Source organism: Copadichromis virginalis, linkage group LG23 (assembly GCF_057382275.1).
Source record: "Copadichromis virginalis isolate Kocher_CV1m ecotype Utaka linkage group LG23, C_Virginalis_male_GT1.1, whole genome shotgun sequence".
Classification (NCBI taxonomy): domain Eukaryota; kingdom Metazoa; phylum Chordata; class Actinopteri; order Cichliformes; family Cichlidae; genus Copadichromis; species Copadichromis virginalis.
This window is the reverse complement of record NC_140639.1, coordinates 38,396,417-38,468,505: the sequence shown is the minus strand read 5'-3', so window position 1 is coordinate 38,468,505 and position 72,089 is coordinate 38,396,417. Positions and strand designations below refer to the sequence as shown.

The following is a 72,089-nucleotide window of genomic DNA, read 5'->3' as shown; positions in this document are numbered from 1 at the left end:
TTCTGAGATGAACTGAAGCCTGTTGGCTAAGAAGTATTGGTGAAAATTAGGCAGATCTAATCCTCCTCTATCCTTGGTTCTTTGTAGCGTTTTTAAGCTGAGACGCGGGGGTTTATCTTTCCAATGGAATTTAGAAATATATGAATCCAGAGATCTGAACCAATCTTGTGATGGTTTGTTAGGGATCATCAAAAATAAGTAATTTATTTTTGGCAAGATCATCATTTTTATAGTGGCGACCCTTCCCATGAGTGATATGGGTAGACATTTCCATCTAGCCAGATCACCTTCTACTTTCTTTAAAAGTGGGATATGGTTTAATTTAGTTAGATCTGCAAGCTTGGGAGAAACATTAATACCTAAATATTTTATATTTCCCGATTGCAGTGGCGTAGAAGAGGAAATATGGAAGGAGCAATTAATCGGAAGGACTGTAGATTTTGACCAGTTAATTGAGTAATCTGATAATCTTGCAAAAGAGTTGATCAATTCAATCACCCCAGAGATATTGATTTGTGAATTTTGGAGAAAGAGTAACACATTATCCGCATAAAGGCTGATTTTATGTTCCACGTTCTTGCATTTTATGCCCTTAATTGCTGAATTCTGTCTAATTGCTGCTGCTAGTGGTTCGATAAAAATTGCAAACAGTGAAGGGGAGAGTGGGCATCCCTGCCTGGTGCCCCTCAGGAGACAGAAGCTGGAGGATGTCTGGTCATTTGTTCTGACACAAGCTGTTGGGGAATTATATAATATTTTTAACCAGTTGATGAAAGAAGATCCAAAACCAAATTTGTGTAAAGTTGCAAATAGAAATTTCCAGCTAACTCTGTCAAACGCTTTTTCTGCATCTAAAGAAAATATTGTAGTTTCTAGGTTTTTACTGTATGAGTAGTCTATCAAATTAAGTAATCTACGTGTATTTGTTGATGAGTGCCTACCTTTTATGAAACCAGTTTGGTCAGGATGAATTAAGAGGGGGGTTATTTTCTCTAGTCTCTTCGAGAGAGCTTTGCAGATTATTTTGAGGTCTACATTTAAGGGATATTGGACGATAGCTTGAGGGATATACAGGGTCTTTGCTTGGTTTTAGCAGGAGATTAATGTTTGCAGAATTCATATTTGATGGAAGTCTGCCCTTTTCTTTGATTTCTAACAACGTTCTGTAAAAAACTGGTGCTAGAATCGTCCAGAATTCTTTGTAAAATTCTGCAGGAAAGCCATCTGGAGCCTTGTTATTGGGCATACTTATCAGGGCTTCCTGGAGTTCGCCTGATGTCAGTGGTGAATCCAGTGCCATTGCTTGAGAGTCTAATAATTTTGGGAGAGTTTTGTCTAAAAACTGATCAATTTCCTTTTTAGATGGGTTTATTTGTGGTGAATACAACGTTTTATAGAAATCCCTGAAAATGTTATTTGTTTCGGTTAATATATTGTGTTCCCAGATGAATCTTGAACAGCACATGTAGTTGTTTTTTCTTTATTTATTTTTAGCTGGTTTGCTAGAAATTGACCGGATTTATTACCATGTTCATAATTTTGTAGGCGTAGTCTTTGTACTAAGAATTGTTGTTTTTTTTTAATCAATTATCTCATTTAATTCTAGTTTTGTTTCACATATTTTGTTCAATGTTTCCTGATGTTGGTGGGACACGTAGGCTTCTTCTAGTGATTTGATGGTTTTTTCTAATTCCTGAATATTTCTCATCACATAAAAAGAAAAAAGACAAAAATAAATTTTACCTCTCATCACAGCTTTCCCTGCTTCCCATAAAACAGAAGCTGATGTTCCGCGAGTGTCATTAAAGTCTAAATATGAAGTCCATTCCTTTTTAAAATATTTAATAAAGTCTTCATCTTTAAGCAGTGATGTATTAAATCTCCAGTTTTTACTTGGTGTAGTATTATTCTTGTGCATTAGTGTTAAAGATACAGGAGCATGATTGCTGACAGCTATAGGATGAATCTCAGTGTCTGAAGTGTCACTCAGCAGTGAGCTTGTTACGTCCCCACTTAAAAGCTAGGCAATGAGGGTGGGGGACAGTAACAGTTAGATCCAGGTGGAATGAAAAGAACGCCAGGCAGAGGTATTTAATATAAAATAGATCTTTATTGTAGGCAAACACCTCAATAATCATATAAATGGCAACAACAAAAGGAGACAGCACCGCTGCTTTAATGAGAAATCAGGGAGGTCAACCCAAAGTGGTAATGACCACTTCAACAAAGAAAGCAACAATAAGGCTTCAACAGAAAGAGACAGCAACGCTGCTAGCAAACAATATCCAGGCAGGCCACACAAACTAATGAAGGCCGCCATCACTCATGGGCAATCACTGCTCAGTTAAGCACTACTCACGAAGAGCCACACACCAGAAGGCTGTTCCACACACCAGAAGGCTGTTCCACACACCAGAAGGCTGTTCCACACACCAGAAGGCTGTTCCACACACCAGAAGGCTGTTCCACACACCAGAAGGCTGTTCCACACACCAGAAGGCTGTTCCACACACCAGAAGGCTGTTCCACACACCAGAAGGCTGTTCCACACACCAGAAGGCTGTTCCACACACCAAAAGGCTGTTCCACACACCAGAAGGCTGTTCCACACACCAGAAGGCTGTTCCACACACCAGAAGGCTGTTCCACACACCAGAAGGCTGTTCCACACACCTGAGCCAGTAGCACACTCTGACCAGCACAGAGGAACTCCACCAGAAACCTCTCCCTCCTCCTCCACACTGCTCTTCTCCAGCTTATATCACCCCTGAGGGTAATTGGTTGTAACGAGAGCAGATGAGCAGCAGGTGTGACCTAAAGGAAAGGGCAGGGGCAGAGAGAGACAAGGGGAGGGGCCAGAACGAAGGAGGAGGAGAGGGAGAAGAAAACACCATGCCCACACAAGGGCAGTATCAGGAGGCCCAGCTAGGGCCGTAACAGAGCTGCTGACCAAAAAATAATCCAGACGAGAGTAGGAGTGATAAACATGTGAAAAAAAAGTATATTCCTTACTGGTGGGGTGAAGGGAGCGCCATGCATCGCAAAGACCAAAGTCGCTCATATACTGTTTGATTATATTTGTGGACTGCCAATTACGCTGAGTTCCTGCTGTATTGAGCCTATCCATTTCTTCATTTAGTCCAAGGTTGAGGTCGCCTCCAAGAACAAGTGTGCCGTGAAAAAAACGTGAAAGAATGAGGGATCATCAACATTTGGACCATATACACTTACAATACATAGCTTTTTATCAAGTATAGATAGTTTAATGATTAAGAATCTGCCCTCTGGATCTATAACTGTATCGAGTACTGTGAAATTAATTTTTTTTATGGATTAAAATTGCTACTCCCCTTTGTCTAGAATTAAAACAAGCTGAGAACACATTAGGAAACTCAGGTGTTTTAAGTTCATTCGAACCTCTAAGAGGTCTGTGGGTCTCTTGTAAAAGGACAACATCTGCCTGTAGTTTTTTGAGTTGGTTAAATATTTTTAACCTCTTTTCTCTGGAGCCAGCTCCATTTACATTCCATGTAACGAATCTTAGTGCACCCATAGATGTCTGTGCATAACTAGGGGTGTACTCTGTGTGTGTCAGAATACATCACTTGTTCATAAATAAAGAGAGGGAGAGAGAGAAAAAAATGTGTGGTGAGATGCTCCCTGAGTCTGACTATGTGTTTGCATATTTACTAATATGAGTAAGCTTGGCTTAATTGTGTGTATCCTGTAGGTCTGTGTGCGCTGTCTGACTGATGTAAATGTGCTGCCGTTGAGCGCATGACTGTGCGTGATCGTGCTGTGCCTATGTGTCGAAATAAAGGATGTTGTTTGTGGATGAGTGTGGAAGCAGGTGATCGAAGTAGTGAAAGAAATAAAGAAAGAAACCAAGGACAAAGGTGAGCAGCATAAAAACAAGACGGGGAAAAAGAGAGAAAAACGAGAGAGAAAAACGAGAAGAAAACCCCCCCCAAAAAAACCCCACGGAAACATTCCAATCAAACCACTGACGGAGAGTGACGGTGATAATTCTGCTATGACATCACACTTAAGATGCGATTTGATACTAGTAAGTTAAACAGATGTTAATGCAAGTTAGTGTGAGTGGATGGGGAAAGGGTGTAGCGGATTCTTATCTGGTGTGTAGTTAACAGCGGCCTCCTATTGACAAACATGATAGAGCCTGCCTGAAACTAGGAGAAAATTTGAAACGGGAGTGGCATTCAGGGAGGGAAACGTGGGTGTACGGGGTGCAGGAGCCAACCCTGATGCGCGGCCTGTGAAATGCGACCCAGGGGTACTCTGGGACCCCCGGGGTCCGGAGCTGCCCCAAAGGGGAGCACAAGGGTTATTAAGTGATCCAGGTAGCTCTGTTTTGGAAGTTCAGTTAACTCTAGGAATGTGCTTTGGAATTTGTGCGTGCTTTGTCTCTAGGGGCCACCACATATATTTATATATAAACATATATAAATAAAACCACTTTTTTTTTACATTAGTAATTCCTTTTGTGCATAATTTTATATTATTGTTAATAATAAATTAATTAAAGCAACAAAACAACCTGAAGAGCCAGCTTGGAGCCGAAAGCCGGTTCTTTTTAGTGAGCCGAGTCGAAAGAGCCGGTTCTGTAAAAAGAGCCGGAAATCCCATCACTAGTGTCTATGTTCTGTGTCAGAACTGGCAAGTTCATGTACAACACTGGCTGTAGTCAGTCAGTATTAATAATATAATATCTCTGCCAGTTTTTGCTTCAAATGGTTATGAGCTCTCTTCAGAGCTAAAACACTGTTTATAGCAAAGTCTGTATTTCGGGCAGCTCTGAGATCTTCTGAGATTGACTAGCTATAGGTGTGAAACACTGCCCCCTTATGTCAGTGCATCTGAATTACAAGTGACAGCAGAGTTCCAGTTAAGCTGTCCTGTTATATCTCTCCATAGCTTCTCTGATGCATACAGTGCCTTCCCATGCTAGTCCCTATTTTGCATTCTTGGAGCTCGTTGACAGTAAATCTGGATTTGGTGCTCCAGGCCTGTATTCAACAACTTAAATGTACTTCAGTTTAATTAAACTACAACTGCATCCTCCAGCCGCTTCCAACTCCTTGTTGACCTGCTTTGTCTGCCTGATATTCTGTTGATGGAAAATAGAGCATAGACTAACCTGGGTTGGCACAGAACTTCCTTCAGATGCGGGATATAGAGTGTGGGGTGTTTCAAGGGATCCCATGCAGATGAAAACACGATTAACTGAGCGGTCTCTAAGCCAGAAGGCAATTTAAGAAAGCAACAAAATGCACTCACTTTAAAAAACAGTCAACTATGTTAAGCATGACAGTGTTACCCACAGATGGTGGAAGTCTGGTCAAGAAATCCAGTACAGTGTGCATACAAGGGCATCCAGGTGTTGGAAATGGATGCAGTAGACCAGGTGAAGGAGTTTTAGACCATTTCTTCTTGCACAGATGGTGGAAGCAGACAGATATTCTCTAACAAAATGCAAGCAAAAAGTTAATGTTCAATTTTTACCAGTATGACAGGTGAATTTGGAGTTTCCCATGTCAGTGATGATAAAATGAAACCGAGCAAAGAACAGAGCCCGTCTGGCCTGTTGGATGTTGAGCCTCTTCACTGCTTTCAGGTAGGTGAGGACCTTGTGAACAGTTTGCTCAGTGCCCTCTAGCCAATGCCACCATTCCTCCAGAACTTACGTGGCTACCAACAGTTCACTGTTTGGATGAGTCTGGTTAAGTGAGGATCAGAGCAGAAGCAAACAGTTCCTTAAGTCTCTTGAATGCCTTCTGAGCAGATTCGTCTACCCTGATTGGACCAGTTGTTGATGTAGCCAATAAAAGAGACAGTACTTTTGTACTTTTGCCACCTCTTCTTAGTCAGAATTATGTAAGTACAAGTTTTTTCTTGACTGCTGTCATCAGCCTCCGTCACATTCTTTCTCAGTTTTATACTTTATGCACATGCTTTCCAGACGTAACACGGAAAAAATATTAAACATGATGTGAAATATGTGTGCAAAACATTATGGAATAGAATGCACTTCGCCCTCTTACAGAAGCAATAATGAGATGCAGAGAGTCTTCCTGGACCTCCAGAAAAGGACACAGAGTGGCCAATTAACTAGATTGTCCTTTACTCACAAATGAAGAAAGATCAAGTCAGGTCAGTCTGTCTCCCTGAGCTTCTAAATCATAATGTCAACGTTCCCCTCTAGAAGAGAGCTCTTTGAAATGCATTATTCAGTTCAGAAGTTAAAGAGTTAATTAGATCTTTATCTACACGGGTAAACATTAGGGGTGCAACAATACTCATATCGATATTGAACCGTTCGATACAGTGCTTTCGGTTCGGTACGCATATGTATCGAACAATACAAAATTTTTAATTTATCTTATCAACTTTTCTTCTGATGATGCTGTCTGTGTTGAGCACTCAGTGGATCTGCGCTCGACAGTGCAGCCTAGGCGGAGTAGTCGAACGCAGATTCACTGAGCGCAGGGCAAGCTAGCCAGACAGAAGTTAAGCTCTCGTTGCAACATGGCAAATTGAACCTCCCCCACCCTCATTCAGATCTGGCATTTGGAACTATTTTGGTTTTCATGTGACGTATGACCCTGAAGGCAAGCTGTCTACACTTAGCTAGATTAATGTGATGGTGTTGTGTTTAGTATATTGCTTTGGTTTTTTTTGCTTGTTTTCTATTCTTTTTCTCTCAACAGGTGATCCAGGAGATTTCCCCCCCCCCTCCCCCTTCTCACTGTCCCTCTCCCCTTCTGTTTTTCTTTTCCTTCCTCTTTCTTTCTCCCTTTCCTATCTCTCACTCATGTCTGTCCCATCTGTAACAACTGAAAATAAAATAAAATAAATAATAAAAACAAAGGTCGATCAAATGGACCAATACGGCAATGCCATGATGATCCATTTGGCAAAATAAATCCATTGGTTATCCTTGTTGGTCTTCAGACAACAATTCTGACGGCTAAAGAACCACATGGGACAGGCAAAAAAAAAAAACCCAAAAAAAGAAGAAAAAAAACAAAACAATGGAAGTTGAATGAAAAGAACAGAATTTGAATCAACACCATGGAATTTCAATGAAAAGAACGGAATTAGAATGAAAAGAATAGAATTTGAATGAAAACAACGGAATTAGAATGAACAGAACAGAATTTGAATCAACAGAACAGAATTTGAAACAACAGAACAGAATTTAAATCAAAACAATGGAATTTGAAAGAAAACAAAAGCATTTGAATGAAAACAATGGAATTTCAATGAAAAAACAGAATTTGAATGAACAGAACAGAATTTGAATCGAAACAATGGAAGTTTAAAACAAACAACAGAGTTAGAATGAAAACAACGGAATTTGAATGAAAACAACGGAATTTGAATGAAAAAGGAAGCATTTGAATGAAAACAACGAATTTCAATGAAAAGAACAGAATTAGAATGAAATGAATAGAATTTGAATGAAAACAACAGAAATCAAATGAACAGAACAGAATTAGAATGAACAGAACAGAATTAGAATGAACAGAACAGAATTTGAATCAACAGAACAGAATTTGAATCAAAACAATGGAATATGAATGAAAAAGGAAGCATTTGAATGAAAACAACGAATTTCAATGAAAAGAACGGAATTAGAATGAACAGAACAGAATTTAAATCAACAGAACAGAATTTGAATCAACAGAACAGAATTTGAATCAAAACAATGGAATTTGAATGAAAACAACGAATTTCAATGAAAACAACGGAATTAGAATGAACAGAACAGATTTTGAATCAACATAACAGAATTTGAATGAACAGAACAGAATTTGAATCAAAACAATGGAATTTCAATGAAAATAAAAGAATTTGAATCAAAACAATGGAATTTCAATGAAAAAAACAGAATTAGAATGAAATGAATAGAATTTGAATGAAAACAACGGAATTTCAATGAAAAGAAAGGAATTAGAATGAAATGAATAGAATTTGAATGAAAACAACGGAATTAGAATGAACAGAACAGAATTTGAATCAACAGAACAAAATATGAATCAACAGAACAGAATTCGAATCAAAACAATGGAATTTGAATGAAAACAAAAGAATTTGAATGACAACAACAGAATTCTAAAACAAACAACAGAATTTGAATACAAAGAGTAGAATTAGAATGAACAGAACAGAATTTGAATCAAAACAATGGAATTTGAACTAAAACAAAAGCATTTGAATGAAAACAATGGAATTTCAATGAAAAGAACGGAATTTGAATGAAAACAAAAGAATTTGAATCAAAACAATGGAATTTGAAAGAAAACAAAAGCATTTGAATGAAAACAACGAATTTGAATGAAAAGAACGGAATTAGAATGAAATGAATAGAATTTGAATGAAAAAAAAACGGAATTAGAATGTATAGAACAGAGTTTGAATGAAAACAAAGGAATTAGAATGAACAGAACAGAATTTGAATCAAAACAATGGAATTTGAATGAAAACAAAAGAATTTGAATGAAAACAACGGAATTAGAATGAACAGAACAGAATTTGAATCAACAGAACAGAATTTGAAACAACAGAACAGAATTTAAATCAAAACAATGGAATTTGAATGAACAGGGCCCTGTGCTTCGTACGTCGCTTACTACATCCAAGATCAAATGAAACATCCAAGACCAAATCATCGCGCTAACTCTGAGCTCGCTATTCCGGTTCCCCGAACACACCTGTTGTTGACGATTAGTATAGCTGGATGAAGTAATGTGAGATCACTGGGTGGCCCAACAGGGGCTACGCATCGATAGTAGAAACATTGATCGGCAACCCTTTGATTGGTCGGCGAAAATGTCGAAGGAGCGCGCTCGGTATTTTTCGGCAGCAGAGCAAGAACTCTTGAGTGAGGGATTTCAGGAGTTTCAGAGTTTAATTAAAACGCAAGGGAACACTGCAAAGGCTGCAAAAGCAAGGAGAGAGGGCTGGCAGAAAGTTGCTGACAAATCAAACTCGTAAGTAATTCAATAATAACAATAATAATGGAGTGGATTTATATAGCGCTTTTCAAGGCACCCAAAGCGCTTTACAATGCCACTATTCATTCACTCTCACATTCACACACTGGTGGAGGCAGCTACGGTTGTAGCCACAGCTGCCCTGGGGCAGACTGACAGAAGCCAGGCTGCCATATTGCGCCATCGGCCCCTCTGGCCAACACCAGTAGGCGGTAGGGTAGATTTATCATATCACACCATATTATCCAATATTATATTACATTATATTATATTATAATATGTTATATTATATCCCCTTTCACATTAGAGCCACAACAGGACCCACTAGAACATGGGAACAAGTAAAAGTGAAATATAAGAATATTCTACAGAATGGTAATATTTATCACTTATATTGCTTGTCGTCTCTTGGAAAGAGACCCTGGAATACTCTGTTTGTTTGTTCATAACAGCAACCAAGAAAAGGGCAGAGCAAAAAAAAAGACAGGTGGTGGTCCTGCACCCCCTCGTCAACAAGTTGGTTAAGTGAATAATACCCTCACGGGAAAATCGATATCTCTCTATGAGCACACTGTCGCGCTGAGCTAAAGGATCCTGTCTGTCCCGCAATATACGCTGAATTCTGAGGACTCTCCTTATCAATCTTGCACCTTCCGCAATGGGTTGCTCGCGTAAACGGACAGGATATGACTGCGACAGACTTCCCAAATCCACCTTCGCTTTTATAGCCGTGGTCTCTCATCTTGATTACACGAAGTAATTTACAATTACTACTCTGAAATATGAATTACATCTGTAATAATCACATACATGTAATAGAATGTTAATAGTACATTTCCCTTTTTTAGGGAATGACCTGTATGTATCTGTGTGAAATCAATAAAAGGATCAAGTGCTGCATTATCTTTAGTTACATTGATGTTATTTATTTATGGTGAAACAGTGGTGGAATATCGCTGTTGCTTTCGTATGAATGACGCGGACATACCTGCGTGGCCGCGATCTAATCCTGTTTACATAAAGTAAACCTGCTCCCCAGCAGGTTTACGCTTACGGCTCTGTTGCTATGACAGCAAGTCCCGGATGGGCTTCGGGGAACCGAACGATCCAGGATCACGCGAAATCGTCAACAATCTCATCCAGCTAACTCACTTAGCGCGGTACGAAGAACAGGCCCCAGAACAGAATTTGAATCAAAACAATGGAATTTGAATGAAAACAAAAGAATTTGAATGAAAACAACGGAATTAGAATGAACAGAACAGAATTGAATCAACAGAACAGAATTTGAAACAGCAGAACAGAATTTAAATCAAAACAATGGAATTTGAATGAAAACAAAAGCATTTGAATGAAAACAATGGAATTTCTATGAAAAGAACAGAATTTGAATCAAAACAATGGAATTTGAATGAACAGAACAGAATTTGAATGAAAACAACAGAATTAGAATGAAAATTTTTTTTGAATGAAAACAACGAATTTCAATGAAAAGAACAGAATTAGAATGAAATGAATAGAATTTGAATGAAAACAATGGAATTTGAATGAAAATAATGGAATTAGAATGTACAGAACAGAATTTGAATCAAGACAACAGAATGTGAATCAACGGAACAGAATTTGAATCAACAGAACAGAATTTGAATGAAAACAAATGCATCTGAAAGAAAACAATGGTATTTCAATGAAAAGAATGTCATTAGAATGAACAGAACAGAATTTGAATCAACACAATGGAATTTGAATGAAAACAACGAATTTCAATGAAAAGAATTGAACTAGAATGAAATGAATAGAATTTGAATGAAAAAAACGGAATTTGAATGACCAGAACAGAATTTGAATCAACAGAACAGAATTTGAATCAACAGAACAGAATTTGAAGGAACAGAACAGAATTTGGATCAAAACAATGGAATTTGAATGAAAAAGAAAGCATTTGAATGAAAACAATGAATTTCAATGAAAAGAACGGAAGTAGAATGAAATGAATAGAATTTGAATGAAAACAACGGAATTTGAATGAACAGAACAGAATCTGAATCAAGACAATGGAATTTAAATGAAAACAAAAGAATTTGATCAAAACAATGGAATTTGATCAAAACAATGGAATTTGAATGAAAACAACGGAATTAGAATGAAATAAATAGAATTTGAATGAAAACAACGGAATTAGAATGCACAGAACAGAATTTGAATCAACAGAACAGAATTTGAATCAAAACAAATGCATCTGAATGAAAAAGAAAGCATTTGAATGAAAACAACGAATTTCAATGAAAAGAACAGAATTAGAATGAAATGTATAGAATTTGAATGAAAAAAAAACGGAATTAGAATGTACAGAACAGAGTTTGAATGAAAATAAAGGAATTAGAATGAACAGAACAGAATTTGAATCAAAACAATGGAATTTGAATGAAAACAAAAGAATTTGAATGAAAACAACGGAATTAGAATGAACAGTACAGAATTTGAATCAACAGAACAGAATTTCAATCAAAATAATGGAATTTGAATGAAAACAAAAGTATTTGAATGAAAACAATGGAATTTCAATGAAAAGAACGGAATTCGAATGTACTGAACAGAGTTTGAATGAAAACAACGGAATTAGAATGAACAGAACAGAATTTGAATCAAAACAATGGAATTTGAATGAAAACAACGGAAGTAGAATGAAATGAATAGAATTTGAATGAAAAAAACGGAATTAGAATGTACAGAACAGAGTTTGAATGAAAATAAAGGAATTAGAATGAACAGAACAGAATTTGAATCAACACAATGGAATTTGAATGAAAACAACGAATTTCAATGAAAAGAATTGAACTAGAATGAAATGAATAGAATTTGAATGAAAAAAACGGAATTTGAATGACCAGAACAGAATTTGAATCAACAGAACAGAATTTGAATCAACAGAACAGAATTTGAAGGAACAGAACAGAATTTGGATCAAAACAATGGAATTTGAATGAAAAAGAAAGCATTTGAATGAAAACAATGAATTTCAATGAAAAGAACGGAAGTAGAATGAAATGAATAGAATTTGAATGAAAACAACGGAATTTGAATGAACAGAACAGAATCTGAATCAAGACAATGGAATTTAAATGAAAACAAAAGAATTTGATCAAAACAATGGAATTTGATCAAAACAATGGAATTTGAATGAAAACAACGGAATTAGAATGAAATAAATAGAATTTGAATGAAAACAACGGAATTAGAATGCACAGAACAGAATTTGAATCAACAGAACAGAATTTGAATCAAAACAAATGCATCTGAATGAAAAAGAAAGCATTTGAATGAAAACAACGAATTTCAATGAAAAGAACAGAATTAGAATGAAATGTATAGAATTTGAATGAAAAAAAAACGGAATTAGAATGTACAGAACAGAGTTTGAATGAAAATAAAGGAATTAGAATGAACAGAACAGAATTTGAATCAAAACAATGGAATTTGAATGAAAACAAAAGAATTTGAATGAAAACAACGGAATTAGAATGAACAGTACAGAATTTGAATCAACAGAACAGAATTTCAATCAAAACAATGGAATTTGAATGAAAACAAAAGTATTTGAATGAAAACAATGGAATTTCAATGAAAAGAACGGAATTCGAATGTACTGAACAGAGTTTGAATGAAAACAACGGAATTAGAATGAACAGAACAGAATTTGAATCAAAACAATGGAATTTGAATGAAAACAACGGAAGTAGAATGAAATGAATAGAATTTGAATGAAAAAAACGGAATTAGAATGTACAGAACAGAGTTTGAATGAAAATAAAGGAATTAGAATGAACAGAACAGAATTTGAATCAAAACAATGGAATTTGAATGAAAACAAAAGAATTTGAATGAAAACAACGGAATTAGAATGAACAGTACAGAATTTGAATCAACAGAACAGAATTTCAATCAAAACAATGGAATTTGAATGAAAACAAAAGTATTTGAATGAAAACAATGGAATTTCAATGAAAAGAACGGAATTCGAATGTACTGAACAGAGTTTGAATGAAAACAACGGAATTAGAATGAACAGAACAGAATTTGAATCAAAACAATAGAATTTGAATGAAAACAAAAGAATTTGAATGAAAATAATGGAATTTGAATCAAAACAATGGAATTTGAATCAAAACAATGGAATTTGAATGAACAGAACAGAATTACAATTAAAACAACGGAATTTGAATGAAAACAACAGAATTGTAAAACAAACAATAGAATTTGAATAAAAAGAGTAGAATTAGAATGAACAGAAGAGAATTTGAATCAAAACAATGGAATTTGAATGAAAACAAAAGAATTTGAATGAAAACAACGAAATTTGAATCAAAACAATGGAATTTGAAGGAAAACAAAAGCATTTGAATGAAAACAATGGAATTTCAATGAAAAGAAGGGAATTTGAATGAACAGAACAGAATTTGAATCAAAACAATGGAAGTTTAAAACAAACAACAGAATTAGAATGAAAACAACGGAATTAGAATGCACAGAACAGAGTTTGATGGAAAACAACGGAATTAGAATGAACAGATTAGAATTTGAATCAAAACAATGGAATTTGAATCAAAACAATGGAATTTGAATGAAAACAAAAGCACTTGAATGAAAACAATGAATTTCAATGAAAAGAACAGAATTAGAATGAAAACAATGGAATTAGAATGAAAAGAACAGAATTAGAATTTACAGAACAGAGTTTGAATGAAAACAACGGAATTTGAATGAACAGAACAGAATTCTAAAACAAACAATAGAATTTGAATAAAAAGAGTAGAATTACAATGAACAGAACAGAATTTGAATGAAAACAAAAGAATTTGAAAGAAAACAATGGAATTTCAATGAAAACAGAAGCATTTGAATGAAAACCACGAATTTCAATGAAAAGAACGGAATAAGAATGAAAAGAACGGAATTAGAATGAAATGAATAGAATTTGAATGAAAACAACGGAATTTGAATGAAAACAACGGAATTTGAATGAAAACAATGGAATTTGAATGAAAACAAAAGAATTTGAATCAAAACAATGGAAGTTTAAAACAAACAACAGAATTAGAATGAAAACAATGGAATTTGAATGAAAACAACGGAATTAGAATGTACAGAACAGAGTTTGAATGAAAACAACGGAATTACAGTTTTTTTAAATTGGTTTGGCGCAGTTTTCCACATTACACATTACACCACTACCAGTGCTTCCTGTGAGGCCATCATCACCACACCAGGGCCTGTGGTGCTGGATGAGGCCATCCACATTACACCAGGGCCTTTGGTGCTGGCCAATACCATCCACATTTCACCAGGGCAACTGTTGTTGGCTTCTACCATCCACATTACACCACGGACAGTGTTTCCTGTCAGGCCATCTTCACCCGACCAGGGCCTCTGCTGCTCGTTGATGCCATCCACGATACACCAGGGTGTGTGGTGCTGACCAATACCATCCATCAACAGAACAGAATTTGAATCATAAGAATAGAATTTGAATGAAAACAAAAGAATTTGAATCAAAACAATGGAAGTTTAAAACAAACAACAGAATTAGAATGAAAACAACGGAATTTGAATGAAAACAACGGAATTAGAATCAAAACAATGGAATTTGAATGAACAGAACAGAATTACAATTGAAACAACGGAATTTGAATGAAAACAACAGAATTCTAAAACAAACAATAGAATTTGCATAAAAAGAGTAGAATTAGAATGAACAGAAGAGAATTTGAATCAAAACAATGGAATTTGAATGAAAACAAAATAATTTGAATGAAAACAATGAAATTTGAATCAAAATAATGGAATTTGAAGGAAAACAAAAGCATTTGAATGAAAACAATGGAATTTCAATGAAAACAACGGAATTAGAATGCACAGAACAGAGTTTGAATGAAAACAACGGAATTAGAATGAACAGAACAGAATTTGAATCAAAACAATGGAATTTGAATGAACAGAACAGAATCTGAATCAAGACAATGGAATTTAAATGAAAACAAAAGAATTTGATCAAAACAATGGAATTTGAATGAAAACAACGGAATTAGAATGAAATGAATAGAATTTGAATGAAAACAACGGAATTAGAATGAACAGAACAGAATTTGAATCAAAACAATGGAATTTGAATAAACAATGGAATTTGAATGAAAACAACAGAATTGTAAAACAAACAATAGAATTTGAATAAAAAGAGTAGAATTAGAATGAACAGAAGAGAATTTGAATCAAAACAATGGAATTTGAATGAAAACAAAAGAATTTGAATGAAAACAACGGAATTAGAATGAACAGAACAGAATTTGAATGAAAACAACAGAATTCAAATGAACAGAACAGAATTAGAATGAACAGAACAGAATTAGAATGAACAGAACAGAATTTGAATCAACAGAACAGAATTTGAATCAAAACAATGGAATTTGAATGAAAAAGGAAGCATTTGAATGAAAACAACGAATTTCAATGAAAAGAACGGAATTAGAATGAACAGAACAGAATTTAAATCAACAGAACAGAATTTGAATCAACAGAACAGAATTTGAATCAAAACAATGGAATTTGAATGAAAACAACGAATTTCAATGAAAACAACGGAATTAGAATGAACAGCACAGATTTTGAATCAACATAACAGAATTTGAATGAACAGAACAGAACTTGAATCAAAACAATGGAATTTCAATGAAAAAAAAAGAATTTGAATCAAAACAATGGAATTTCAATGAAAACAACAGAATTAGAATGAAAACAACGGAATTTGAATGAAAACAATGGAATTTCAATGAAAAGAACGGAATTAGAATGAAAAGAATAGAATTTGAATGAAAACAACGGAATTAGAATGAACAGAACAGAATTTGAATCAACAGAACAGAATTTGAAACAACAGAACAGAATTTAAATCAAAACAATGGAATTTGAAAGAAAACAAAAGCATTTGAATGAAAACAATGGAATTTCAATGAAAAAACAGAATTTGAATGAACAGAACAGAATTTGAATCGAAACAATGGAAGTTTAAAACAAACAACAGAGTTAGAATGAAAACAACGGAATTTGAATGAAAACAACGGAATTTGAATGAAAAAGGAAGCATTTGAATGAAAACAACGAATTTCAATGAAAAGAACGGAATTAGAATGAAATGAATAGAATTTGAATGAAAAGAACAGAATTCAAATGAACAGAACAGAATTAGAATGAACAGAACAGAATTAGAATGAACAGAACAGAATTTGAATCAACAGAACAGAATTTGAATCAAAACAATGGAATTTGAATGAAAAAGGAAGCATTTGAATGAAAACAATGAATTTCAATGAAAAGAACGGAATTAGAATGAACAGAACAGAATTTAAATCAACAGAACAGAATTTGAATCAACAGAACAGAATTTGAATCAAAACAATGGAATTTGAATGAAAACAACGAATTTCAATGAAAACAACGGAATTAGAATGAACAGAACAGATTTTGAATCAACATAACAGAATTTGAATGAACAGAACAGAACTTGAATCAAAACAATGGAATTTCAATGAAAAAAAAGAATTTGAATCAAAACAATGGAATTTCAGTGAAAAAAACAGAATTAGAATGAAATGAATAGAATTTGGGTCCGTGTACTTTTCGGTATTTGAAGTTTTGTTTCAGAAACCAAAACGAAAAAACGATATTTAAAAGAATTTTCATTTTTTTAATTTTTGATAAAGAATAAAATGGGCGAAAATAACTTGTTTTTTCATTCGGTGGTAACAAATAGCCGTCATACACTTAAAATTAGACGTGCTTTTTTGGATTTCTTCGTGATTCAAATAATGAAAGTATACTAGTGCAAAAACAAAAAAATAGACGCATTTTCAATGTCTGAAACGGGAAGTACTTCTTCTGCGCGTTTTTTTATGGCGCGCGCACACCGTCCCCCACACAAGAGATCGACGGCCTTAAAGTTACACTGGAATAAACAGAGGATGGACCATTACGTTGTTTTTAGGAAAACTAAGAGAGTGACACTCCGGGACGAAGACATGACTGCAGAAAAACTGGGTCGCATCTTTCAGGTAGATATGTAAACTTCGCAAACTTTGCTTTCAGCAGTTTTTTTATGAACGTTATTGTTCTTCCTTACTGCGGAACGGCTAACGTTAACATTTGGTGATTTCATGTAGGCCTACTTTTACTAATACTATGTCTAGCCGTCTTCATTGTGCTAATATGTGAATTGTGCACATGTGCTAATGTGTAAATAGTTATTCATTGACTTTTACCGGCTACTAGCTAATAAGTAAGCCTTTAGAGCCTATTAACCGTGTGCACAGGAGTAACACGTTAGCAGAGCAACGTGATTTACGGAAACTTTTCTTAAACAGGTATCCGCGCATACTCTGTACATCACGGATGATTCAAACGTGGCTATGTTCCCCGGTGCGGTCTCTGGTGTTTTCAGCGCATTAGACCTTACACCCAGAGGTCACTATGAAGTCCACGGAGAAGACATGGAGTCAATTCCAACAGCAGGTTCCAGCGGGCAGCGTTTTGCATTTATGCGAGCACCAGCTGTGGCAGCGTCTGCACCTTCACGTTCACAGCAGGCTACTTCAAGTTCCCCTATGTCCTCCAAAACATTTCAGAGGTAGGATGAGTCTGTGTTCTTGAATATTAAATTACAGAACAGGCAAAATAAAAAGAAACATAAGGTGCATGGATAGTTGAATTGTTAAGAATAGCAAAGCTGTTTTAGTACAATTTGCCTATAGCAATCACTGAATGGATTTGTGGCCTGCTGTCTTTTACAAGATATGTAAAATTATTATGTTTTGTTTTACAGATCAGTGTACTTTGCAGATGTAGTTGGTGGGAGGTTGATTCCCAATAGAATGGTGGTTGTACGATTCCTGGAGTCTGAGGCTACGCTTCAAGGGATAGTAGGAAAAGTGCAAGATGCCATTGGTAATTACAACCCAATAATTTTGACAGATGCACAGGGCAATGCAATTCTGGAGTCGGAGGGCACAACAGGTGAGCCATAATATTACAGCTAAAGCCCATATCTTATGGAGAGACATGTCTTACCAGACTCTTTGTAATATTTATTGGGTAATATGGTATTGGCTTCTAAACAGGTTTCTTTGGTTTTGTTTTTCATCTGTAGGGTCACAGTACTGGAGACAAAATGCACGAAAAATTCTTGCTGTGCCTGAACAAGACTTTAATTGCCTCCAGGGAACAAAGAGGAAGAAACTGAGGTATGTGAATAAATATGTATATACTATAGGATGAACATCAATATAGAAGAATTAATTTGATTTAAATCCTATAATAGCAGTAAGACATCACTACATAAATCATCATCTATCAGTAAGTGATGTGATGTTTCTTTAAGCCAGTAAGTAGCTTTGACATCTGATTATCCATTTTTATTTGTAGCAGCCGTAAAGATGATGACAGTGCCAGTTTGGGAGAAGTGAGTGACAAAATAGAAGAGTTGGTGTTGGCATCTCAAAGTCTGCCAGCTGTCACAGCAGCAATCAAAGAGCTCACTGATCTTGCAGTTGCCCAGAAAGTCACAACCCCCAAGCTGCAGACACTCAAGGAGGGATTTAGCTGCGTGGTTTGTATGAGTATGTTCAAATGTTGCTTAGTAAATACATTACATCTACACTAAGATTTTAATTACAATTAAAACAATGTCAAACCACATTCAATCATTACTTTGGACAAACATTTTTTTACCAAACATAGGCTCTTTATTCAGCAGTGTCCATTTAAATACTTAGGCACAGACAATCAAGATGCAGGTCTACTGTAACATAACATTCAAAAGTTTACATGCACATTTAATTTGGGTTCTCCTTGCAATCTTGACTATGAAAGTATAGCTTTTCAAATTGATTACAATGTCAGTATGGGTGACGGTACACTGTTCACAGTAATGTAAAACTAAAAAGTTCACATTTAAAATGGGACTGTAGTTGCATATATTGAATCAAGTACCTGTAACTTTTTCATTTTTCTTGCTTGCTAATTGAGAAAATGTACTGATTTTGCCCCTCATCAATTATAGACAAAAATATAGACAGGGACTTTCTCAGAACAGCGTGAACAAGAGGAATTACAGAATAACCAAAAATATTCTGCATGCTGTCTGTAAATTTATGTCAAGACTGACTTTGAACCTATAGTTTGAACTAAATTCAACATAAATGGATAACAGTCTCACTTATCTGATTTACTTTTGCAGACATCATTGAGGATCCAGTGTTCTCACTGTGCTGCAGAAGCATTATTGGCTGCAAGACATGTGTGGAACAGTGGCAAGAGACATCACAGCACTGTGCAAAATGCAGGGAGAGTAACAACGGAGTTCTACAAATTACTGGTCTAACAGCTGCATTTTCTGTATTGAAATCTTTTTTTGCAGAGGAGTAATGTAGTGTGTACACACAAATGTTTACAGTCAGTTGATTTTTTTTTTTTGTCTGTTCTGTACAGTTTACAGATGCAGTGGTTCATACATTTCTCTGAGTTATGTTTATGAGACAGAGCAGAGCTTCTTTGTATGGCATAAAGTCACCATTTACGGCTCTAAAAAACAAATGTGAAATATCAGGATATTTTTCTGCAAAATGACTCTCTGTTCTAAGTTTGTCCTGTTCGGTTGTGAAGGGATCAACTCCAAAAGTCGAATATTCTTTGAGTGCAGATCCCAAGTGCTGCCTGTAAAGGTCTGCTGCTTCAAGTGCATTTGGCAAGAGCTCTGGAGAAATTCTTCTTTTACACCCATGTTCTGCAAAGTGATTTGGTATGCCTTTTCCTGTAAAAAATAGAGGAGGTGTTTAAATGTTCATTATCAGGGTTGTAAGCAATCTGACTTTTTTTTTTTATTTTTTTTTACCTGGGATTCTATGAGCATTCCATGATTCTACCACACTTGCAAGACCAATGTTACACAGCTGACAGGTTAGATTGGACACACAGTATCGCACAAGGTTATCCTCCATATCTATCTCCTCCTGGTCCATCAGCTGGAGTAGGGCAGTTTTTAGTGGGTAGTTGACACGGTTGTTGATTTCAGGCCAAATCCTTTCAACTGTGTGGTTCTAAAAGAGTTAAAAGAAACATGTCTTAAATGTACGTAGTAGTACACGTAATAGTATAAGAATTTCAGCTGATGTTAATGGTACTTAAATCTTACTCTTGTGGATGAGGTCTGTAAATAAGGCAGTCTCTCCTGATTGAAGCGATGATGTGACAGCATCTCTTGCATGAACAGTGTTAAATAAAATTCCTTTCCATGGTCTACTCGCACCTGGTCCCACATACCATAGGTGATCACTGCAGGTCTGGTACAGGAAAAATAAAGAACATTTATTAACTATTTTGCTTTAAGACCAGCAAAGGTGTTATTATTTTGAATGTATTCATTCATGTTTTTTTTGGGTAATATTTTAGTTGTAGTAGGACAACATATATTTCTTAAGTTTCTTTGCAATGTCACTGTCATGCTCAGACTTTAGATGTATGTCAGAACAATTGAAAGATATGTGGAAATCCAAGAACCTTGTTCCATTCATAAATGAACACTGATTAATTGCAATAAAGTAGTTAAATGATTCATGTGCAATTCCATTTTATTTATTTTTACATTAATAGAAAATGTTGATCAAAATGTTTGGTAAGTTCTTAATATATTATATTCAGGAACATAACCAGACCCATCTGTTGCATGTCTAATTTAAATTCAAATATTGTAAATTTGGGTGCAGCTCATGTCCAATATGACTAACATGTCCATCAAAACACTTAAGATGAAATAAATGGTTTGAGAGGTTGTATTACCTGAAAACATATTCATAGATGCTCAAGTTGTTTTTGATTGGCATTGTGGAATGACTCACAATCTTTTTACTGAATCCATCTACAGCTAAAACATGGGTGACTCCAAACATTACAAGTTTCTCGTTTTGGTCCAGGTGAACCTTGTGCCCCATGCATTCAGCATGGTACGGTGTGGGATTAAGATTCCGAGCTCCCTTACAAAAAAATCACAAAAATAAATGACAGCTGACTGGATAAAGGCAGATTTGATCATACGTTTGAGGAAGAGTCAAGTAACTGTTAAAGCAGGGTGTACATCTGTTAAACAGAATTAGGCCCTACCATTACATGATGTATATCACAAATATGACAAAGAACATTGGAATACAGTTCTAGTGGAAGATTAAATAACATAGGCTACCTGGCGTCTTGCTTCATGATAAGGTTGATGCACCTCTCTTAAAATTGACCCAATTCGTCCCTCTGCAGCATGTACCCCTTTTGTGGACAGATAGCCCTTCATCATTTTGCGGCCATATGTTGGGCCCACCTGTTTAAAATAAAAGATCATGCTACTACTAGAACAACAAATGTAAAGTAGCTTATTCTGAAAGCAAATGTGTAAAGCTAAAGTATTGTGCTAATTAACTGTACAAATACCAGTGAGAGACATCTTTAAAATAACTAACGTTACCCACCACCCGCAAGACGCTAAAACGCGCGGGCGCGCGCACACAGTCTAGACTAACCCCCTTACAACCCAGTTAAGACAACCATACACAGTCATAAGGTGAAGGAAGAAAGTACCTTACCTCATTTATAGCTTGTGTCACCTCAAGCTCCAACCGTGTGTCCGAGAGTCGACAGCTAGTGATTTGCTCAGCACAAAACTTTCTAACATTTCTCGCAGAAAATCCTCTCACTTCCCCGTGTTCATATGACAGACGCTCTGATATAATTTCCGATGACAGGCCTTGTTTTGCCATCTCCATGATCACGTCTGAGTATTTTTCCAACGTCATGATGTCCACACTACAGTGTTTGCCATAAGTTTGCGCATCACTTGTACAGGTTGTTGACCTACTAAAACTTCCGGTTCAGACAAAATAAATAAAGGGCCCTTTCTCGTTCTTTTTTCTTGGGTTTTTCGTTTCTGATGTGCGAAAGGACAAAATGAAAAAAACAATTGTTTTACATTTTTCATTTTAGCTTTTTAAGTTGAGAATTAAATAAGTGTCTCATTTTCTTTTTTACATTATACTTTCTGAAACGAAACTTCAAATACCGAAAAGTACACGGACCAATTTGAATGAAAACAACGGAATTTCAATGAAAAGAAAGGAATTAGAATGAAATGAATAGAATTTGAATGAAAACAACGGAATTAGAATGAACAGAACAGAATTTGAATCAACAGAACAAAATATGAATCAACAGAACAGAATTTGAATCAAAACAATGGAATTTGAATGAAAACAAAAGAATTTGAATCAAAACAATGGAATTTCAATGAAAAGAACGGAATTAGAATGAAATGAATAGAATTTGAATGAAAACAATGGAATTTGAATGAAAACAAAAGCATTTGAATGAAAACAATGGAATTTCAATGAAAAGAACAGAATTAGAATGAAATGAATAGAATTTGAATGAAAACAATGGAATTTGAATGAAAATAATGGAATTAGAATGTACAGAATAGGGTTTGAATGGAAACAACGGAATTAGACTAAATAGAACAGAATTTGAATCAAAACAATGCAATTTGAATGAACAGAACATAATTAGAATGAAAACAATGGAATTTGAATGAAAACAAAAGAATTTGAATGACAACAACAGAATTGTAAAACAAACAATAGAATTTGCATAAAAAGAGTAGAATTAGAATGAACAGAAGAGAATTTGAATCAAAACAATGGAATTTGAATGAAAACAAAAGAATTTGAATGAAAACAATGAAATTTGAATCAAAATAATGGAATTTGAAGGAAAACAAAAGCATTTGAATGAAAACAATGGAATTTCAATGAAAAGAACGGAATTAGAATGAACAGAACAGAATTTAAATCAACAGAAGAGAATTTGAATCAACAGAACAGAATTTGAATCAAAACAATGGAATTTGAATGAAAACAACGAATTTCAATGAAAACAACGGAATTAGAATGAACAGCACAGATTTTGAATCAACAGAACAGAATTTGAATGAACAGAACAGAACTTGAATCAAAACAATGGAATTTCAATGAAAAAAAAAGAATTTGAATCAAAACAATGGAATTTCAATGAAAACAACAGAATTAGAATGAAAACAACGGAATTTGAATGAAAACAATGGAATTTCAATGAAAAGAACGGAATTAGAATGAAAAGAATAGAATTTGAATGAAAACAACGGAATTAGAATGAACAGAACAGAATTTGAATCAACAGAACAGAATTTGAAACAACAGAACAGAATTTAAATCAAAACAATGGAATTTGAAAGAAAACAAAAGCATTTGAATGAAAACAATGGAATTTCAATGAAAAAACAGAATTTGAATGAACAGAACAGAATTTGAATCGAAACAATGGAAGTTTAAAACAAACAACAGAGTTAGAATGAAAACAACGGAATTTGAATGAAAACAACGGAATTTGAATGAAAAAGGAAGCATTTGAATGAAAACAACGAATTTCAATGAAAAGAACGGAATTAGAATGAAATGAATAGAATTTGAATGAAAAGAACAGAATTCAAATGAACAGAACAGAATTAGAATGAACAGAACAGAATTAGAATGAACAGAACAGAATTTGAATCAACAGAACAGAATTTGAATCAAAACAATGGAATTTGAATGAAAAAGGAAGCATTTGAATGAAAACAACGAATTTCAATGAAAAGAACGGAATTAGAATGAACAGAACAGAATTTAAATCAACAGAACAGAATTTGAATCAACAGAACAGAATTTGAATCAAAACAATGGAATTTGAATGAAAACAACGAATTTCAATGAAAACAACGGAATTAGAATGAACAGAACAGATTTTGAATCAACAGAACAGAATTTGAATGAACAGAACAGAACTTGAATCAAAACAATGGAATTTCAATGAAAAAAAAAGAATTTGAATCAAAACAATGGAATTTCAATGAAAAAAACAGAATTAGAATGAACAGAACAGAATTTAAATCAACAGAAGAGAATTTGAATCAACAGAACAGAATTTGAATCAAAACAATGGAATTTGAATGAAAACAACGAATTTCAATGAAAACAACGGAATTAGAATGAACAGCACAGATTTTGAATCAACAGAACAGAATTTGAATGAACAGAACAGAACTTGAATCAAAACAATGGAATTTCAATGAAAAAAAAAAGAATTTGAATCAAAACAATGGAATTTCAATGAAAACAACAGAATTAGAATGAAAACAACGGAATTTGAATGAAAACAATGGAATTTCAATGAAAAGAACGGAATTAGAATGAAAAGAATAGAATTTGAATGAAAACAACGGAATTAGAATGAACAGAACAGAATTTGAATCAACAGAACAGAATTTGAAACAACAGAACAGAATTTAAATCAAAACAATGGAATTTGAAAGAAAACAAAAGCATTTGAATGAAAACAATGGAATTTCAATGAAAAAACAGAATTTGAATGAACAGAACAGAATTTGAATCGAAACAATGGAAGTTTAAAACAAACAACAGAGTTAGAATGAAAACAACGGAATTTGAATGAAAACAACGGAATTTGAATGAAAAAGGAAGCATTTGAATGAAAACAACGAATTTCAATGAAAAGAACGGAATTAGAATGAAATGAATAGAATTTGAATGAAAAGAACAGAATTCAAATGAACAGAACAGAATTAGAATGAACAGAACAGAATTAGAATGAACAGAACAGAATTTGAATCAACAGAACAGAATTTGAATCAAAACAATGGAATTTGAATGAAAAAGGAAGCATTTGAATGAAAACAACGAATTTCAATGAAAAGAACGGAATTAGAATGAACAGAACAGAATTTAAATCAACAGAACAGAATTTGAATCAACAGAACAGAATTTGAATCAAAACAATGGAATTTGAATGAAAACAACGAATTTCAATGAAAACAACGGAATTAGAATGAACAGAACAGATTTTGAATCAACAGAACAGAATTTGAATGAACAGAACAGAACTTGAATCAAAACAATGGAATTTCAATGAAAAAAAAAGAATTTGAATCAAAACAATGGAATTTCAATGAAAAAAACAGAATTAGAATGAAATGAATAGAATTTGAATGAAAACAACGGAATTTCAATGAAAAGAAAGGAATTAGAATGAAATGAATAGAATTTGAATGAAAACAACGGAATTAGAATGAACAGACCAGAATTTGAATCAACAGAACAAAATATGAATCAACAGAACAGAATTTGAATGAAAACAATGGAATTTGAATGAAAACAAAAGAATTTGAATCAAAACAATGGAATTTCAATGAAAAGAACGGAATTAGAATGAAATGAATAGAATTTGAATGAAAACAATGGAATTTGAATGAAAACAAAAGCATTTGAATGAAAACAATGGAATTTCAATGAAAAGAACAGAATTAGAATGAAATGAATAGAATTTGAATGAAAACAATGGAATTTGAATGAAAATAATGGAATTAGAATGTACAGAATAGGGTTTGAATGGAAACAACGGAATTAGACTAAATAGAACAGAATTTGAATCAAAACAATGCAATTTGAATGAACAGAACATAATTAGAATGAAAACAATGGAATTTGAATGAAAACAAAAGAATTTGAATGACAACAACAGAATTGTAAAACAAACAATAGAATTTGCATAAAAAGAGTAGAATTAGAATGAACAGAAGAGAATTTGAATCAAAACAATGGAATTTGAATGAAAACAAAAGAATTTGAATGAAAACAATGAAATTTGAATCAAAATAATGGAATTTGAAGGAAAACAAAAGCATTTGAATGAAAACAATGGAATTTCAATGAAAAGAACGGAATTTGAATGAACAGAACAGAATTTGAATCAAAACAATGGAATTTGAATGAAAACATAAGCATTTGAATGAAAACAACGAATTTCAATGAAAAGAAAAGAATTAGAATGAAAACAACGGAATTTGAATCAACAGAACAGAATTTGAATCAAAACAATGGAATTTGAATGAAAACAAAAGAATTTGAATCAATATAATGGAATTTCAATGAAAACAACGGAATTAGAATGAAATGAATAGAATTTGGATGAAAACAACGGAAATAGAATGAACAGAACAGAATTTGAATATACAGAACAGATTTTGAATGAGAACAATGGAATTTGAATGAAAACAAAAGAATTTGAATCAAAACAATGGAATTTGAAAGAAAACAAAAGCATTTGAATGAAAACAACGAATTTCAATGAGAAGAACGGAATTAGAATGAAATGAATAGAATTTGAATGAAAAAAACGGAATTAGAATGTACAGAACAGAGTTTGAATGAAAATAAAGGAATTAGAATGAACAGAACAGAATTTGAATCAAAACAATGGAATTTGAATGAAAACAAAAGAATTTGAATGAAAACAACGGAATTAGAATGAACAGTACAGAATTTGAATCAACAGAACAGAATTTCAATCAAAACAATGGCATTTGAATGAAAACAAAAGCACTTGAATGAAAACAATGGAATTAGAATGAAAAGAACAGAATTAGAATGAAAAGAACAGAATTAGAATTTACAGAACAGAGTTTGAATGAAAACAACGGAATTTGAATGAACAGAACAGAATTTGAATCGAAACTATGGAATTTGAATGAACAGAACAGAATTCTAAAACAAACAATAGAATTTGAATAAAAAGAGTAGAATTACAATGAACAGAACAGAATTTGAATGAAAACCACGAATTTCAATGAAAAGAACGGAATAAGAATGAAAAGAACGGAATTAGAATGAAATGAATAGAATTTGAATGAAAACAACAGAATTAGAATGAAAACAACGGAATTTGAATGAAAACAATGGAATTTCAATGAAAAGAACGGAATTAGAATGAAAAGAATAGAATTTGAATGAAAACAACGGAATTAGAATGAACAGAACAGAATTTGAATCAACAGAACAGAATTTGAAGGAACAGAACAGAATTTGGATCAAAACAATGGAATTTGAATGAAAAAGAAAGCATTTGAATGAAAACAATGAATTTCAATGAAAAGAACGGAAGTAGAATGAAATGAATAGAATTTGAATGAAAACAACGGAATTTGAATGAACAGAACAGAATCTGAATCAAGACAATGGAATTTAAATGAAAACAAAAGAATTTGATCAAAACAATGGAATTTGAATGAAAACAAAAGAATTTGAATGAAAACAACGGAATTAGAATGAACAGTACAGAATTTGAATCAACAGAACAGAATTTCAATCAAAACAATGGAATTTGAATGAAAACAAAAGCACTTGAATGAAAACAATGGAATTAGAATGAACAGAACAGAATTTGAATCGAAACTATGGAATTTGAATGAACAGAACAGAATTCTAAAACAAACAATAGAATTTGAATAAAAAGAGTAGAATTACAATGAACAGAACAGAATTTGAATCAAAACAATGTAATTTGAAAGAAAACAATGGAATTTCAATGAAAACAGAAGCATTTGAATGAAAACCACGAATTTCAATGAAAAGAACGGAATTCTAATGAACAGAACAGAATTTGAATCAACAGAACAGAATTTGAATCAAGAGAACACAATTTGAATCAACAGAACAGAATTTGAATCAAAACAATGGAATTTGAATGAAAAGAAAGGAATTAGAATGAAATGAATAGAATTTGAATGAAAACAACGGAATTAGAATGAACAGAACAGAATTTGAATCAACAGAACAAAATATGAATCAACAGAACAGAATTTGAATGAAAACAATGGAATTTGAATGAAAACAAAAGAATTTGAATCAAAACAATGGAATTTCAATGAAAAGAACGGAATTAGAATGAAATGAATAGAATTTGAATGAAAACAATGGAATTTGAATGAAAACAAAAGCATTTGAATGAAAACAATGGAATTTCAATGAAAAGAACAGAATTAGAATGAAATGAATAGAATTTGAATGAAAACAATGGAATTTGAATGAAAATAATGGAATTAGAATGTACAGAATAGGGTTTGAATGGAAACAACGGAATTAGACTAAATAGAACAGAATTTGAATCAAAACAATGCAATTTGAATGAACAGAACATAATTAGAATGAAAACAATGGAATTTGAATGCAAACAAAAGAATTTGAATGACAACAACAGAATTCTAAAACAAACAATAGAATTTGAATACAAAGAGTAGAATTAGAATGAACAGAACAGAATTTGAATCAAAACAATGGAATTTGAACTAAAACAAAAGCATTTGAATGAAAACAATGGAATTTCAATGAAAAGAACGGAATTTGAATGAACAGAACAGAATTTGAATCAAAACAATGGAATTTGAATGAAAACATAAGCATTTGAATGAAAACAACGAATTTCAATGAAAAGAAAAGAATTAGAATGAAAACAAAGGAATTAGAATGAACAGAACAGAATTTGAATCAAAACAATGGAATTTGAATGAAAACAAAAGAATTTGAATGAAAACAACGGAATTAGAATGAACAGAACAGAATTTGAATCAACAGAACAGAATTTGAAACAACAGAACAGAATTTAAATCAAAACAATGGAATTTGAATGAAAACAAAAGAATTTGAATCAAAACAATGGAATTTCAATGAAAAAAAAAGAATTTGAATCAAAACAATGGAATTTCAATGAAAAAAACAGAATTAGAATGAAATGAATAGAATTTGAATGAAAACAACGGAATTTCAATGAAAAGAAAGGAATTAGAATGAAATGCATAGAATTTGAATGAAAACAACGGAATTAGAATGAACAGACCAGAATTTGAATCAACAGAACAAAATATGAATCAACAGAACAGAATTTGAATGAAAACAATGGAATTTGAATGAAAACAAAAGAATTTGAATCAAAACAATGGAATTTGAATGAAAAGAACGGAATTAGAATGAAATGAATAGAATTTGAATGAAAACAATGGAATTTGAATGAAAACAAAAGCATTTGAATGAAAACAATGGAATTTCAATGAAAAGAACAGAATTAGAATGAAATGAATAGAATTTGAATGAAAACAATGGAATTTGAATGAAAATAATGGAATTAGAATGTACAGAATAGGGTTTGAATGGAAACAACGGAATTAGACTAAATAGAACAGAATTTGAATCAAAACAATGCAATTTGAATGAACAGAACATAATTAGAATGAAAACAATGAAATTTGAATGAAAACAAAAGAATTTGAATGACAACAACAGAATTGTAAAACAAACAATAGAATTTGCATAAAAAGAGTAGAATTAGAATGAACAGAAGAGAATTTGAATCAAAACAATGGAATTTGAATGAAAACAAAAGAATTTGAATGAAAACAATGAAATTTGAATCAAAATAATGGAATTTGAAGGAAAACAAAAGCATTTGAATGAAAACAATGGAATTTCAATGAAAAGAACGGAATTTGAATGAACAGAACAGAATTTGAATCAAAACAATGGAATTTGAATGAAAACATAAGCATTTGAATGAAAACAACGAATTTCAATGAAAAGAAAAGAATTAGAATGAAAACAACGGAATTTGAATCAACAGAACAGAATTTGAATCAAAACAATGGAATTTGAATGAAAACAAAAGAATTTGAATCAATATAACGGAATTTCAATGAAAACAACGGAATTAGAATGAAATGAATAGAATTTGGATGAAAACAACGGAAATAGAATGAACAGAACAGAATTTGAATATACAGAACAGATTTTGAATGAGAACAATGGAATTTGAATGAAAACAAAAGAATTTGAATCAAAACAATGGAATTTGAAAGAAAACAAAAGCATTTGAATGAAAACAACGAATTTCAATGAGAAGAACGGAATTAGAATGAAATGAATAGAATTTGAATGAAAAAAACGGAATTAGAATGTACAGAACAGAGTTTGAATGAAAATAAAGGAATTAGAATGAACAGAACAGAATTTGAATCAAAACAATGGAATTTGAATGAAAACAAAAGAATTTGAATGAAAACAACGGAATTAGAATGAACAGTACAGAATTTGAATCAACAGAACAGAATTTCAATCAAAACAATGGAATTTGAATGAAAACAAAAGCACTTGAATGAAAACAATGGAATTAGAATGAACAGAACAGAATTTGAATCGAAACTATGGAATTTGAATGAACAGAACAGAATTCTAAAACAAACAATAGAATTTGAATAAAAAGAGTAGAATTACAATGAACAGAACAGAATTTGAATCAAAACAATGTAATTTGAAAGAAAACAATGGAATTTCAATGAAAACAGAAGCATTTGAATGAAAACCACGAATTTCAATGAAAAGAACGGAATTCTAATGAACAGAACAGAATTTGAATCAACAGAACAGAATTTGAATCAAGAGAACACAATTTGAATCAACAGAACAGAATTTGAATCAAAACAATGGAATTTGAATGAAAAGAAAGGAATTAGAATGAAATGAATAGAATTTGAATGAAAACAACGGAATTAGAATGAACAGAACAGAATTTGAATCAACAGAACAAAATATGAATCAACAGAACAGAATTTGAATGAAAACAATGGAATTTGAATGAAAACAAAAGAATTTGAATCAAAACAATGGAATTTCAATGAAAAGAACGGAATTAGAATGAAATGAATAGAATTTGAATGAAAACAAAAGCATTTGAATGAAAACAATGGAATTTCAATGAAAAGAACAGAATTAGAATGAAATGAATAGAATTTGAATGAAAACAATGGAATTTGAATGAAAATAATGGAATTAGAATGTACAGAATAGGGTTTGAATGGAAACAACGGAATTAGACTAAATAGAACAGAATTTGAATCAAAACAATGCAATTTGAATGAACAGAACATAATTAGAATGAAAACAATGGAATTTGAATGCAAACAAAAGAATTTGAATGACAACAACAGAATTCTAAAACAAACAATAGAATGTGAATACAAAGAGTAGAATTAGAATGAACAGAACAGAATTTGAATCAAAACAATGGAATTTGAACTAAAACAAAAGCATTTGAATGAAAACAATGGAATTTCAATGAAAAGAACGGAATTTGAATGAACAGAACAGAATTTGAATCAAAACAATGGAATTTGAATGAAAACATAAGCATTTGAATGAAAACAACGAATTTCAATGAAAAGAAAAGAATTAGAATGAAAACAATGGAATTTGAATCAACAGAACAGAATTTGAATCAACAGAACAAAATATGAATCAACAGAACAGAATTTGAATGAAAACAATGGAATTTGAATGAAAACAAAAGAATTTGAATCAAAACAATGGAATTTCAATGAAAAGAACGGAATTAGAATGAAATGAATGAATTTGAATGAAAACAATGGAATTTGAATGAAAACAAAAGCATTTGAATCAAAACAATGGAATTTCAATGAAAAGAACAGAATTAGAATGAAATGAATAGAATTTGAATGAAAACAATGGAATTTGAATGAAAATAATGGAATTAGAATGTACAGAATAGGGTTTGAATGGAAACAACGGAATTAGACTAAATAGAACAGAATTTGAATCAAAACAATGCAATTTGAATGAACAGAACATAATTAGAATGAAAACAATGAAATTTGAATGAAAACAAAAGAATTTGAATGACAACAACAGAATTGTAAAACAAACAATAGAATTTGCATAAAAAGAGTAGAATTAGAATGAACAGAAGAGAATTTGAATCAAAACAATGGAATTTGAATGAAAACAAAAGAATTTGAATGAAAACAATGAAATTTGAATCAAAATAATGGAATTTGAAGGAAAACAAAAGCATTTGAATCAAAACAATGGAATTTGAATGAAAACATAAGCATTTGAATGAAAACAACGAATTTCAATGAAAAGAAAAGAATTAGAATGAAAACAATGGAATTTGAATCAACAGAACAGAATTTGAATCAACAGAACAAAATATGAATCAACAGAACAGAATTTGAATGAAAACAATGGAATTTGAATGAAAACAAAAGAATTTGAATCAAAACAATGGAATTTCAATGAAAAGAACGGAATTAGAATGAAATGAATAGAATTTGAATGAAAACAATGGAATTTGAATGAAAACAAAAGCATTTGAATGAAAACAATGGAATTTCAATGAAAAGAACAGAATTAGAATGAAATGAATAGAATTTGAATGAAAACAATGGAATTTGAATGAAAATAATGGAATTAGAATGTACAGAATAGGGTTTGAATGGAAACAACGGAATTAGACTAAATAGAACAGAATTTGAATCAAAACAATGCAATTTGAATGAACAGAACATAATTAGAATGAAAACAATGAAATTTGAATGAAAACAAAAGAATTTGAATGACAACAACAGAATTGTAAAACAAACAATAGAATTTGCATAAAAAGAGTAGAATTAGAATGAACAGAAGAGAATTTGAATCAAAACAATGGAATTTGAATGAAAAGAAAGGAATTAGAATGAAATGCATAGAATTTGAATGAAAACAACGGAATTAGAATGAACAGACCAGAATTTGAATCAACAGAACAAAATATGAATCAAAACAATGGAATTTGAATGAAAACAAAAGAATTTGAATCAATATAACGGAATTTCAATGAAAACAACGGAATTAGAATGAAATGAATAGAATTTGGATGAAAACAACGGAAATAGAATGAACAGAACAGAATTTGAATATACAGAACAGATTTTGAATCAGAACAATGGAATTTGAATGAAAACAAAAGAATTTGAATCAAAACAATGGAATTTGAAAGAAAACAAAAGCATTTGAATGAAAACAACGAATTTGAATGAAAAGAACGGAATTAGAATGAAATGAATAGAATTTGAATGAAAAAAAAACGGAATTAGAATGTATAGAACAGAGTTTGAATGAAAACAAAGGAATTAGAATGAACAGAACAGAATTTGAATCAAAACAATGGAATTTGAATGAAAACAAAAGAATTTGAATGAAAACAACGGAATTAGAATGAACAGAACAGAATTTGAATCAACAGAACAGAATTTGAAACAACAGAACAGAATTTAAATCAAAACAATGGAATTTGAATGAACAGGGCCCTGTGCTTCGTACGTCGCTTACTACATCCAAGATCAAATGAAACATCCAAGACCAAATCATCGCGCTAACTCTGAGCTCGCTATTCCGGTTCCCCGAACACACCTGTTGTTGACGATTAGTATAGCTGGATGAAGTAATGTGAGATCACTGGGTGGCCCAACAGGGGCTACGCATCGATAGTAGAAACATTGATCGGCAACCCTTTGATTGGTCGGCGAAAATGTCGAAGGAGCGCGCTCGGTATTTTTCGGCAGCAGAGCAAGAACTCTTGAGTGAGGGATTTCAGGAGTTTCAGAGTTTAATTAAAACGCAAGGGAACACTGCAAAGGCTGCAAAAGCAAGGAGAGAGGGCTGGCAGAAAGTTGCTGACAAATCAAACTCGTAAGTAATTCAATAATAACAATAATAATGGAGTGGATTTATATAGCGCTTTTCAAGGCACCCAAAGCGCTTTACAATGCCACTATTCATTCACTCTCACATTCACACACTGGTGGAGGCAGCTACGGTTGTAGCCACAGCTGCCCTGGGGCAGACTGACAGAAGCCAGGCTGCCATATTGCGCCATCGGCCCCTCTGGCCAACACCAGTAGGCGGTAGGGTAGATTTATCATATCACACCATATTATCCAATATTATATTACATTATATTATATTATAATATGTTATATTATATCCCCTTTCACATTAGAGCCACAACAGGACCCACTAGAACATGGGAACAAGTAAAAGTGAAATATAAGAATATTCTACAGAATGGTAATATTTATCACTTATATTGCTTGTCGTCTCTTGGAAAGAGACCCTGGAATACTCTGTTTGTTTGTTCATAACAGCAACCAAGAAAAGGGCAGAGCAAAAAAAAAGACAGGTGGTGGTCCTGCACCCCCTCGTCAACAAGTTGGTTAAGTGAATAATACCCTCACGGGAAAATCGATATCTCTCTATGAGCACACTGTCGCGCTGAGCTAAAGGATCCTGTCTGTCCCGCAATATACGCTGAATTCTGAGGACTCTCCTTATCAATCTTGCACCTTCCGCAATGGGTTGCTCGCGTAAACGGACAGGATATGACTGCGACAGACTTCCCAAATCCACCTTCGCTTTTATAGCCGTGGTCTCTCATCTTGATTACACGAAGTAATTTACAATTACTACTCTGAAATATGAATTACATCTGTAATAATCACATACATGTAATAGAATGTTAATAGTACATTTCCCTTTTTTAGGGAATGACCTGTATGTATCTGTGTGAAATCAATAAAAGGATCAAGTGCTGCATTATCTTTAGTTACATTGATGTTATTTATTTATGGTGAAACAGTGGTGGAATATCGCTGTTGCTTTCGTATGAATGACGCGGACATACCTGCGTGGCCGCGATCTAATCCTGTTTACATAAAGTAAACCTGCTCCCCAGGGCCCTGTTTCAGGAAGCCGGTTTGGAAAACTCAGAGTGAAAAACGACACTCACGGTTGAGTAACCCCGAACTGTCCAACTCGGAATATTCCGTTTCAGAAAGGCTGATAACAATTAGTTCAGTCAACGCAGAGTTGCTTTAACCCCAAGTGAAGCGCGCGGACGAGGATACATAAAGCCCTGATAAGCGGAGCACAGATTAAGCGAGTCACCATGGAGACGGAGGGAAAGAAGGCGCGGTCAATGTATTTCACAGCGCTTGAGGCCGAAATTCTGATGGCAGCATATGCCGATAACATGCAAATTCCGCGGAAAAAAGTAACACAGCCACAGCTGCAAAAGCATGCATGGCAAAACATAGCCGACAGAGTCAATGCGTGAGTGTTAATTTAAACATTGATCGAGGGATTTCCACCCATTTAACACGTTATTTTATCATATGTTATTTTATTTGTTATTTTATACATTTTATTTTGTGATGTGATGTGAGCGCAGGTGCAACCCAACAGGCCCCAAACGTGCCTGGCAGCAAGTAAAAATGAAATATAAAAATATAGTCCAAACAGGTAAGGTGTAATTGTATTATGAGCCATAGTGCTTGGTCTGTTTGTCCCATGTAAATCAATTGCAGTTAGAGGCTACATTAATTTTCTTTCTGTAAGCACTTATTGAAATTATCTGAGCACATTACAAGTACATATTTGCTTACTCTGTATGCTCAAATGTGGCCCGTTATAGCCAACAGAAAAAAAGCGGAGGCCCGAAAAACAGGTGGGGGTCCTCCACCACCACCACTCACAGAGGCTGAGCAGTTGGCCCTCAGCCAAAACAGTGGGCGCCCTGTGGCCGAAGGCATCTCTGCGGGGACATCCTCTGAGTCAATAACCCCGCAAGACACAAGTGCCTACATAAGGGGTAAATTCAAAATAATACATGATGTGCATACATCCTTTCTTCACAGTCACCTTTGCAGTGCGACACATTCATTTGATAAACTCTTTACCATAATGAATTATTTTGTAGTGAAGTTATTTTCCGACTGATTTTGCCTTCCCTCAGCCTTGGTTGTCTTTGAGAGCATAATGACAATGAAGTGTAAGGTGCTTGGTATGTTTGTTAATTGCCATTTGGTCCCTTGTAAGTTATAAGTGACCTGTATAAACCTCATATTCTATCAGTTGATGGTGATGGTGTACTGCATCTGGTGCAGCCTCCTGTTGAGCCAGACCAACATGCAGTTGTGAGTACTCTTAATACTCCACAGATTATATGAGTTTACAGTAGAACAGCAATGTTGTCTATTTCTTTACTACAGGAAAATAATGAAGAAACATTGACAGCTGTTACAGAGGAGGAAGCAACAGAGACACTTTATGAGGTTTACATCTTTTAATACTTTGTGTACAGGAAATACAGGCGACCAATAAAGCCAGTTGAACAAAAAATCTGTTTATTCTTCTTTCAACATGTTGAGGTGATGGGTCAAAAGAAATGATTATGACATATGGTGTCTCTGACTGCTCTTCCATCTTGTATGTCCGTGGGAGGGTCAGGATGTTCATGGTTTGGATCACTGCTGATGTTTGGTTCAGAAGGACAGTGTTCTCCTCTAATTGTGGCAATGTTGTGAAGAATCACACATGCCACAATAATGTCACATGCCCTTTCTGGGGTGACCCTGAGTCTTTGCAGGCACTGGAACCGGGCCTTAAGCATTCCGATAGTCATTTCAATTCTGGCTCTTGTCCTGCAATTAGCCAGATTATATCATTGCTGTGGGCCCGGTTCAGGGTCAGGGTAAGGGGTAAGCAAATAGGGTAAACATGGATACCCCCTATCACCAAGCAAGTAGCCAGTGAACTCTCCTAAGACAGAAGGGTACACTTCAGTTCAAATGTCCCTGAAGCAATTGGTCTTTATATATTTTAAAGTATTCTCAACTCACCATGTCCAAATTTTGTGCTCAGTGTACATTCACGGAATATTTGTGAGTCATGGACAGAGCCTGGCCACTTGGCTTCCACATTTGTGATAATGTTGGCAGCATCACATATGATCTTCACAGTGCAGAGAACACAAATTAGCATCCATTACTATAATGAAATAATTTGTTAGTTTGACATGCTACAGGGAACTATGTACCTGTACATTAATGCTGTGGAAAGACTTCCTGTTCACATAGTCTCCTTCATTTACTGAAGGAGCAATGATTGGAATGTGAGTACCATCTGTACAGCCAATCACGCCTGGGAACCCTGAAAATAAATGTGCAATTTAAGTAGTAGTCCAAGTATCACCACATCATACATTAAGTTTTGGTCATCCTGATACCTGCAATTTTGTGGCATCCCTCTTTGATAAATCTTGTGGGTCTGTGACCGGGGAACACCACAAACGAGTACAGGAGACGTTTCAGCGCAACTGTAACATTCCTGACTGCCCGACAGACGGTAGCCTTGGAAACGTGCTCAGCGTCACCAATATTATACAGAAAGCTCCCGTTTGCAAGAAACCGAAGTGCAATACAAATAATATGTACAGAACTGAGAGAATGTCCGCGATGTGTCACATGCGTAATATATGGCCTGAGGATGTTATCCAAATAAATTATAGATTGTGCTGAGAAACGGTAACGTTCGCACAGAAAATCATCAGGAAATGATAAAATGTCCAAACGCACTCTGATCACTCTCTCCCGGCGGAGAGCTCTGCGGAGAATTTGGGCTTCACGATCTACTGGCTCTTCAAGGAAGTGGCACGCCATGTCCGACACTTCCTACTGTCAGGTTTCCGACAAAGGGGCGGAGACAGTCAGGGTTAGTTGTAGTAAACCTGCTAGGGGGCAGGTTAGCTTCACGGAGTGTGTCGTCATAGTGACTCACTCAGGCTGCAGCTGAACTCGCTTTGTGAAACCGAAAACCCAGAGTTTTCGTTAACTCAGGGTATACTTACTCAGTTTTTCCACTAAACCGGCTTCCTGAAACAGGGCCCAGCAGGTTTACGCTTACGGCTCTGTTGCTATGACAGCAAGTCCCGGATGGGCTTCGGGGAACAGAACGATCCAGGATCACGCGAAATCGTCAACAATCTCATCCAGCTAACTCACTTAGCGCGGTACGAAGAACAGGCCCCAGAACAGAATTTGAATCAAAACAATGGAATTTGAATGAAAACAAAAGAATTTGAATGAAAACAACGGAATTAGAATGAACAGAACAGAATTGAATCAACAGAACAGAATTTGAAACAACAGAACAGAATTTAAATCAAAACAATGGAATTTGAATGAAAACAAAAGCATTTGAATGAAAACAATGGAATTTCTATGAAAAGAACAGAATTTGAATCAAAACAATGGAATTTGAATGAACAGAACAGAATTTGAATGAAAACAACAGAATTAGAATGAAAATTTTTTTTGAATGAAAACAACGAATTTCAATGAAAAGAACAGAATTAGAATGAAATGAAGAGAATTTGAATGAAAACAATGGAATTTGAATGAAAATAATGGAATTAGAATGTACAGAACAGAATTTGAATCAAGACAACAGAATGTGAATCAACGGAACAGAATTTGAATCAACAGAACAGAATTTGAATGAAAACAAATGCATCTGAAAGAAAACAATGGTATTTCAATGAAAAGAATGTCATTAGAATGAACAGAACAGAATTTGAATCAACACAATGGAATTTGAATGAAAACAACGAATTTCAATGAAAAGAATTGAACTAGAATGAAATGAATAGAATTTGAATGAAAAAAACGGAATTTGAATGACCAGAACAGAATTTGAATCAACAGAACAGAATTTGAATCAACAGAACAGAATTTGAAGGAACAGAACAGAATTTGGATCAAAACAATGGAATTTGAATGAAAAAGAAAGCATTTGAATGAAAACAATGAATTTCAATGAAAAGAACAGAAGTAGAATGAAATGAATAGAATTTGAATGAAAACAACGGAATTTGAATGAACAGAACAGAATCTGAATCAAGACAATGGAATTTAAATGAAAACAAAAGAATTTGATCAAAACAATGGAATTTGATCAAAACAATGGAATTTGAATGAAAACAACGGAATTAGAATGAAATAAATAGAATTTGAATGAAAACAACGGAATTAGAATGCACAGAACAGAATTTGAATCAACAGAACAGAATTTGAATCAAAACAAATGCATCTGAATGAAAAAGAAAGCATTTGAATGAAAACAACGAATTTCAATGAAAAGAACAGAATTAGAATGAAATGTATAGAATTTGAATGAAAAAAAACGGAATTAGAATGTACAGAACAGAGTTTGAATGAAAATAAAGGAATTAGAATGAACAGAACAGAATTTGAATCAAAACAATGGAATTTGAATGAAAACAAAAGAATTTGAATGAAAACAACGGAATTAGAATGAACAGTACAGAATTTGAATCAACAGAACAGAATTTCAATCAAAACAATGGAATTTGAATGAAAACAAAAGTATTTGAATGAAAACAATGGAATTTCAATGAAAAGAACGGAATTCGAATGTACTGAACAGAGTTTGAATGAAAACAACGGAATTAGAATGAACAGAACAGAATTTGAATCAAAACAATAGAATTTGAATGAAAACAAAAGAATTTGAATGAAAATAATGGAATTTGAATCAAAACAATGGAATTTGAATCAAAACAATGGAATTTGAATGAACAGAACAGAATTACAATTAAAACAACGGAATTTGAATGAAAACAACAGAATTGTAAAACAAACAATAGAATTTGAATAAAAAGAGTAGAATTAGAATGAACAGAAGAGAATTTGAATCAAAACAATGGAATTTGAATGAAAACAAAAGAATTTGAATGAAAACAATGAAATTTGAATCAAAACAATGGAATTTGAAGGAAAACAAAAGCATTTGAATGAAAACAATGGAATTTCAATGAAAAGAAGGGAATTTGAATGAACAGAACAGAATTTGAATCAAAACAATGGAAGTTTAAAACAAACAACAGAATTAGAATGAAAACAACGGAATTAGAATGCACAGAACAGAGTTTGATGGAAAACAACGGAATTAGAATGAACAGATTAGAATTTGAATCAAAACAATGCAATTTGAATCAAAACAATGGAATTTGAATGAAAACAAAAGCACTTGAATGAAAACAATGAATTTCAATGAAAAGAACAGAATTAGAATGAAAACAATGGAATTAGAATGAAAAGAACAGAATTAGAATTTACAGAACAGAGTTTGAATGAAAACAACGGAATTTGAATGAACAGAACAGAATTCTAAAACAAACAATAGAATTTGAATAAAAAGAGTAGAATTACAATGAACAGAACAGAATTTGAATCAAAACATCGTAATTTGAAAGAAAACAATGGAATTTCAATGAAAACAGAAGCATTTGAATGAAAACCACGAATTTCAATGAAAAGAACGGAATAAGAATGAAAAGAACGGAATTAGAATGAAATGAATAGAATTTGAATGAAAACAACGGAATTTGAATGAAAACAACGGAATTTGAATGAACAGAACAGAATTTGAATGAAAACAATGGAATTTGAATGAAAACAAAAGAATTTGAATCAAAACAATGGAAGTTTAAAACAAACAACAGAATTAGAATGAAAACAATGGAATTTGAATGAAAACAACGGAATTAGAATGTACAGAACAGAGTTTGAATGAAAACAACGGAATTACAGTTTTTTTAAATTGGTTTGGCGCAGTTTTCCACATTACACATTACACCACTACCAGTGCTTCCTGTGAGGCCATCATCACCACACCAGGGCCTGTGGTGCTGGATGAGGCCATCCACATTACACCAGGGCCTTTGGTGCTGGCCAATACCATCCACATTTCACCAGGGCAACTGTTGTTGGCTTCTACCATCCACATTACACCACGGACAGTGTTTCCTGTCAGGCCATCTTCACCCGACCAGGGCCTCTGCTGCTCGTTGATGCCATCCACGATACACCAGGGTGTGTGGTGCTGACCAATACCATCCATCAACAGAACAGAATTTGAATCATAAGAATAGAATTTGAATGAAAACAAAAGAATTTGAATCAAAACAATGGAAGTTTAAAACAAACAACAGAATTAGAATGAAAACAACGGAATTTGAATGAAAACAACGGAATTTGAATGAAAACAACGGAATTAGAATCAAAACAATGGAATTTGAATGAACAGAACAGAATTACAATTGAAACAACGGAATTTGAATGAAAACAACAGAATTCTAAAACAAACAATAGAATTTGCATAAAAAGAGTAGAATTAGAATGAACAGAAGAGAATTTGAATCAAAACAATGGAATTTGAATGAAAACAAAATAATTTGAATGAAAACAATGAAATTTGAATCAAAATAATGGAATTTGAAGGAAAACAAAAGCATTTGAATGAAAACAATGGAATTTCAATGAAAACAACGGAATTAGAATGCACAGAACAGAGTTTGAATGAAAAAAATGGAATTAGAATGAACAGATTAGAATTTGAATCAAAACAATGGAATTTGAATCAAAACAATGGAATTTGAATGAAAACAAAAGCACTTGAATGAAAACAACGAATTTCAATGAAAAGAACAGAATTTGAATCAAAACTATGGAATTTGAATGAACAGAACAGAATTCTAAAACAAACAATAGAATTTGAATAAAAAGAGTAGAATTACAATGAACAGAACAGAATTTGAATCAAAACAATGGAATTTGAAAGAAAACAATGGAATTTGAATGAAAACAGAAGCATTTGAATGAAAACAACGAATTTCAATGAAAAGAACGGAATTCTAATGAACAGAACAGAATTTGAATCAACAGAACAGAATTTGAATCAAGAGAACACAATTTGAATCAACAGAACAGAAACAATGGAATTTGAATGAAAAAGAAAGAATTTGAATGAAAACAACGAATTTCAATGAAAAGAATGGAATAAGAATGAAAAGAACGGAATTAGAATGACATGAATAGAATTTGAATGAAAACAAAAGAATTAGAATGAAAACAACGGAATTTGAATGAAAACAACGGAATTAGAATGTACAGAACAGAGTTTGAATGAAAACAACGGAATTAGAATGAACAGAACAGAATTTGAATCAAAACAATGGAATTTGAATGAACAGAACAGAATCTGAATCAAGACAATGGAATTTAAATGAAAACAAAAGAATTTGATCAAAACAATGGAATTTGAATGAAAACAACGGAATTAGAATGAAATGAATAGAATTTGAATGAAAACAACGGAATTAGAATGCACAGAACAGAATTTGAATCAACAGAACAGAATTTGAATCAAAACAAATGCATCTGAATGAAAAAGAAAGCATTTGAATGAAAACAACGAATTTCAATGAAAAGAACAGAATTAGAATGAAATGAATAGAATTTGAATGAAAACAACGGAATTAGAATGTACAGAACAGAGTTTGAATGAAAATAAAGGAATTAGAATGAACAGAACAGAATTTGAATCAAAACAATGGAATTTGAATGAAAACAAAAGAATTTGAATGAAAACAACGGAATTAGAATGAACAGTACAGAATTTGAATCAACAGAACAGAATTTCAATCAAAACAATGGAATTTGAATGAAAACAAAAGTATTTGAATGAAAACAATGGAATTTCAATGAAAAGAACGGAATTCGAATGTACAGAACAGAGTTTGAATGAAAACAACGGAATTAGAATGAACAGAACAGAATTTGAATCAAAACAATAGAATTTGAATGAAAACAAAAGAATTTGAATGAAAATAATGGAATTTGAATCAAAACAATGGAATTTGAATCAAAACAATGGAATTTGAATGAACAGGGGCCTGTTCTTCGTACCGCGCTAAGTGAGTTAGCTGGATGAGATTGTTGACGATTTCGCGTGATCCTGGATCGTTCGGTTCCCCGAAGCCCATCCGGGACTTGCTGTCATAGCAACAGAGCCGTAAGCGTAAACCTGCTGGGGAGCAGGTTTACTTTATGTAAACAGGATTAGATCGCGGCCACGCAGGTATGCCCGCGTCATTCATACGAAAGCAACAGCGATATTCCACCACTGTTTCACCATAAATAAATAACATCAATGTAACTAAAGACAATGCAGCACCTGATCCATTTATTGATTTCACACAGGTCATTTCCTAAAAAAGGGAAATGTACTATTAACATTCTATTACATGTATGTGATTATTACAGATTTAATTCATATTTCAGAGTAGCAATTGTAAATTACTTCGTGTAATCAAGATGAGAGACCACGGCTATAAAAGCGAAGGTGGATTTGGGAAGTCTGTCGCAGCCATGTCCTGTCCGTATACGCGAGCCACCCATTGCGGAAGGTGCAAGATTGATAAGGAGAGTCCTCAGAATTCAGCGTATATTGCGGGACAGACAGGATCCTTTAGCTCAGCGCGACAGTGTGCTCATAGAGAGATATCGATTGTCCCGTGAGGGTATTATTTACTTAACCAACTTGTTGACGAGGGGGTGCAGGACCACCACCTGTCTTTTGTTGCTCTGCCCTTTTCTTGGTTGCTGTTATAAACAAACAGATTATTCCAGGGTCTCTTTCCAAGAGACTAAAAGCAATATAAGTGATAAATATTACCATTCTGTAGAATATTCTTATATTTCACTTTTACTTGTTCCCATGTTCTAGTGGGTCCTGTCGTGGCTCTAATGTGAAAGAGGATAAAATATAACATATTATAATATAATGTAATATAATATTGGATAATATAGTGTAATATAATAAATCTACCCTACCGCCTACTGGTGTTGGCCAGAGGGGCCGATGGCGCGATATGGCAGCCTGGCTTCTGTCAGTCTGCCCCAGGGCAGCTGTGGCTACAACTGTAGCTGCCTCCACCAGTGTGTGAATGTGAGAGTGACTGAATAGTGGCATTGTAAAGCGCTTTGGGTGCCTTGAAAAGCGCTATATCAATCCACTCCATTATTATTGTTATTATTAAATTACTTACGAGTTTAATTTGTCAGCAACTTCCTGCCAGCCCTCGCTCCTTGCTTTTGCAGCCTTTGCAGTGTTCCCTTGCGTTCTGATTAAACTCTGAAACTCCTGAAATCCCTCACTCAAGAGTTCTTGCTCTGCTGCCGAAAAATACCGAGCCGAGCGCGCTCCGTCGACATTTTCGCCGACCAATCAGAGGGTTGCCGATCAATGTTTCTACTATCGATGCGTAGCCCCTTTTATGACACCCAGTGATGTCACATTACTGCGTCCAGCTGTACTAATCGTCAACAGCAGGTGTGTTCGGGGAACCGGATTAGCGCGCTCACGGTTAGCGCGATGGTTTGGTCTTGGATGTTTCATTTGATCTTGGATGTAGTAAGCGACGTACGAAGCACAGGGCCCAGAACAGAATTACAATTAAAACAACGGAATTTGAATGAAAACAACAGAATTGTAAAACAAACAATAGAATTTGAATAAAAAGAGTAGAATTAGAATGAACAGAAGAGAATTTGAATCAAAACAATGGAATTTGAATGAAAACAAAAGAATTTGAATGAAAACAACGAAATTTGAATCAAAACAATGGAATTTGAAGGAAAACAAAAGCATTTGAATGAAAACAATGGAATTTCAATGAAAAGAAGGGAATTTGAATGAACAGAACAGAATTTGAATCAAAACAATGGAAGTTTAAAACAAACAACAGAATTAGAATGAAAACAACGGAATTAGAATGCACAGAACAGAGTTTGATGGAAAACAACGGAATTAGAATGAACAGATTAGAATTTGAATCAAAACAATGGAATTTGAATCAAAACAATGGAATTTGAATGAAAACAAAAGCACTTGAATGAAAACAACAAATTTCAATGAAAAGAACAGAATTAGAATGAAAACAATGGAATTAGAATGAAAAGAACAGAATTAGAATTTACAGAACAGAGTTTGAATGAAAACAACGGAATTTGAATGAACAGAACAGAATTTGAATCGAAACTATGGAATTTGAATGAACAGAACAGAATTCTAAAACAAACAATAGAATTTGAATAAAAAGAGTAGAATTACAATGAACAGAACAGAATTTGAATCAAAACAATGTAATTTGAAAGAAAACAATGGAATTTCAATGAAAACAGAAGCATTTGAATGAAAACCACGAATTTCAATGAAAAGAACGGAATAAGAATGAAAAGAACGGAATTAGAATGAAATGAATAGAATTTGAATGAAAACAACAGAATAAGAATGAAAACAACGGAATTTGAATGAAAACAACGGAATTAGAATGTATAGAACAGAGTTTGAATGAAAACAACGGAATTAGAATGAACAGAACAGAATTTGAATCAAAACAATGGAATTTGAATGAACAGAACAGAATTAGAATGAAAACAATGGAATTTGAATGAAAACAAAAGAATTTGAATGAAAACAATAGAATTTGAATGAAAACAATGGAATTTCAATGAAAAGAACGGAATTAGAATGAAAAGAATAGAATTTGAATGAAAACAACGGAATTTGAATGAAAACAACGGAATTTGAATGAACAGAACAGAATTTGAATGAAAACAATGGAATTTGAATGAAAACAAAAGAATTTGAATCAAAACAATGGAATTTCAATGAAAAAAGATGAAATTAGAATGAAATGAATAGAATTTGAATGAAAACAACGGAATTAGAATGAACAGAATAGAATTTGAATCAACATAACAGAATTTGAATCAACAGAACAGAATTTGAATCAAAACAATGGAATTTGAATGAAAACAAAAGCATTTGAATGAAAACAATGGAATTTCAATGAAAAGAAGGGAATTTGAATGAACAGAACAGAATTTGAATCAAAACAATGGAAGTTTAAAACAAACAACAGAATTAGAATGAAAACAATGGAATTTGAATGAAAACAACGGAATTAGAATGTACAGAACAGAGTTTGAATGAAAACAACGGAATTACAGTTTTTTTTAATTGGTTTGGCGCAGTTTTCCACATTACACATTACACCACTACCAGTGCTTCCTGTGAGGCCATCATCACCACACCAGGGCCTTTGGTGCTGGCCAATACCATCCACATTTCACCAGGGCAACTGTTGTTGGCTTCTACCATCCACATTACACCACGGACAGTGTTTCCTGTCAGGCCATCTTCACCCGACCAGGGCCTCTGCTGCTCGTTGATGCCAACCACGATACACCAGGGTGTGTGGTGCTGACCAATACCATCCATCAACAGAACAGAATTTGAATCATAAGAATAGAATTTGAATGAAAACAAAAGAATTTGAATCAAAACAATGGAAGTTTAAAACAAACAACAGAATTAGAATGAAAACAACGGAATTTGAATGAAAACAACGGAATTAGAATCAAAACAATGGAATTTGAATGAACAGAACAGAATTACAATTAAAACAACGGAATTTGAATGAAAACAACAGAATTGTAAAACAAACAATAGAATTTGCATAAAAAGAGTAGAATTAGAATGAACAGAAGAGAATTTGAATCAAAACAATGGAATTTGAATGAAAACAAAAGCATTTGAATGAAAACAATGGAATTTCAATGAAAACAACGGAATTAGAATGCACAGAACAGAGTTTGAATGAAAAAAACGGAATTAGAATGAACAGATTAGAATTTGAATCAAAACAATGGAATTTGAATCAAAACAATGGAATTTGAATGAAAACAAAAGCACTTGAATGAAAACAACGAATTTCAATGAAAAGAACAGAATTAGAATTTACAGAACAGAGTTTGAATGAAAACAACGAATTTCAATGAAAAGAACGGAATTCTAATGAACAGAACAGAATTTGAATCAACAGAACAGAATTTGAATCAAAACAATGGAATTTGAATGAAAAAGAAAGAATTTGAATGAAAACAACGAATTTCAATGAAAAGAATGGAATAAGAATGAAAAGAACGGAATTAGAATGACATGAATAGAATTTGAATGAAAACAACAGAATTAGAATGAAAACAACGGAATTTGAATGAAAACAACGGAATTAGAATGTACAGAACAGAGTTTGAATGAAAACAACGGAATTAGAATGAACAGAACAGAATTTGAATCAAAACAATGGAATTTGAATGAACAGAACAGAATTAGAATGAAAACAATGGAATTTGAATGAAAACAAAAGAATTTGAATGAAAACAATAGAATTTGAATGAAAACAATGGAATTTCAATGAAAAGAACGGAATTAGAATGAAAAGAACAGAATTTGAATGAAAACAATGGAATTTGAATGAAAACAAAAGAATTTGAATGAAAACAATGGAATTAGAATGAACAGAATAGAATTTGAATCAACATAACAGAATTTGAATCAACAGAACAGAATTTGAATCAAAACAATGGAATTTGAATGAAAACAAAAGCATTTGAATGAAAACAATGGAATTTCAATGTGTTACGATTGTGATCGTAATTGTGTGTGGATCTGAGTGTCCAGGTGCTCCTCCGGGATTGGTGCATCCAGGGTGGATGGCTCACACCGATTGGCTGAGGACTGGGAGACAGCGGATAAGAAGAGCCCGCCAGGGACTGCCCAGTCATTCATCCTCGGCCCAACCCAGCCGGCAGACCGGTCACTGCATCGACGTATTATGTAATGTAAGAGCATGTAGGGGTGGACCGCCTTTTTGGTTGATCAGTTTTCTCCTGTTTTTGTTAGGTAGGGAGGAAAGTGATTGTCGTTTTGTTTAGTTCTTTTGAGTAGGTAAGTTTCGTTTATTCCTGAGATAGGCTACTTTTGTTTGTTGTTTTGGCCTTGGGTTCACCCTGAAGCTATGATATGCTCCCTTCCTTTGTTTAATCGCACCTATTGTAAATAAATCACTGTCACAAAATAGTAAGTGTGTGACGTGCTGCTTGGGGTTGGACGGGGATGGATCACCCTTTATGTTGTGGTCTGGCCGCGCCTAGACGGGCCATAACATAATTGGGGGCTCGTTCCGTTTCTTTTCTCGCTTGTTGGTTTGTGGGGTTGGACGGGACTTGCCAATATCCTTTTAACAGGTCTAATTTAGTGACGTATGTAGCTGAGCCGACACGATCAATGCAGTCCTCCATTCTGGGGAGAGGGAAAGAATCCGGTTTTGTGACAGCATTAACCCTTCTGAAATCGGTACAGAAACGTGGGGTGTCATCTGGTTTAGGCACCAAAATACAGGGTGAACTCCACGCACTGTTACTGGGCTCAGCTAACCCATGTTTGCCCAGGTTTTAAAGGAGTTAAAAGTTAAACATCAAACGTCCAGCCCTTATCCCGTTAACCCCCAGAGCTTCTGAAGTCTCCGCGTTTGTAACTCCAGATCATTTCCTCCAATACACGGTAATGCCCTTTGGGTTGCGAAACGCACCCGCAACATTTCAACGTCTAATGCAGAAGGTATTGTTTGGAGTGAGAAACTGTGAGGCATACTTGGATGACATTGTCATTTATTCTCCAACATGGTCAGAACATCTGGAAACGCTCTCTGAGGTGTTCAGACGTTTTTGTGAATCTTCTCTCACACTAAACCTCTCTAAGTGTGAGTTTGGTAAAGCCACCATTACTTATTTAGGGAAACAGGTCGGACAGGGGCAAGTGCGCCCTGTTGCTGCGAAAGTACAGGCCATTGTTGATTTTCCTGTCCCGCAGACAAAAAGAGCACTGCGTCGTTTTTTAGGAATGGCCGGTTTTTATCGAGGGTTTTGCAGAAATTTTTCTGATGTGGTTAGTCCCCTAACTGATCTTGTTAGCCCCTTAAAACCTTTTATTTGGTCTCCAGCATGTCAGGTGGCATTCGAATCTGCCAAAGCATTGTTGTGCAGTGCACCAGTGCTAGCTGCGCCGAATTTTGAGCGCCCTTTTAAACTAGACGTTGACGCCAGCTCGTGTGGCGCAGGCGCTGTTCTGTTACAGGAAGATGATCACGGCGTAGATCATCCCGTCTGCTACTTTTCAAGAAAGTTTAACAGACACCAGGCCTATTATAGCACCATTGAAAAAGAGGCCCTTGCCTTACTCCTTGCGTTACAGCATTTTGAGGTCTATGCTGGGTCAAGTGTGCTGCCTGTGCAGGTGTTTACCGATCACAACCCACTGGTGTTCCTTTCCCAAATGCGCAACTCCAATCAAAGACTTATGCGCTGGTCCTTGTTATTGCAAGATTTTAACTTGGAGATCAGTTACAAGAAAGGGAAGGATAACGTATTGGCTGACACCCTGTCTAGAGCACTGTCTCCTTGAATTAAACATTTTGGGGTTAATGTTAATTCTTGGGTAAGGGGGTGTTACGATTGTGATCGTAATTGTGTGTGGATCTGAGTGTCCAGGTGCTCCTCCGGGATTGGTGCATCCAGGGTGGATGGCTCACACCGATTGGCTGAGGACTGGGAGACAGCGGATAAGAAGAGCCCGCCAGGGACTGCCCAGTCATTCATCCTCGGCCCAACCCAGCCGGCAGACCGGTCACTGCATCGACGTATTATGTAATGTAAGAGCATGTAGGGGTGGACCGCCTTTTTGGTTGATCAGTTTTCTCCTGTTTTTGTTAGGTAGGGAGGAAAGTGATTGTCGTTTTGTTTAGTTCTTTTGAGTAGGTAAGTTTCGTTTATTCCTGAGATAGGCTACTTTTGTTTGTTGTTTTGGCCTTGGGTTCACCCTGAAGCTATGATATGCTCCCTTCCTTTGTTTAATCGCACCTATTGTAAATAAATCACTGTCACAAAATAGTAAGTGTGTGACGTGCTGCTTGGGGTTGGACGGGGATGGATCACCCTTTATGTTGTGGTCTGGCCGCGCCTAGACGGGCCATAACAAATGAAAAGCAGGGAATTTGAATGAACAGAACAGAATTTGAATCAAAACAATGGAAGTTTAAAACAAACAACAGAATTAGAATGAAAACAATGGAATTTGAATGAAAACACCGGAATTAGAATGTACAGAACAGAGTTTGAATGAAAACAATGGAATTACAGTTTTTTTTAATTGGTTTGGCTCAGTTTTCCACATTACACATTACACCACTACCAGTGCTTCCTGTGAGGCCATCATCACCACACCAGGGCCTGGGGTGCTGGATGAGGCCATCCACATTACACCAGGGCCTTTGGTGCTGGCCAATACCATCCACATTTCACCAGGGCAACTGTTGTTGGCTTCTACCATCCACATTACACCACGGACAGTGTTTCCTGTCAGGCCATCTTCACCCGACCAGGGCCTCTGCTGCTCGTTGATGCCATCCACGATACACCAGGGTGTGTGGTGCTGACCAATACCATCCATATTTCACCAGGGCCACTGTTGTTGGCTGAGGCCATACACATTACACCACTACCAGTGCTTCCTGTGAGGCCATCTTCACAACACCACTGCCTGTGTTACTGTCAGGGGCCATCCACATTACACGCGGGCCTGTGGTGTTGTCCGAAACCATCCACATTTCACCAGGGCTTGTTTTTCTGCCTGAAGAAGCTGAAGCAATTGGTACATTTTCAAAACTCTTAGTACTTATATCACAACAGATCATCAAAAGTGCACGTTTTTCAAACATTTCAGCATATTTTCAATTGTGTCAGTACAATACACATTATGACAAAATATCCTTTTCACTACACAAAATAAATGTTTCATCTAAATAAATGTTTTGTTCACAGTTACTGCCTCATAATGTTATCACTATCAAATTTTTGATTTGCATCTCTTATTATTCAGTTTAATACATTTGTCTATCATTTAATTCAACTGATCTTAATGTTTAATCAATGAATCCTTCATTATGTCCATGGATTTTCAACTTGACTGATTGTTGTCTGGTCATTTGTAAGTTACACATTGCTGCAGGAGCTTTCAATCGAGAAATACTAATTGCTAATTGTTTCCCCCTGATGATCACAATTAGTTACCATATAAGTAGAACTTTGTTTGAGACTTTGCACTGTTCAAATATGGAGCAGGATAGACTCGTAGGGAGAGGTGATGGTGCTCCTCGACAGAGAGGTGGGCACAGACAAAGAGAAAGAGGTGGTGGTGCTCCTCAACAGAGAGGTGGTCTTCAGAGAAATGTAGGCAGAAGACAACGCACCATCATCTCTAATGAAGTCCGGGCCATCATTGTTGACCATGTGGTTAACAGAGGCTTTACCATGGCTGAGGCTGCCAGGTTGGTACAGCCTAATTTACAAAGGTCAACTGTCAGCTCTATCATCAGAACTTTTCGCCAAGAAAACCGGTATGTCTGCTATAGCAACTTCACTTCTAAAATATAGTACTCTATTGTATAGATGAACAACATGTAATTGTCAGTTTACAATAATGTAATTTGTAATACTTCAATATTGACAGTATATGATTGTCCTCAGAATTAACAGGAGACAACCTGGTGGTGGTCGCCCACGTGTTTTGACTGACCAGCAGGTGTTGGCTGTGGTGGAAATGGTCAGGGCAAGGAATGACATACGGCTGTCTGAAATCAAACAGGCTATTGAGAACAGCAATGACACCTTTGCCAATGTGCCATCAATTAGCCTTCCAACGATTGCCCGGCTTTTGAAGAAGCACCAGGTTTCCATGAAACAAATTTACTTGGTTCCTTTTGAGAGGAACAATGTCCGGGTGAAACAACTGTGTTCAGAATATATTCAGGTACAACACTAAACTGGCATGCAATTACTGTGACAGTACACAGCAAAAACTGGAGTGTTAAAATTTCAGGGTTAAAGATGTTAGAGTTGATTTCCACTCTCAAAGTGTCATTTTAACACATTCTGATTCAAATAGTGTTCAGTGTTGGAGTTATTAAACAGTGTTATTCAAGTCCAAGCAAATGAACTCTGAAGAGTTATTTAACTTGGTAGGCCCCTGGGCTTCTGCCCAGGTAAACCCGTGGATCAATTAATAGTTTGCTCTGCCGGGCCGATTTTCCATGTGCTTCTGCTGGTTACACCGTGGTGGATGCCTGCCGTGCTGCTTGGAGTATTTTACACAAACGGTAAGTTATTCAAACTTATATAAAATTCACGGTATTCTATCGGCGCAGTGAGGTTTTCTTGATGTTTCTTGGTGTTCGGTTGCTGAAAACGAGCTTTAATAGAGGAGGAGATGTGTCGAAAATTCTATTTAGCCTCCAATGCTAATGTTAATGTTGCAGTCTTTTTACTCGTAAGTGACGGTAGACACTGCACGTGGAAGCGCCGCGCCACGTTCAGCTTTTCCCCTGTTCACACAGACACGTCTTTCTCCATGCCAGTTCATGAGCGTTTTTGCTTCTCTGTTTATTCAGAGTAATTTTTTCACAATTGATAAGTAAATAACATCCCAAAATAATTGAAGAGAGCTTGTTTTAGTCACTCCTGCTTTTACTTTGACATCGTTCATCGCTGACTTGTCTCTAATCTGTCTCTCTCTCTGTCTCACTCTCTTCTCCCTTTGAGACACCCGCCCCAAACATAGTCAGTTAGGCTGTCCCCTCCTTTGCTATGTGTTCATTTTCATCTCTCTTGTCTCTTTTCATACACAAATCTGATCGCATTTGTCAATCGCAGTATTTTATTTTGGAGAATAGCTTTTATCTTCAAAATTGCCTGGATTGTCTTGTGTGTCTTGGTGTAACTTCCTGCGGAACATGCGTGGCCCACGCAAAAAATAGACCAGATACCGAAACAATCGCTTCGTAGCACTCCGTGTCTGGTGTAAACTACACCATAGATTAACGTGTATTTTGTATTGTGTTATGTATCAATTGGACTCCTGCATAGACAGACACAGGTTTATTTGATAACATTAAATGTTATTGCAGTGAAATTCAAACGCATGGTCAGTATTAATCACCATGTACGGTATATGTCAGTGTTTTAATCATTTGTGCTTGAATTGCTCTAAATGTCAAATACTATGCCATCTTTGTTATTATTTTATCCCAGTAAAATGCTGGTCCAGGTTCGATACTGCCAACAGCAGAAGTATGTGAAGTTGGAAGAGGTTGATGGGCGTTTTGAGTTTATGCAGTTTCATGAAAAAGGTTTGTTTATATCTTACCTAATTTTAGTTGGGGGGGACAGAATTTTTTGTAGGGCGTTTCGCCAAGTCTCTTGAATCATACAGTGGTGTATCACTTTAGTGAATGTGAGGCAAGAACAGTTTACTTAAAAGGTGCACTCAGATATATCTTATCTTTTCCAGTCATCGAGAGATTTTGCCTGCCACCTGATGCAAAAGTAGTGTACAAAGATGCAACAGGGACAGAAGTTGATGAAGTGATTTTCAGTGATCTTATCAGCCAAGGCACTGTGGTCCTAACAGTTTTCTCAAGTGATGGTGAGAAATTTAAAGGGGCAAGCTCAACACCAGACATGGGGAAGGGCTGTGTGGCTGCTGGTTGTTCCAAATAATCAGGAGCACACAATTTGACCAATCAGCTGTTTGAACATTGAGATCAGTTAATTTAAATGAGTCAGGTCTGCAGTGTGATGTTGCCTTGTTAGTTAAAAATCTGCAGCCAGATTTGTTTTTCTACACCTTACAGAATAATGTTGTTTTTTCCTTTTAGAATTTTCTGATTACTCCTTGTCTTCTGCATCTGATTGTTCTGACTCAAGCTTCAGCTCAAATGCAAGTACATCAACTATACTTCTAGATGAGGGTCCCAGGAAGAAAACAAGAGTTGAGGGTACTGTTGATGCAGCATCTGCTAAAAAGGTTGTGACAAAACTCAGTTCTCATAGTATTTTTTCTACTTCATTATTCTTAATATGTAGAAAAGCTATTCCTCACTTTTTGCATCTTTTTTTTTCTCAAGTTAATTGAAGGTGTACTTGGAACCAATTCAGGTGGTGAAGAGGTTCTCCAGGAATATCACACAACACAAACTCTAACAGATGCTACCAGAAGAAAAATGGTCAATATAATAGTGGCTCACATGATTGATTGCCATGGGTATGTGTGTTCTATTTGTGCATTTTATTTTTTTTTTAAATACAAGTTACTATTTTGCCATTACTTAAGCATGTTAATTTAAAATCGTTTTTCAGGCACCTCCCCACCAAAGCTGTTAGAGAACAGTACGCGCTAGGGGTAGTGACATTGTTCCCATCCCTGAAAGACCCATACTCCAAGAAAGGCTATGTATAGTCACTACTATTGCACTTTGTTTACATAATTTTCATGCTGTGCATCATTGGGATTTGTGTGTGTTGACATTTAAGTTCTAAAAATTTTCAGATTGACAACACATTATTTTTGAATGTATTTACATTTTAGGAACACTTCTATGATGCTGCAAGCAGCACTGGATACATTTCTTGGCGTTTGAAAACGATACAGAGAAAGACTAGAAGAGGATCTGCACCACCAAGTAGCTCCACTGGCTTTACTCAAGGAGGTAAGAAATTAAGTGTCCACAAACTAGATAATGTGCTCATTTACATTAGATACTATTTTGTTTTCATTTACCTATCTGATCAGCACCTATGCTTTTATGTTTGTGTTTTTCTTCAGGGGGCCCAAATTACCAAAGGCCCATTAATGTCGACATGTAGCTTGATGGAGATGCTTGCCAGGAGGCCATCTCTTTGCTGAAACATACATCCGACACTTCCTTGATTTTCCAGAAGATGAGAGAGACCTTTCAGCATCGTCAGAAGGTCATCAATGATCCTGACAAAAGTCTTGATATCCTGTCTATCTTCCCAAGATTCTTGGATACAAGAGGATTCACAGCAACTCCAGCATGTCCAAATTAACACTGTCGGATTTGATTTCAACACTATTAAAGTGTCTATATGGGTCCACACCAGAGAGTGTTAATTTAACTCTTTTTGGAGAGTTGGTACGTTAACTCTGATTTAGTGTTAAACACCAAATCTGTCTGGAGTTGATAATTTAACACTTGGTGTTAAGAGTTTATATATTAACTCTCAAAGAGTATTTTAATTTAACTACGTAAGAGTTATCTTCTAATTCATTCTAAAAAGCGGGAATTTTACTGTTCTGAACTTCTAGAAATTTCTTTTGGAAATAAACATTTACTAAAAAGATGCAATGGTTTTTGAAAAACATTTATTCTGAACTGTGCACCACAATTTCAAAACATTTTCTGAAAGATGTAACAGTATACATGTTCTCACTTTCATTAGAATTTTGTTTATCAAAAGGTCTGACATGGTAAATGCAAATAACAGCATTCTCATCACTTATTTCTTCAATACAATATGCATGTCCTTCATTCATCCCTTTGTGGAACTTCAACACACTTCTGCTCTCCCCCATATTCCATCTTCACAAGCATATCCTGTGCGGAGATCGAATAAAAATTAGTTGACACTAATTAATGGCACAAATAATCCAGTAAACAATTGCAGCACAGTAAAAAAAAAAAAAAAAAAGGAATCCTCTTTGAGCCATTACTTGTCTTTTGGGAAAATACTTTACACAAGGACGCAGGCAACAGGTAATACTGAACTAAATGTAAAACCTCAACCTTTTTCATTTTTACCTAAACCGTGTGCACAAAACTCTGGAGTTATCTATGCTAACGTAGAATCCAGTCAGGACGTCAGCTACTGCTGTTTGCTCGGTTTTTTTTTGTTTTTATGGGCGATCGTTTTCAGGCTTCAAGTAGCACCATTATACCAACATTTCACATTCTAGACATTGTTTTAGGTGTATTTGACCAAAAGTTTGACTGAAAATTCACATGCAAGCTTTTTTTCAAGGCTGTGGTATTTGCCCGCAAACAATACCTTTCAGCTAGCTAAAACAGAATATTATGCTATCACCGAGCAACATGGCTAATGCCTTTCACACAGCTTTGTCTCAACTCCAAAGAGCCACAGAAGTAAAAGCTAATAACAATTGAAACAATCTTTGAAAAAGTGACTTACCAAGCATGGCAAACAACTCAAATATGTAGCAAATGTTCTGAAACGGCTTCACTTCAGCTTCGATTGGAGCCGTGCTGGGGGCGGAGTCTGTGAATTTACTCTGTTGGTGTCATAGCCCCTGTAGGAGTTCAGAGTTAAGAGGTCAAGAGTTAATGTTTCCATTGTAACACCTCCAGATTTGACAGAGAAACACTCATTTTTAACACTCGATTTTAACTACTATCATTTTACACCTCAGAGTTACATTAAAAGAATGTGACTCTGCTTAGAGTAAAATTAACTCTACTTTTGCAAGGAGACTATTAACACCAAAAAAGTTAACACTTTTGAATTTGCTGTGTTGGTGAGAATATTCAGTGGAATTTTTAATATCACTTTAAATTTCAAGATGAATGTGGCAGTAGTAGATTTTCTTTCTTAAAGGTGAATCAAGACTTCACTCTCCTGTTTGATGATGAGATATCTACCAGGCTGCTTCAGAAATGGGATCCAATCTTTAGGTATCAAATCATCAAAGAGGCCAAGCAGCTCACCTCAACAGTAGAGTTGCGTCAATTGGTGCAGTCAGCAGAGAGTCCACCAGGAAGTGATCTTGATGAGGCAGCAAGTGAGTTTGTTAAATATGATTTGCTATAAGCAGTTAAAGTTCAATAGCATCAGGATTCTATTAATAAATACCAATTCATTCACCTGTTAGCTTTGCTTCATCAGTTTTCTTTAGCTGTTAGTTTAATGTTTATGACAGCACATTTCAACTTTCTTAGGAAGTGTTTCTAGTTCTCCTTAAAAATTGCATTTGAAAGATTTGCTGTCAATTGATTCTTGTGACTCTTTGGCCGCAGCCTTTGACCAAGACATGGCCTCCCTGTTGTTACTGTTACATCTACTTCCGCCACCCCCAGGAGGACCAAAGTATCAAAAAATCAGCGCCTCTGATGCTGTTGAGAGACTTGTAGTCTTTCATAAGGTAATTTAATATTTATAGTTTTTGTCATAAGTTGTCATGTCACTGGTTAAGAGGTGAATGAAACAAATTACAGTTGAGCTTACAAAGGAGGTTTACATACTCATTTCTGTGATGCTATTATCTCTGACTTGCTCCTGTGTCTAATGCTCAGTATCTTTGTCTCAACTCCAGTCTTGCTGCAGTTTGGAAGAGCATCTCCAGAATCAGCAGAGTCAGCAGCCATACCTCCTGGCTGTTGGGCGCCAGAAGAGGAAGGTCGACAGCTTCTATGTTGCCATAGACAAGCGTCTCATCCCCTGCCAGGCCAGCCGCTCCCTTGGGGCATTTGATGAGCTTTTTAAAGCTCATTTTGTGTTCAATGTGTCTTATGATGCTGCACTTGTGAATTTCTACACATTTCTGCAGACAACAGTATACAATATTGATATGGGGAAAATGAAGGCGTCCCCAAGACTTGAGACTTGAGAGCCAAAATCCTTAACCAGGAAATTCTTCTCACAACCTAAGTAAAAATCATTAAAATGCTGACATGTTTTTTGTGTAAGAGAGCTTATCTCAGCAGTCAGCAGCTGATTTCACATTTAAGAGGTGAACATGGTTATTATCCTGGACCTAAGTTTAAGTTATGTTGTTGGCAGCCAGGCTGCAGGCTTCAGTTCCAAACTTATGCAGGCTTTAGGAAGCACCTCAGTTTTCACAGCAATGTTGACCACAATGATCGAACTTCAGCCATTGCTTCTTTTTCTAATGACACAGTTTCACCTGCTTTGGAGGACCAGTTTAATTCCTCTTATCTTCCTCACAGTTCTCCCAGTGTTCTTCCAGAGTCTAGTTCTTCCAGTGTTCCAGTGAGCATTGATTCAGTACTTACAAGGGATTCATCCAAAGAAATCTGTGCATCCATTGTGGCCAAACTGCAGGGTAGTGGCCTTTCTAACAGTTTAGTATCCTCACTTGTAGGCGATTTGGAGGAATTAACAAGTGAGCTTCGCTCAGAAGCAAAGCAGGCCATTCTTTCTGCGTTACCCACAAAGGACTCCAGCATATCTTTAATAAATGAATGTTTTGAAAATTTTGAAAACCCTTTCACCAATCTGAACACAGAATGGAAACGAAATAAATACTTCAATCTAAAATGGGGAGTTGTAGAACCTAGAGAAATAACACTTGGAGTGAGGTATGACATCAGGCGAAATCAGAAGTTTGGTACTTATGATCAAGTACCTGTGAAGGATACTTTTATATATGTACCTATTTTGGAGTCTTTGAAGTTCATGTTTAGAAATCCAGAGATTTGTGTTTTCCTGCAGAGAGAGTGTAGCTCAGAGCCTGATGCTTATCATGACTTTTGTGATGGAAGTTACTTTAAAACTCACCCTTTGTTTTCAGCCAAAAGGCATGCATTACAAATTCAGCTATACTATGATGACTTTGAAACAGCCAATCCTCTTGGCTCTAAACGCGGAATTCACAAAATTGGCTGTATTTATTTTGTTATAAGAAACTTGCCCCCAAAATTTAATTCCATTTTGATGAACATTCATTTAGTGTCACTTTTCCACACACCAGATCTGCAAAAGTATGGTTTTGATGTTATACTGGAACCACTGATAAATGATGTCAAAAAACTGGAAAGCCAAGGGCTAAGTCTTCCATTTTCTGATGAGCAGGTATATGGCACAATATCACAGATCACTGGAGATAACCTAGGGATGCACTCAATTCTTGGTTTTAATGAGTCGTTCAGTAGCCGTCATTTCTGTCGCCTTTGTTTGATTGAGAAGAATGATTGTCAAATGGTGTACAGTGAAGATGATCCTAAAATTATTCTTCGTGGGAAAGATTTGTTTGACATACATTGCCAGTCTCTTCGGGAAGATCCTAAATTGAAGTCACTGTATGGGTTGAAAAGAAATTCTGCACTCAATTCATTGCAGTATTACCATATTTGCAATAACTACTCATTTGATATAATGCATGACCTTCTTGAAGGTGTGGCTCAGTATGAGGTCAAATTGCTTTTTGAGTATCTTACGCAACACTTCATATCAGAACAGAACTTGCTTTCTAGGATTTATGGTTTTGACTATGGATTTTTAGAAAGAAAAAACCGGCCCACTAAAATCATATTGGACAGTGCTGGCAATAGCATTGGTTTGAACTCTATCCAGACATTCTGTCTTGTGAAAAACATCCCACTTTTGTTTGGTGACATTATTCCTGCAGGGAACAGACACTGGAATTTGTTATTGTTGTTACTTCAAATAATGAACATTGTTTTTTCACCTTGTCTCACTCTGGGAATGACTATATATTTGAAGAATTTGATTATTGACCACCACAAACTATTTAAGCACACGTATCCACACAGAAACTTGATTCCTAAGCATCATTTTATGATTCATTACCCATCCTGTATTCGAAAAATTGGCCCTTTACTGTATATGTGGAGTATGAGGTTTGAAGCTAAGCACAAGTTGTTCAAAGATTATTTCAAAAATTTCAAAAACCTCACCAAATCGCTTGCTAAACGGCATCAGATGGCCATTGCTTATCACTGGGAAACCTTTTCTCTTAAACAGAAGGAGTTTGGGCCAATTAAATCATTTTCTTTAAGAGGTGAAAGTGTGGTCAATAGTGAAATGCTATTATCAAAAGATGTTTTCTCAACAAGTTGGGTTAAAATTGATGGTGTAGAGTACAAAGCTGGACTCGTTGTTTGCAGTACAATGGAGGAAGACATGCCAGTCTTTTGTCAAATAATTGATACACTTATGGTTGAAAATGACATTTTTTTGTTGACACACAAACTCTTTACTGAAAACTTTGATGAACATCACCATGCATTCAAAGTAGTACAAACTGAAGAACGGTGTGTCATAAAAATAACTGAACTCAAATGTCACAGACCATTTGATATTCAAAACTCATACAGTGCTGCAGATGAAAGTTTGTACATTATATCTTCATTTATTATGTTTTGATTCACTTTCTGGGAAAAAGAAGCATGATAATAAATGTTTTTGGACAATGTACAGTTTTCTTGAAATTATTCTCATGATTGTACTTGTTGTCGTTAAAAAGTTATGTTAATCTATTACATAAATAGTTCTTTTAGGGATTAAAACTACCTTAATAAAAGATTAAAGAGTTAAAGTAGTGTTATTTTTCAATCTGTGTAGTGTTAATTTAACCCAGTTTGGTGAGTTAAAAATTAACTCAGACATGGTGTTAATAATAATTTGCTCAGTGTTAATTTAACCCGGTTTTAAGAGTTAAAAATTAACTCAGACATGGTGTTAATAATAATTTGCTCAGTGTTAATTTAACCCAGTTTTAAGAGTTAAAGAAGGAACTCTGACAAAGTGTTAAATAATTAACTATTTTGAAAATGTTAATTCAACTCTGTAGAGTGTGGAGCTATATAAACCCTGAAAAAATGTTAAAATCAACTCTGTGGGAGTTGATTCAACACTACAGTTTTTGCTGTGTACTGACAACTACTAGTTGTAAAAAAACTAACTAAATAATCATTTTAGAGGGTGATGGAGCTGGACGCTGCTGTGAATCATCACAAGTATATTTTTGTTGATGAGGCCGGTTTCAATCTGGCAAAAACTAGACACAGAGGACACTCTATCTTCCACCATATTCCCCTTTCCTCAACTCAATTGAGGAATTCTTCTTTACATGGAGGTGGAAGGTGTATGATCGACATCCCCATGAGCATGTCTCCCTTCTTCAAGCCATGTGTGAAGCTTGTGGTGATATAACTGCTGGGCAATGTCAAGCCTGGATTCGTCATGGCAAGAGATTTTTCCCACGGTGCCTGAACAACGAAGACATCCACTGTGATGTTGATGAAAATTTATGGCCCAATAGAGAGTTAATACCATACAGCTTATGACAAAATTTGATCCGAAGTGATTGATGGCCCTAATCACGACCTTTTGACCTCCCGCCCCTCCCCCCCGGAAGCGTGTAATGAGCGTGACGAATCGCATCCGGAGAAGGGGGGTGGGAAACCCCCCGCGTGACGAATCGCATCCTGAGAAAGGGGGGTGAACCCCGGAAGCGCGCCATCTGTTGCTAACCGTGTCGAATCGCATCCTGAGAAAGGAGGGGTGAACCTCCGGAAGAGCGCCATCTGTTGGAGGGGAATAAAAAAGCAGAGAGGTGGAGTCCGTCACAATTTCTAAGGCACAGACACAAGATGGATTTCCTTCTGCAGCCCCGCAGCCGTCCTGTGTCCGATGAGATCTGCTCTCCCAAAGAAGAAGGCTTTGAATATGACATATTCAAATACAGCATATTTACTATGGAAGGCATCGATCCGGACCTTATGACCCTACCGGAAATACTCCGGAAGTGTCTAGTCATTTTCAGACCTGTTGCGTCATGTTCCCTAAGCACAGCGGTGATGCAGCAGCTGATTCTGTGATGTATAGAGAGACAGAGCGGATGTAATTTTACTTTCTTAAGCTGCACCGGCGTTTGTAATGGAAATAAAGAGTGACTTCCTGTAGAGATTTCAATAGTATTTTATTTTCCTATAATACAGACGCTGTAAAAAAAAAAAAAAAAAACCTTTAAGATACACCATAGCTTGTGATGAAAAGAAGAACTTTCTATCCGCTTGTAACCTACAGGCTGCCTATGTGTAAAAAATTGAATACTACTTTTCCTTTTGAGAGTCCTTTTTACAAGAGACTGAAAAAACAAACCATAATTGCCGCGACAGGCGATCTTGTTTCTCACACACACACACACACACACACACACACACACACACACACACACACACACACACCGCGGGTACTTTTACAATGGGTTTTCTCAATAGATAGAAAATGATGACGTTGAGGAGTCAACAGCCGATATTATCATTGCTTGTAACCCGGTTTCGTACATCTCCCCATAAAACAAGTCTTAGCGGGGAAAAAAGCTCATATTCGAATAAGTTTATTAAAGCACCCCCCTCTGTGGGAAAGAGTCAACCATGAGGCGAGTTTTGTCAACAGCAATTGTCCATTTGGTAAAACAAATAGCCGTCTCAAAGTCATATTTTACCGTTGCAGAATGTGGAAAACAGACGGCGTTCGCAAGAAGGCAATCAAAAAAAACAAAACAAAACAACCCTCTCTAACTATTGGTATTGTCAAGAGAAAGATGCGAAAAACAGATGCTTCGCTAGACTAGGATAAAATGAGAGAAGAAACGGGAGGGGAGTCGATATCTGTGACAGTTCTACCAATCGCGAGGAAGAATCCGTGAATATTATGTCAGCATTCCGTTCAAACAACGCCGCCGATCACACACACACACACACACACACACACACACACACCCCCCGCGGGTCAAGGAGGAGTGAGACGGCAGAATAGTTTTTTTCTTCATTACTTTTACAATGGGATTTCTCAATAGATAGAAAATGATGACGCTGAGGAGTCAACATCCGATATTATCATTGCTTGTAACCCGGTAAATATTTTCGTACATCTCCCCATAAAACAAGTCTTAGTGGAAAAAAGCTCATATTCGAATAAGTTTATTCCCCTCTGTGGGAAAGAGTTTTTTTCTCAGAGTCAACCATGAGGCGAGTTTTGTCAACAACTGTTGCCCATAAAGTAAAACAAATATCCGCCTCTAAGTCGTATTTTACCGTTGCAGAATGTGGAAAACAGACAGCCCTCACAGGAGGCACCATAGTTAAAATATTTAAATTTCAACTAAATTTGTAGTAATGATCGGATTTCCTCACTTATCTACACCACACTCCTTGTCCTTGATTTCTTATCGTTCCTCTGTCCCTTAATAGAAACCACATATATAGAAACTATCCTCCCTTTCAGTTGTCTTTTGCACTTCCATATCGCAAAGCAGTTACTGTAGGTTATTTTCTGCTTATGCATTAATGTAATTAATTAACTTATTTATCCTTAAGTAAGGTAATGACTTGAGTTCTAATGCTTTTTGTCTCTTGAGTTAGCTGTCAATGTGGGATTTTTTTTCCCCTTTTGTCCAGTTAAAGCTGCCTTTCATTCTTCAACACAGCTTAAACTCTAATAGGTAAGCTTTCTTGTAATTTCTTAGTTCTGCAGGCTTCTTGAAAGACATCCGAGACTCTTCTTTGGATGCTGGCTGCCTTTTGTTTTGTTTTCTGTCAAGATGATCCCACACTGCTTCGATTATCTTGAGGTTCGAACCCTGGAGAGATCAATCCATGACTGATGCGTTGTTTCATCCAGGCATACTTTGACTACATTGGCAGTATGTTTGCGATCATTGTCGTACTGAAAAATGAAGTTGAAGCTAATCAGACACTACGTGGTATTACATGGTCGATCAAAATCTGGTGGAACTTTTCTACATTCATAATTTGATTAATTTGGATAAGAGCTCCAACAACACTGGCTGAAATCCAGCCTCAAAGCACGGTAGAGTATCCACGCTGTGTTAAAGACGGCTATAGACATTCACTGTTGTATCTCTCTTCGGACCTCTTCCATGCATATTTCAAATTTGGAATCATTACTCCATAAGACATATTACAGCTGATTTCTTTTTCCAGTCAATTTCTTGTGTAATTTGGCACACCTCAGCCTTATTTTTCTCTGTTCTCCTTCCTTAAGAATGGCTTATTAACAGCCACCCTTCCAACTCGGATAACTTTTGATGAGGTTTCATGAAATGTTTACAGCACTTGAGTTACTCGCCACGGCCATCCTAAATGCTAAAAACACTAAACTTTAATTCTAAATTACGTAATTAACGTTAACCAGAAAAAACAAGCCAAAGTCGAAATGTTGCTGAGCTGACCTGTGGTATGCTATGTCTTCTAAAGCACGTATAATGTAAACAGAACTGGTCTTTGCACAGAAGCCTGTGGAGCTTCATAATTAACCTCAGTGTGTGAAGAGGACTCTCCATTTAATAATAGCTGTAATAAAATGTTCTGGCCGACGGTGTTAAACGCTGCACTTGGGTCTAGCAGGGAAGATTTCAACTTTTCAATACGAATGAAGGCTGCAAACTGATTAGATTAATGTCTGATGATCTTTTCCGTGCTTCTTCAAGTTTGTAACACCAAACATATTTTAAAGGATGATGTAAGGCTCACAGGAAGAGTTTAATTAGACACACATTTACTATTTTCTTTATACTCTTTCTTTCTTGACATGTTTAATATGATTACTATCAGAGGAGAAAATGAACCTTGTGTAGTCTAAAAACTTTTTATTTAATCAAACTGTAATGTTGTTGAACTCTGACGGACGTGTCTTTTAATCTTGTCAACAAATCCTTAATCATCTAAATCTGCCATTTATCATCTTGTAAAATGTTCCCTCTGCTTCTGTTGCACATCTCCCCCCGACACTCTCTGCTTCACCAGCCCTGTGCAGGTGGTCCAACCCCTGCCTGCCTCCTTAAACTGGGGTGTTTAAATCTCTTTACCTCTGTTGTGAACTTCACACAAAGTTTGTGGTAACAAAATCAAACTGACGAGGATCTCGTTTGAAAAACACACACACACTCACGAGACAAAATAAAAACAGACTGCTCAAAGCAAAAGCAGAGCCCTCACAGCTGGTAGTACAAACACAGTGACAACATGCGTATTAGATACCCTCAGTGCCAAAAGCATAAATATGAAAAAATGTAATCACCAAGAATATCCTAAAAATGGCATTGAGGTGCGTGTTACAGTAAAGAAAAAAAAGTAGCCAAATTTTCATCGGAAAATGTTGAATTTTAGTAAAAACAATGCTCTGTAGTTTGATACTGTCGTTACAGACAAAGCAGATGTTTAAAGCCTTTGGACGCACATTTGAAACGCACTCATTCTCCTTATCAGCTGGAAACATTAAAGCCATAAAATGACTTTTTCAAACGGATAAAAACTATTGACCAACAGCAATGTTGAGCCTGTTCCAAAATTTGAATGTACATGTGTTGAAGGTGCGGGTCTTGTTGAATTATTAAACATACTTTCTTTAATTTTTCAAGCCACAAAAACAACAACTTTTAATTTTCTTCTGCTTGAGTATCGGCCTCGGGTAGCTCTACTTATCATTGCTCAGTCAGTTGTCTGTTTGCGCTACTTTTTCAAGGAGCAGCGGATTATTGGTAAGGGTGACTTTATGTGTTTAGCTACTTAAGTGGAAGTACTGTGGATAGTTTTACCTTACATACATAGATCTACCAGTACAGCTTCTGAGGTAACTGTTTACAAAATGTTATATTCTATCCACAAGTTCTTTGCAATTTTACATTGATAAACATTATCCTTAACACATTTGGCCCACATAAAGTACTATGGCCATCACACTGTAATTTAGAATTGTTTAAATAACTCGTGTCTTAAGTCCTTCCATCAAACAGAAAAAAAAAAAAAAAACAAAAGTCGCATGGTTCACTTTATATTTCTAACATTTTGTGATATAAAGTCGTTCATAACAAACTGAAAGGCCGGGAGTTTAAAATGCAAACCGATGGAAGCAGAAGTAGAAGACTATAATGTCTCAGAGCACACGGTGTCTATTAATGTGTAGACATGTATAAATAAGAGCTTAATAAAGATGCTTAATTTCTTAAGAAATAAACAGGTGGAGTGATCTTTATCAAAAGTGGATGTTGCATCTGTGGCTAAACCACTGTACCCAAAAAAACTTTAAAAATCTACTGTGTGTGAGGCTGTGTAAGTAAAGCTTGCCCTTCACACCTGCGTGTAATAAACCATTTGTTTGGGGTTGTGGATTTGGCACCTCAGCATTGTGAAAGTGGGGAAACATGTTTCTGGCTGTGCATAAGATTCCTCCTTACAACTTAGAATCTCAGTTCTAAATGAAATTCAGATGTTTTTTTAAGTATGGCTAATGTATTATTTGACTTCTAAGGCACACACACACACACACACACACACACACACACACACGAACAACACAGAGAAGAAGAAGAGGGGGTCGTTTTACTACACATCATAAAAACGCAATCATTCATCTTCCAACTGTATCTTTCTGTTCTGTCTTTAGAATCATAGGTTGTTTACTGAGCCGTACTTTGGGAGTCATACTATTGTGATACTGGGGAGAAAAGGGTAAGGTTTGATAGACTAAACCCTTACACACACATAACTTGAAAAACCTAAAGAGTGTGTGAGACTGCTAGCTGTGTTGTTCAGCATTAAACTCATCTACAAATGTGTTAGTAAAGAGCGACTTGTACTTCTGTCCCATTAAGCAACGGTTTAACAAATTTCACTGCAAACTATAAAAGGAATCTGGATTTATATAGAACATAGTAGTGATGGATTAAGTGCAGGAAACACTAGTATAAGGTGTCTATTGAACAAATCTCCTTCAGCGTTCAAAATGACCAAAGTGAGGCCTACAGGCGTTTCTCTCGATTGGTTGTGTTCAGGGAAAAAGCAGCTAAATACACTGAGACTGCTCCGCATTGTTAGCGAGTTAACTCTGGATATCTGTAGGTTTTGTCAAACTTGGAGTGAACAAAAGCAGAAAAACAGTAAAAGAAGCAGACGGTGAAAGTCTGGTTTATTTCATGAACACAATGAAACATTTTACAGTCCACAGAGCAAAGTAGCATACATGATAAATAGATACACATAACATGAGAAGTAAAACTCGTCGTCTTACCACATGTTATATTCTGTAAACTTAAAATAACCACAGAAATTAGAGTTTAGTGTTTTAAGTCATCTATTAAAAAACATGAGTCAACATTACTGAAGTGACGCTTTAACGATGCGTCTTATCACCGTGTTTATGATGATAAAACATGTTCTCTCGTTAGTAGATGTCAGCGCTGTCACTTGTCATGAAAATGTCCAGAGCCAGGGTTCCTCTTCAATTACCATTGATCATTAATAGGGTCACAAAAGATTTGTCACATTATCCCCATAAACAAAATGCTTTTATAGAAATCATTGTGATACAAATATTTAGATTCTTGATTCACAATGTGCACGAACTCAAAATCTTTAGAGGTTCATATTTATAAAGTATCGCAAATAATACATTTATACCATTGTATGAGATACACTTCTTGTAAAAAACTGATTGAAAAAAGCTCCTGTCGTGACCTTCCTTCTGTGAGGACACACACACACACACACACACACACACAGAGAGAGAGAGGGGGGGAGATCATTAGGATTGGAGGCGTTTTTGGATTTTCACTTATTGCTGGCTTTACAGTCACATAAAATTCATTCCAATTTTTTTTTGCCTTTGCTTCAATTAAGGTGTTTCTTTAAATCTACAGCAGCTTCCTTTTCAAAAAGTTTACTGACATAATAAGGAAGTAGCTAGGGAACTCAGTAAGTATGAGCAACAACAGCTTAGGGACTGTTTCTACAATAAAGAGGAATTCATCATCATCCGCAGTTCATCAAAAAAAAAAAGTGCCATTAAAAACAATTCAGCAGATCCTCAAAGTATGGATACAATCTGTTTTCAGCTGTAGAGGTACGCTTCATGTACTTATCAACATGCAGTTTAGAGGCTTGCATTAGAGTGCTTTGGTACTTGGGCCTCTTTTATTTAGCACGGTTATACCATTGTGTATTTAGCTATATAAATATGCTCAAGAGTCTATTGTATGTTTGTCATGCAATTAAAAATTCAAAAATATAATTTTTAAATCAGTAACTTTGCAAATTTAGCGCGGACCCTCACCCCTCCCTCCGGCTCCCACGGCCCCGCTGTCACCGTAAGACTCATACGCTTCCCCCACGTATGCTGCTATTTCCCCGCGCCCCAATAATTCTTGTCCTTTTTCTGTTGCAGCCTCCCACAGTCCCGTTTTCGGCGTTCCTGCGCGACTCATCTCCCGGTCCCTTGGTTTCTCGAGTTTCACGCGTGTTTTCCTTCTACCCTCCCGGGACACCTTCAGTTAAAATAAAGTTTATTTTCTCGTACTCCTGTGTGTGTTGGCTCTGCTTCTGGGTCCAGCTTGTGCGCTGAACTTTGGTTCATGACACTAATAGTTTTAAATAGAGCACCACAAACAACAGGTATTCCTTTAGAAATAAACTTTTCTTGTGTTACTTCTAAAAACTACAGATTCTTAACTCTGCAACAGTTAGACAGAGTTGGTTACAGTTAGGCCCTCAACAGTCAGCAAAACAAGTCATAAAACAATAAAAGAGGCTCCCTTATCAAGAGCATCCCAGCACTGTAGTTCCATTACAATCAGTTTCCTTTATTTTATCTTATCATGTCAGAGGCCAACTGAAACCAAGTCCACCTATATAAAAACACCCCATCAGACACACAGTAGTTTCCTCAGCACTTCACAACTGCCGCAAGGTATAGCGTTTTAACTTTTTATTTTTTCGGATCCCAGACACAGCGGTGTGAGGTAGTTAGCACACAGTTTGGACGTGTAGAAAACATTGCTTGTTTGGAACACATCAGCAGAGAGGTAGAGTTCATAGCTGTTCATAAGAGTTTAATTTAATCAAACCTCATTTTACGGATCTAAGTGGCTCCTCATCACTAGCCAATTCACCATTTTATTTAAATATCTGAATTTTCGGAATGAGGATCCAAGCGGGACACAGAGGCTGCTTTAACGCACCAGAATGCAAATATAAATAAAAGCCTGACTATCCTGAGAGCCTAGCTGCAGCGAGACCTTTCTTTCACACGGATTCCTGGATGTGCGTCGGATCCGACTTTGCTACCCGCACAGAGCGTTTCTGACAGTCGGGCGCTGCTTATACAATAGAGAAAAGCAACAATACACCGTGTTTCTCTGCTCCAAGGTAAGGATGTCTGTTATACCCAGTGCATAAATGTCTCTGTGTTAACGCTGATTATTCAAACCCTGTTGAAAATGTGACACATTTGTTATCCAAAAACATTTCCTCTAAATTTGCAAAGTTACTGATTTAAAAATTATATTTTTGAATTTTTAATTGCATGACAAACATACAATAGACTCTTGAGCATATTTATATAGCTAAATACACAATGGTATAACCGTGCTAAATAAAAGAGGCCCAAGTACCAAAGCACTCTAATGCAAGCCTCTAAACTGCATGTTGATAAGTACATGAAGCGTACCTCTACAGCTGAAAACAGATTGTATCCATACTTTGAGGATCTGCTGAATTGTTTTTAATGGCACTTTTTTTTTTTGATGAACTGCGGATGATGATGAATTCCTCTTTATTGTAGAAACAGTCCCTAAGCTGTTGTTGCTCATACTTACTGAGTTCCCTAGCTACTTCCTTATTATGTCAGTAAACTTTTTGAAAAGGAAGCTGCTGTAGATTTAAAGAAACACCTTAATTGAAGCAAAGGCAAAAAAAAATTGGAATGAATTTTATGTGACTGTAAAGCCAGCAATAAGTGAAAATCCAAAAACGCCTCCAATCCTAATGATCTCCCCCCCTCTCTCTCTCTCTGTGTGTGTGTGTGTGTGTGTGTGTCCTCACAGAAGGAAGGTCACGACAGGAGCTTTTTTCAATCAGTTTTTTACAAGAAGTGTATCTCATACAATGGTATAAATGTATTATTTGCGATACTTTATAAATATGAACCTCTAAAGATTTTGAGTTCGTGCACATTGTGAATCAAGAATCTAAATATTTGTATCACAATGATTTCTATAAAAGCATTTTGTTTATGGGGATAATGTGACAAATCTTTTGTGACCCTATTAATGATCAATGGTAATTGAAGAGGAACCCTGGCTCTGGACATTTTCATGACAAGTGACAGCGCTGACATCTACTAACGAGAGAACATGTTTTATCATCATAAACACGGTGATAAGACGCATCGTTAAAGCGTCACTTCAGTAATGTTGACTCATGTTTTTTAATAGATGACTTAAAACACTAAACTCTAATTTCTGTGGTTATTTTAAGTTTACAGAATATAACATGTGGTAAGACGACGAGTTTTACTTCTCATGTTATGTGTATCTATTTATCATGTATGCTACTTTGCTCTGTGGACTGTAAAATGTTTCATTGTGTTCATGAAATAAACCAGACTTTCACTGTCTGCTTCTTTTACTGTTTTTCTGCTTTTGTTCACTCCAAGTTTGACAAAACCTACAGATATCCAGAGTTAACTCGCTAACAATGCGGAGCAGTCTCAGTGTATTTAGCTGCTTTTTCCCTGAACACAACCAATCGAGAGAAACGCCTGTAGGCCTCACTTTGGTCATTTTGAACGCTGAAGGAGATTTGTTCAATAGACACCTTATACTAGTGTTTCCTGCACTTAATCCATCACTACTATGTTCTATATAAATCCAGATTCCTTTTATAGTTTGCAGTGAAATTTGTTAAACCGTTGCTTAATGGGACAGAAGTACAAGTCGCTCTTTACTAACACATTTGTAGATGAGTTTAATGCTGAACAACACAGCTAGCAGTCTCACACACTCTTTAGGTTTTTCAAGTTATGTGTGTGTAAGGGTTTAGTCTATCAAACCTTACCCTTTTCTCCCCAGTATCACAATAGTATGACTCCCAAAGTACGGCTCAGTAAACAACCTATGATTCTAAAGACAGAACAGAAAGATACAGTTGGAAGATGAATGATTGCGTTTTTATGATGTGTAGTAAAACGACCCCCTCTTCTTCTTCTCTGTGTTGTTCGTGTGTGTGTGTGTGTGTGTGTGTGTGTGTGTGTGTGCCTTAGAAGTCAAATAATACATTAGCCATACTTAAAAAAACATCTGAATTTCATTTAGAACTGAGATTCTAAGTTGTAAGGAGGAATCTTATGCACAGCCAGAAACATGTTTCCCCACTTTCACAATGCTGAGGTGCCAAATCCACAACCCCAAACAAATGGTTTATTACACGCAGGTGTGAAGGGCAAGCTTTACTTACACAGCCTCACACACAGTAGATTTTTAAAGTTTTTTTGGGTACAGTGGTTTAGCCACAGATGCAACATCCACTTTTGATAAAGATCACTCCACCTGTTTATTTCTTAAGAAATTAAGCATCTTTATTAAGCTCTTATTTATACATGTCTACACATTAATAGACACCGTGTGCTCTGAGACATTATAGTCTTCTACTTCTGCTTCCATCGGTTTGCATTTTAAACTCCCGGCCTTTCAGTTTGTTATGAACGACTTTATATCACAAAATGTTAGAAATATAAAGTGAACCATGCGACTTTTTTTTTTCTTTTTTTTTTTCTGTTTGATGGAAGGACTTAAGACACGAGTTATTTAAACAATTCTAAATTACAGTGTGATGGCCATAGTACTTTATGTGGGCCAAATGTGTTAAGGATAATGTTTATCAATGTAAAATTGCAAAGAACTTGTGGATAGAATATAACATTTTGTAAACAGTTACCTCAGAAGCTGTACTGGTAGATCTATGTATGTAAGGTAAAACTATCCACAGTACTTCCACTTAAGTAGCTAAACACATAAAGTCACCCTTACCAATAATCCGCTGCTCCTTGAAAAAGTAGCGCAAACAGACAACTGACTGAGCAATGATAAGTAGAGCTACCCGAGGCCGATACTCAAGCAGAAGAAAATTAAAAGTTGTTGTTTTTGTGGCTTGAAAAATTAAAGAAAGTATGTTTAATAATTCAACAAGACCCGCACCTTCAACACATGTACATTCAAATTTTGGAACAGGCTCAACATTGCTGTTGGTCAATAGTTTTTATCCGTTTGAAAAAGTCATTTTATGGCTTTAATGTTTCCAGCTGATAAGGAGAATGAGTGCGTTTCAAATGTGCGTCCAAAGGCTTTAAACATCTGCTTTGTCTGTAACGACAGTATCAAACTACAGAGCATTGTTTTTACTAAAATTCAACATTTTCCGATGAAAATTTGGCTACTTTTTTTTCTTTACTGTAACACGCACCTCAATGCCATTTTTAGGATATTCTTGGTGATCACATTTTTTCATATTTATGCTTTTGGCACTGAGGGTATCTAATACGCATGTTGTCACTGTGTTTGTACTACCAGCTGTGAGGGCTCTGCTTTTGCTTTGAGCAGTCTGTTTTTATTTTGTCTCGTGAGTGTGTGTGTGTTTTTCAAACGAGATCCTCGTCAGTTTGATTTTGTTACCACAAACTTTGTGTGAAGTTCACAACAGAGGTAAAGAGATTTAAACACCCCAGTTTAAGGAGGCAGGCAGGGGTTGGACCACCTGCACAGGGCTGGTGAAGCAGAGAGTGTCGGGGGGAGATGTGCAACAGAAGCAGAGGGAACATTTTACAAGATGATAAATGGCAGATTTAGATGATTAAGGATTTGTTGACAAGATTAAAAGACACGTCCGTCAGAGTTCAACAACATTACAGTTTGATTAAATAAAAAAGTTTTTAGACTACACAAGGTTCATTTTCTCCTCTGATAGTAATCATATTAAACATGTCAAGAAAGAAAGAGTATAAAGAAAATAGTAAATGTGTGTCTAATTAAACTCTTCCTGTGAGCCTTACATCATCCTTTAAAATATGTTTGGTGTTACAAACTTGAAGAAGCACGGAAAAGATCATCAGACAATCTAATCAGTTTGCAGCCTTCATTCGTACTGAAAAGTTGAAATCTTCCCTGCTAGACCCAAGTGCAGCGTTTAACACCGTCGGCCAGAACATTTTAT

The 72,089-nt window shown here is 35.3% G+C and overlaps 2 protein-coding genes and 1 pseudogene across 3 annotated transcripts; 2 read left to right on the top strand and 1 right to left on the bottom strand.

The window, feature by feature from the left end:
• The first annotated feature begins 16,899 nt into the window (after positions 1–16,899).
• Positions 16,900–19,496, top strand: LOC146681574 (uncharacterized). 2 transcript variants are annotated; one of them, XM_085449109.1, is made up of 6 exons: positions 16,900–17,119; positions 17,429–17,691; positions 17,887–18,077; positions 18,211–18,304; positions 18,489–18,679; positions 19,300–19,496. In XM_085449109.1, the coding sequence occupies exons 1-6, from the start codon at positions 16,922–16,924 to the stop codon at positions 19,485–19,487; spliced, it is 1,125 nt and encodes a 374-aa protein (XP_085305235.1). In that variant the 5' UTR covers positions 16,900–16,921; the 3' UTR covers positions 19,488–19,496. The 2 variants fall into 2 exon arrangements, with proteins under 2 accessions (XP_085305235.1, XP_085305233.1); XM_085449107.1 differs by having other exon boundaries at positions 18,486–18,679.
• A 71-nt stretch (positions 19,497–19,567) lies between these two features.
• Positions 19,568–21,972, bottom strand: LOC146681573 (uncharacterized). The gene is made up of 6 exons (XM_085449106.1): positions 21,689–21,972; positions 21,298–21,426; positions 20,898–21,091; positions 20,254–20,401; positions 19,954–20,158; positions 19,568–19,872 (listed from the first exon to the last, which is right to left on the bottom strand). Exons 1-6 carry the CDS (start codon positions 21,896–21,898, stop codon positions 19,568–19,570), a joined length of 1,191 nt encoding a protein of 396 aa, XP_085305232.1. The 5' UTR covers positions 21,899–21,972.
• A 29,498-nt stretch (positions 21,973–51,470) lies between these two features.
• Positions 51,471–59,494, top strand: LOC146681572 (uncharacterized; annotated as a pseudogene).
• Positions 59,495–72,089: the final 12,595 nt, after the last annotated feature.

Bases quoted from the DNA above. Each gene is read 5' to 3' on its own strand.
- LOC146681574 (XM_085449107.1), top strand. From the start codon at position 16,922: ATGTCTGAAACGGGAAGTACTTCTTCTGCGCGTTTTTTTATGGCGCGC. The intron at 17,120-17,428 runs GTAGATATGTAA...TTTCTTAAACAG, and splicing joins AACTGGGTCGCATCTTTCAG to GTATCCGCGCATACTCTGTA. The intron at 18,305-18,485 runs GTATGTGAATAA...TTTTATTTGTAG, and splicing joins ACAAAGAGGAAGAAACTGAG to CAGCCGTAAAGATGATGACA.
- LOC146681573 (XM_085449106.1), bottom strand. From the start codon at position 21,898: ATGACGTTGGAAAAATACTCAGACGTGATCATGGAGATGGCAAAACAA. The intron at 21,427-21,688 runs GTAAGGTACTTT...TATTTTAAACAG, and splicing joins TGACACAAGCTATAAATGAG to GTGGGCCCAACATATGGCCG. The intron at 20,159-20,253 runs GTAAGATTTAAG...TAACTCTTTTAG, and splicing joins TACAGACCTCATCCACAAGA to AACCACACAGTTGAAAGGAT.